This window comes from Littorina saxatilis, linkage group LG3, assembly GCF_037325665.1.
Source record: "Littorina saxatilis isolate snail1 linkage group LG3, US_GU_Lsax_2.0, whole genome shotgun sequence".
NCBI classification, from domain to species: domain Eukaryota; kingdom Metazoa; phylum Mollusca; class Gastropoda; order Littorinimorpha; family Littorinidae; genus Littorina; species Littorina saxatilis.
In genome coordinates, this window is record NC_090247.1 from 14,190,196 (window position 1) to 14,262,284 (window position 72,089).

Below are 72,089 nucleotides of genomic sequence, written 5' to 3' on the forward strand. Positions count from 1 at the left end.
TTCAGAGACAGAGTAGTGATCCCTGTCAGTCAACGACAAGAAGTGAAAAACAAACTTCATGAGAGTCATCAGGGTATAGAAAAATGCCTGGAGTTTGCCAAACTAACAGTATTTTGGCCAGGCCTAAGAGCTGAACTGACGCAATTAGTGGAAAACTGCTCCACTTGTCGTGAGAATCGACCAGCACAGCGACACGAGCCACTGCGTCCGACAGAGCTACCATCACGACCCTGGTCACAGATTGGTGCAGATTTTGCATCATTCAGAAACAAAGACTATTTGGTTGTTACAGACTATTATTCACGCTGGATCGAGATCAAACAAGTGACCTCTCTGTCAAGCTCAGCAGTGATCCCACGTTTCAAGCAGATATTTTCCACCCACGGCATACCAGACATACTTGTGAGTGACAATGGTAGCCCCTTTTCCTCAAGAGACTTTGCTGTATTCGCCAGAGAATACGGCTTCGATCACCATACATCAAGTCCCCATTTCCCCCAAGCTAATGGCCAGGCAGAGTCAGGCGTGAAAACTGCGAAGAAGATTCTCGCCCAGACAGAGCCGGATGTAGCTTTGATGATGTACAGATCTACACCACACTCAGCAACAGGACTCAGTCCATCCGTCATGTTGATTGGACGCCAGCTGAAGACGAAGGTTCCAGTCCTGCCCAGCCGACTGCAGCCAGTACAACACAACGACAAAGACATTCGTCTGGCTGATAGTCACACCAAGCAGGACTACAAAAAGTACTACGATGAACGGCACGGTGTACGTCCCCTTCCCCAGCTCCAGCCTAACGACACAGTACTCATGAAGACAGACAACGAGAAAGGCAAATGGAAAGACTTTGGCCAAGTTCTGTCTCCAGCCGATGCCAGCGGAAGGTCCTACTTCATCCAGTCTCCCCGTGGTGTCCTCAGACGCAACAGGAAGAATATGCAGAAAGTGCCTCAGACTATATATACCATTCCCCCAGACCCCGAGACAGACCTGCCAGAAGAGACTGAGACCCAAGAACAGGAGACTCTCACAGGAACTGAAAACCCTACCCCCCAACCCCCAGTGCAGAACGTTTCGCGCTATGGTCGCATCTTAAAGCAGCCAGCAAGATACATTGAAGAACACTGAACATAATTGTTAAATTTCTGATCTTCTAGACAGTGAAGAACAGTCATGTGCTATTTACAGCAGCGTTCTGGTTGATTTTAGTTTGGTTGAGAGAAAATTTTGACTCAAAAACATTATAGTTCAGTTTTTGGAATTTTAAATTTCAATGTCATGTGCCTATGTTCGGTTGAAAGCAAATATGACTCTAAACACAGGATAGTATTCCTAGGTTTACAATGTTTCTTTTTAGTTCTTCATTCGAAAGCAAACTGAGAATAATGTGAAGAATAGTTTACGTAATACGTACGATTTTATTATTCCATTGTTTTAGTAGTGAGTAAAAGTGTTCTAGAAAACCTTTCTAAGTTGCTTATGATTTTCATAAAGCAGTATACTCTCTTAAATGGATTTTTTTCATAGAATTTTCGACTTGAGGTAGACGTTGTCTGTGTAAACGCAAGGAGAAACTCTGTAGTTTATTCCTTTTGAAAATGAGAAGCAATTAATGTTTTGTTTGGTTATTAGAATTGTTTTAATGTTTCAGAAATTTTCATTTCTTAGAAAAAAGGGGGAGATGTCAGTATGGTATAAGGGAAATAACCAATGTCTTGCTAATGGGATTGCTTCCCTTGCTCTCTCTCTCTGTCATGGCCGCTTGCTAATAAACCCATACCATCGAACACGTGCGTTGTGAGTTCGATATGTACATGACTTTAAATAAGCATGGATGTGTGGACTCGATTGTGTGTTTATTACATATGTTATACTATGCGTTTGAATCATTATGTATTTTAGACGTCATACTTTTTTTTCGTATCTTCACGATGGCTTTTACCCGTTTAAATTTTAATGCTTCCAACTTTCAAAGCGCTGCACGGCTGGGAAGAGATGCGCACTTTTATCACTGTTGTTCATGTAGACGTAATCATGGATTCATGCAAACGTCATTCCTGCTGTATTTTATTTTGTTTGTTTGTATAGTCGCGTGCGGTCGCGCAGTCTTTAGTCAGACCTAAAGCGTGGCAACATTCGGACCGCTTGCTTCTCAGTGCCCAGCTTTGAATCGAGGCAGCTGTCAATCTGCTGTCGCATCAACTGGCTCTACAGGTAAATCCCATTTATCAGTCTGTAAAACTTTCTTAAAGTGTTCCTAACCTTGCTGTATTCTGCCACAGGGGTTATACTATAGAGATAGAGAATTTGCAGTCTCCCCCCGCCATTTTGACGCGCATGAGGCATGTTTTAATCATGGATGTGCAAACGCTGTGTGGAGTAGTGACTACGCTCATTTTTTTGATAATACACCAAGTTTGTTTGAGAAACAGAGAATAGTCAAAGTGCAAAACAGGGGTTCCCAGGTCTGAATATGCGTTTGAATCATTATATATTTTGGACGTTTTAGATTTCCATTTCGTAAAAATCTATGACCCATGGCGCATTACATGTGGGGGGGGGGGGGGGGTGAACGAATCTTGCTTTTTCTACTTCTCTAACCCATGGCATAGGCCATACATGTGGGGGGTTCTATTACCTGAAAACAGCATCCACACACACGCGCACACGTTCCATTGGACGTACATTTATTGTGTGTGTGTTTGTCTGTGTGTGTGTTCATGGATGCTGCACTCGATTGTGTGTGTGTGTGTGTGTGTGTTTGAACCATGTATATTTTCTGTTATTTACTTATGTTATACTATGCGTTTGAATCATTATATATTTTAGACGTCTTACTTTTTGTTCATATCTTCACGATGGCTTTTACCTTTAATGCTTAATGCTTCCAACTTTCAAAGCGCTGCAAGGCTGGGAAGAGATGCGCACTTTCATCACTGTGTGTGTGTGTGATCATTTGGGGGGGGGGGGAGGGGGCTGTATTTTTTACACCAATGAGCAAACGTATAAAGAGAAAATTTTGTTCATGTAGATGTAATCATGCAAACGTCATTCCTGCCAAAACAAATCTTTTTTCAGTGTTGCATACTCCTGTGTACAACTACAAGGTATAATTTTTTTTCATTTTCTTCAGATATGGCGTCCCAACGACCAACTCACTGCGACCTCACTTCAAGACGCTGACCACAACTTGGCCTGTGAAGCAGTACCCCGACTTCGACGAAAACAAAAGCAATCTTTCCAGACCATTATCAACCAATTGTCAGATGCAAAAACCAAAGCGAGCAAAGACTCCACACAACTAACCAATCTTCTTAGGCGTGAAAATCAACGCCTCCAGTCGGCGGTCGCGTGTGGTCGCGCAGTCTTTAGTCAGAACCAAAGGCAAAGCGGATGTTGCCGCTCCTCCCCCAGCTTTGAATCGGGGCAACTGTCAAATCTGCTGTTGGATCCTACAACTGGCTCTACAGGTAAATCCCATTTATCAGTCTGTAAAACTTTCTTAAAGTGTTCCTAACCTTGCTGTATTCTACCACAGGGGTTATACTATAGAGAATTTGCAACATTATTCGCCACGTTTCTCAGTCTTCCCCCGCCATTTTGACACGCCACGGCTGAACTGCAGGATTTTCGCTCTTTCAACGCTGCATTCTTTGGTTGTTTTCTAACCCAGGCATAGGCCATATGGGGGGTGGGGGGGGGGGGGATTCAAGGAATCTTGCCATACATTATGGACGGGGGGGGGGGGGGGTGCGGTACTAAGCCAAAGTTTGGGATTCTGCCGGTGTCACGATTTCATCTTTTGCCTGTGTACATATTTCCCCCTCGATACTCAAGACTGAAATGTTTCCTGGTAAAATTAAGAAGTGAAATTATTTATGGACGAAAAGCATGTCATTTTCTTGCATGTGAAGAAAATTGGTTAAATTTAATAGATTTCACACCCAAAATCGATTTTTTCGAAAACGTGTACCGAGTGGTTACGTCCTTTGAGTAAGAAGGGAAACATTTGAGGATGAATCAAATTTCAAGTTAAATAAAAAAAAATTGGTTGGACAAATTTGGCCCCATGAATGTAGGGTACACAAGGTCGCTTATCAGTACAATCGAAGGGTGTTTTTTTGTTCAGTGTAGAGTTTATACTAGATCAACGAGGCCGAGAATCAAAATATCAACACCGTTACAAAGCGAAAGATGAAAACGTCACACCCGCGTTACCCATGCAGATGCAGAAAGAAACGCTGCATTCTTTCGTTGTTTACTAACCCAGGCATAGGCAATACATGAGTGGGGGGGGGGGGGGGGGGGTGTGGGGTTCAAGGAAAGATTTCCATTTCGTAAAAATCATACATGAGGGGGAGGGAGGGCGGTGCTATTACCTGAAAACAGCACACACACGTGCCATTGGACGTACCTTTATTGGGTGTGTGTGTGTGTACTGACGAAATGTCACCTAATGCCGTGTACGATAGCTTCTCTCCGGATTGACGTAGAAACAGCGTACAAAAAGCCTAACGTCGCTGTTATTCGTTCCGTGTTCGTCATTTTAACGTGAGTACATTGCTTTTTGGTCTCTTTATTGTTCCCTCTCACGTGCAGTCGCCATTGTTTAATACTAGCGTCAGGGCCGCTTCAAACTTACATACGGATTACGATTCCTATCCCGAGTTTCTCATGTTGGTAACCACTGGCTATTTGTCAGATGTGTCGTTCTCCCACATTTGAGCGATGCTGTAATGCGAGCCGGTCAAAATGCCCTTTAGTTGTCAAACCACGTTCTCTTTTTCCGCGGACCGGAACACACTTCGGAGATGATCATTGACTATTTCTGATTGGACAATGATGCCAACGCCCACATGACCCTAGCTACAATGTCAAGGTCGGAAAGTCGTGAATAGGCTAACTCACATCTTTGTAGTAAAAAAGTGCAGCCTCATTATTACGTCATCATAATTCAGACGTCATAACTCTTACGTCTGTTTATCATTCTGTGTATTCTCTTCATCGACGAGACAGACTGGATTTTCAGTCACGCGATAAAAATTAGGCAAATTCAAGAATAAGAGTGAATCCAGCAGATGGGTTCTGCCAGGTAATGACTGAAGATCTAAATGCTTTGGTTCAGGAGTTGTCTCATAGGTAAGGTTTTACACATGAAACACTAATTAAAAATGAAAACGGAGTATCGGAATAGAAGGTCCAAAATCCATTCAACTGTAGACCTAAATAAGACAGAAATGAACGATAAACTTCACTGCAACAGTGCAACTACACCGGTTTCAAAGCAAAACGACAGTCAGAAAACGACGGAAACTGTGATCTTACCAGCATTGAGAGAAACTGCACCTGAAGGTAGGCACCAGTCAACAACCAGAGCGCTCGTTCGCCACTGGAGTGTAGATCAAAGGAGCATCTTCCGCAACAAAAATTCTAACGCCATTCTTCCCGACATTGCGATTTCAAGTTCAAATATAAAGCAGTCGCAGAATGAAGCTGGAAGCAGCACAACTACCTCTGCCAGCTTCGGATATGAACCTCGCAGCAGTACAGGAGACAGCAGCAGCACAACTTGTTCTTCAGACTTTGACCCGTTTCTGGACTTCAAAGATTTCTTAGGACCAATACCACTACACGTATTGCCCGAGCCAGCCCCGACTAAGCCACCGACTCCGATGACAGACCGCCGCGGGTGCTCCCAATCACTGCTTATCATGTCGAACCACGAGCAGAAGCTTCCGGAAGGCTCAGCCGATTCGAAAGTAGAAGTAACATATCTTCTTGAGTTCTTCTTCTTCTTCTTCTTCTTCTTTCCTCTTTTTCTTCTTCATGTGTGTGTGTGTGTGTGTGTGTGTGTGTGTGTGTGTGTGTGTGATTGTTTCAATTATTTTATTGTCATTTTTAATTTAGGTCAAACATTAACACTATTTCTGTCTGTGAAATTTTGTAAATCGAATCTAAGATAAAACCGCAGAAATTGCGCGTACACTATACCTTACAATGCCACATGGCTGGGTAAAGTAGAGTGTCATGGAGCGTTGCAGAAAAAGACGGTTGGGTGTTCACAGACGGCCAATAGTTTCGCGGAGAAATCTTTGAGGGACTCCCGCACGTCCAGGAGCGATGGCGCGGGGAAGGCTGCAGATAGCATCAGCATGGACAGTCTCACCGGCAATGACTACCCTTTCACTTCCAGACCCAAGTATCCAACCAAGTCAACATCGTTTATGTGAGTGGCACGCACATTGACGGAACGGCAGATAGACACGAACGCACGCGCGCACATTCGCGTACGCACGCGCGCACGCACACACACGCCCCCCCCCCCCCCCCCCCCCCCCCCTACACACAGGCACGCACGCATACGCGAGCAAGCACACTTGCAGAAACACTCACCCTTGAAGCTGAACGTTTGTTGATGTTTCTGGAGGGAAAGGAAGCCTCTCCTTGAACGATAAAGGTCAATTCGACAGCAATTAAGCTGTATAGGCAATGAAGAAGAATTGAGATTGTAAGGACTCATACTTTTTTTTAGGAGGAGGTGAGAGGTGCGATTTCTCCTCGGATTTCATGATGATCCAGATGCACCCCCCCCCCTCCCTCCCCCACCAAAAAAAAAAAATGCGTTTGGGAGGTTCATGCTAGGGGGGGGGGGGGTAACCCCCCCCCCCCCCCTGGTCTGGCCCTGCACACACAGATGATGAATCTTTTCTCTCCAAAGCAAATCCGCACTTTTCAGACCCATTTTCAGCAGATGCTAGGTCCGGACCCTCAGCAAGCTCTTCACTATGTTTTGCACCCTTTCAACCAAGCAGAATTTTTTGTACTGCACCTGAAGGCGGCCCTTAAGTGAGCCCAAAGTAGACTTCGCGAAAAGTTCGCGAAGTCCATTGACGGAAAACTCGGTGCTCAAGGCCCGTGCGGCCAGCTTCGCGAAGTTTGTTTACCGAAACTGAGTGGCAGTGCTAAAGCTTCGTGCGGCCAGCTTCGCGAAGTATACTTTGCGTAGTCGACTTCGCCCAGTTAAGGACAGGCTTAAAGGTGGTCCTTAATTCAGCCCGAAGTCGACTTCGCGAAAAAGTCTTTGTATCTTTTTACCGAAAACTCAGTGCTAAAGCTTCGTGCGGCGAGCTTTGCGAAGTATACTTCGCGTAGTCGACTTCGCCCAGTTAAGGACAGGCTTAAAGGTGGTCCTTAATTCAGCCCGAAGTCGACTTCGCGAAAAAGTCTTCGCATCTTTTTACCGAAAACTCAGTGCTAAAGCTTCGTGCGGCGAGCTTCGCGAAGTATACTTCGCGTAGTCGACTTCGCCCAGTTAAGGACAGGCTTTACGAATCATTTCACGGCAGATGTTGCGTTATGGAAAATGATCCACCTTTACTCTGAGAAGCATATGATTGTACCGTATTTTAGCATAACAATAACATTGTCAGCGGGTGTTTGGTTTTAATCACTGATTTTTTACCCTCGTGGCTCACCTTTTTCAACAACAAAACATTAGCTTGTTTCGCATTTTACTTACACATTCTCGACAGACGTTTGTTTTCAACGAATGATAAGCCTTTTTTTCTGTAAAACATAAGACAGTTCTGCATTTTACACAAACATTTTAACAGATGTTCTCTTTTTGTCTGAAAAGCAAAAGATTGTACCGTCTTTTAGGAAAACAAAATAAAAACATTCTCGGCAGACTTTACCGCATTTGTGACCCTCCACCACGGAATGAGTCGCATGTCACCTTTGCATGATTTTCATATTTTTACATTTTCATAAAGAGTTTTTTAAACAGTTAAAAGCCTGTGACTAAGGTGACCCACACACTGTTACCAGACACTCCCCGGACTTAAATTAAGCCTAGCGCAGAACCGCGTAAGGTGACATGCGACTCATTTCGTGGTGGAGGGTCACAATTTTGATATAAATGCAATCTCTGCAGGTATTTTTTTCCACAAATGATTTGGATATGTTTGTTCGGGATCTTCTTCGTTCTGTTTTGATCTTTTTTTTTCTAAAACGTATAAGACTGTACCGCATTTTTTAGACTGGCAATCTCGGCAGGTGTTTGGATTCAAAAATGATGTTGATGTGTTGGGTGCGGGCTATGTTTTTCCCCAGTGGCCCCGAGAGTTCGATTGAGAGCGATGGTGGGAACAGGCCGAGGACGGCTAGCCAAATGAACATCGAGATCAACAGGAGGCTTCTCAACATAGAGAAGGAAGAGTGGAACAAGCTGCACTCCAAGATCAAGGTCTGTCTCTTAGGCAAAACAAAAAAAAGTTGGATGTTTCTGGTAACGTGCATGGCTTTTTTTTTTGGTCAGGGTAGAAAATAACTATACAGTGACGCAAAGAGGCTGGACTTACTATACAAAGAGAAAGATAACACATTACAAAACAAATGAGACAAAAGGGATGCGGGGTTATCCCCCTTGTGTCGTCTGCCGTCTGTTACTTTCGTTTTGACGCTTTTTTTTCTTCTTTTTTTTTACAAATGCAATAAAAAAAAAGTCTAGGGTCGGCGGGAAAAAAACTAGGTAGGGTCGGGTGACCAGAAACATACAACTTTTTTTTGTTGGCCTTAAAAAAAAATACGACAGCGATTGACCTAGAAAATTGACTTCGCTATTATTTAGATAATATTTTGTTTGTAATAATTTCAACATACGTTGAAACAAGTGTAAACAAATTGGAGAAACATTAAGGTTGAGTAATTGACTGGGGTATCTTACCGGTCAATTTCAATCACAGGACCTATTTTGGAAATGGTATTAGGGCCTACGTTTGTTGTGATGATGTGTTTCTATTTGAACTATTGTAACGTGTCTTTCCGATATGGCTGGAAATAAAGTAATTTCATGACGTTTTCGAAGGCTTATTAAAACTAGATCAGTTTCTCGATTCGCATGGTGATATTTTCTGGAGCATCCAAACGATTATAACCAAAAAAGGACACAATGCCGCGTATGAAACAATAGACGTTTTCTGGAAATTACTCTTGTCAAGATTTACAAGCGTTGTGGAAGAGTTGCGCCCCACTAACCTCGTACAAACAGGAAACACGTGGTCGACCAGTTAAAACAACGAGCGCAGCGAATAACTGACCGCGATGTGCATATATGCAGTGTCAGCTCTATGTGACCCCATATCTTTCGAAAATATTCACATCCGAGTTTATGATTTGTTGCGGAAATGCCAGATAGCCGAAAATGTGTTTTTCCCTGAGGTCGAGTGAGATTTGCTTGAGGTAAAGGTCACGGCAGCGTGGCAATCTGACACGCGTGCTTAACGATCGCTGCAGGCTAACACGTTTATTTGTAGCTCCGATGATCATGTGCAGATTTTCGAAAGAAAAATGCGTCATATCGATTGAACACTGCTTAACATACATACCGGAGTCAGTTTGTCGCTGCGATCGTGGTTTCATCTGGTCGACCACGTTTTTCCAATTTGTACGATGTAAGCGGGGCGCATTTCTTCAACAACCCTTGCACACTCACGCTTTCCTCCTTTGCCCCTACTAAAGCAAACGTGTGCAAGATTGTATGTTACACGCTTCCGGGTATGACAAGAACGGAATCATATTCGCAATCGCCCCTCCAAAAGCCAAAAAATGCACACATGGCTTTCATTTCTCCCGCTGTTCTTCAACACTGAGTATACTGCAAACGGCAACCAAGACGACAGTTCTGTTTCCATACGCGAATTTAGCTACCCTTGGAAAGTGGCTCGATCATGAGGACTGTGAGTCTGAAATAGAAGGACAGAGGTGTGTACAGAGAAGACAAAGAAACCGGAAAGAACAAACTATTCGCGCATGCTTCAAAAGATATAGACGTAATTCACACATACCGAGACGTCATTCATAGTTGTTCGTCACTTCCGTCAAAGAAGTAGATCTCTCCACAATCATGGCCGATGTGGTTTTAAGCCTTGTCAAAGAGTGAGTACGCAAAATGTGTTTGTTCTCTCCTCTTTTGAAGATGTAAGACATAAATGCTATTCAAACTTGGTCGTGTGACAGAGCTTTCTTCCACACTCGATTAGTTAATGTCTAACTCAGCCTGACGGCTTCGTTAGACAATCACCGTAATCTCGTGTGGAAGAAAATGTCTGTCACACGACCAAGTCTGAAGAGTATGTAATGTCAGTTATAATATCGTCTCTTAAACGACTTGTGTATGGCTGGAATCACGTGTAGTGTTCTCAATGTCTGGCTCTTGAAATGCGTGAATAGTTTCTGTATTTAAACAAACGACTCGTGTAAACCTGGGCTGTGTTGCACGAAGCCAAAGTGGGTGCCACCCAAATTGGTGGTACGCAGACGCGAGGTCTGATTAGTTGAAATGAGCTATTTTTGCGATTTCAACCAACCAGACACTGTGGTTTGTTCTCACCCAATTTGGGAGGCACCCACTTTAGCTGTGTGCGCCTCAGCCCTGGTGTGAAGAAGAAATTAAGGGGCTTATTGTCCGTCAGATCTAAATTGCCTATACTGGACATGAATTGGTTTATACGATAGAAGAAGAAAAAAGAAAAAAAAAGGTGGGTACGGGGGCTGGTCAAAAGCGGGAGGATGACGGGAGTGGGGGTGATAGGATATTTAAGAGGATCTGTTAGGATTGAACGCGATAATGGTGTACACGATAATGGTGGTTAAATACTGAAACAATGCACGCATTTTCACTGCCACCCATTGATAACACTACATGTGATACCAGCTATACACGAGTCGTTTACATGTAGTGTTCTCAAGGTCAGGCTGTTGGAATGCGTGCAGTGTTTGAGTATTAAACAAACGACTCGGGTACACCTGGTATCATATGAAGTGTTCTCAATGTCTGGCTGTTGACACTATGTGCAGGCTGGAGTAGAGGGTAGGAATTCTCTGTCAGATATTAGCGAAACGGGACAAGCAAAAAGCGTCGTTCCTAATCAAGCCAGACTCCCGGCCGACAAGAGACTCCCCAAGATATCAACGACCCATCGCGATAAGGACGCGAAAGGTAAACTCAACAATCACGTTGTGCGTGTGATGATGCGCATCATGCACATGAGGCAGAAGCAGGCTTCGCGCCTCAAGTGGAAGTGGGCAGGGCGTATGATCATCCACATCGTCCGCACTCTCAGTATGCTGTCCTGCAGGTATGTCACCTTTTATGTTACTTTCATTTTCTCTTCCTTTTTACTTCCCGTCTTCGTCTTTTGGGGTTTGATTGATTGAATTTTTTTTCTGACTGATTGATTGATTGACGGATGGATGGATGGATGGATGGATGGATGGATGGATGGATGTTGTTTTGTGGCAATGCCAGCTTTTGTTTGTGAGTGCACACGCGCATATCTGGATCTTCTTTGCCCCTCTCCTCCTCCGTCTTCTCCTATCAGCAGTGATTGAACAAGCATCCGCACAACTGTTTTTGTTCTTTTTCACTGTGTTTTTATCTTAAATGTGTTGTTATGTGGGTGCTAACTATTTGCCACTCACGTGACATGATGCAGAACTTACGACCAGGAGATGAAGCTGAAGACGTTCGTGGACATTGGTGACCACGCCAGGATGCCATTGGACACAAAGGGCGGCGACCCTGACGTGAGTACAGCTGGCCTGCTCCCTGTATGATCCTTGTCAATGAGGAGCGACTATTTCAATTTCCTAGTGTACAGTACGGAGGTCCCGTAGCTAATACAGAAATGCGCAAAACGTCAACTTTCCTAGGTCCTGCTATTGTTCGACCATAAGCTAACTGCTGCACATGAGTACTTGCCCATTACTTGCAGATCCCAGTCGTGCGAGAAATAAATACGTACAAAAACGTCGTGTACGTTTCTGTCCGGGTGTAGTCTTTGTGAATGTATTAAATGAAAAGATATGGACAAGCCTTTCCTGGTCACATGCATTATGGTGTAAATAATACGAACATCAGTGCTGTTGTTACAGTCATGTCTGTGCAGGAAGAAGTCTTGTGAGTCATCACCATTGTTGAAAGTAAATGTCCGGGTAAAGTATTGTGAAAGCTTCTTTCGGGAATATCGGGGTTTCATTTTGTGGCATCTCCAACACAAAAGTATCCATAAAACAACCTCAATACTTTACAATTGTATGCACAACGTAGTGCGCCTGCGTCTAGCAAAAAAGCTAATAAAATAAAACAAAACTTGAAAGTAAAGATGTTTACCGTCGTGTATGTTGCGTTAATCCTCGTGAAATGGTGACATCTAATGCCAGAACTTTTGACATGGTTTTCGTTACCGGGAGCATAGTGGGGGGGGGGGGGGGGGGGCTAACAAGGACCACTTCCTAATATTGACCACCTCCTGTTCTGACAAACTAACGGTGCTATAGCGCTCAAAACAATTTCATTCGTTGTATTTACCCTCTCTGAATAACTTGCACCTGTCAAATCAGTTGCAGAAATACAAATCTCAAAACCGTTAGTCTTTTTCTCTTTTGTATTGTAAAGGGGGCAGTGTTGAACCACTTACGCAAATAGTCTAATATACGTCTTGCAATACTGATAAGGCCATAATGTCTGTTACTGTTCTTGGAACTAGTGGTAGATAAACTCGCACACAGGGCAAGAACTAAGAACAAACATGTCCAAAAGCAGGAAAATAAAATACAAATTCAATTGTTAAAGCAGGCATGCTACTTTTTCGGGAATTGCCTGAAATCCGGGAAAGCCGTTTTCAAAATCCGGGAAAGTCAAATTTTGCCCGGTGAAGTTGAAAATTTTCCGCAAAAACGATCCGTGTGAATATCGCGCAACGCGACCGGGCGCCGGTCTCAATGAAGCCAGCGCACGCGCGTTGCCCGTCATTGGTCTTGCCGTTCTGAATCTAGAACGTTCCCAATCTAGTTCTGCGGATGTAGGCCGTCGTTTTTGGTGAAATATTTCGCCCAGATATTGTGGAGAGAAATTCGCCGGGACCATTTGATTGGGTAGGCCTACATCACGAAGCGTCCCGGTACCGAAGCGTCCCGGTACCGAAGCGTCCCGGTGCCGAAGCGTCCCGGTACCGAAGCGTCCCACTATAACGCGTCACAGGGGTACCGGGACGCTTTGGTACCGGGACGCTTCGGGACGCTCCCGCGCAGTAGGGCACGAAGCGTCCCAGTACCGAAGCGTCCCGGTGCCGAAGCGTCCCGGTACCAGTCACCACGCACATCCTCGGCTCGCATGCCAATATATTATATAGCAAAGGGAATGCCTGTAATTCACACAGAGCAATCACTTGGCCTTAAAGCCATATGTACTCGATGACTATACACGCTAATTGCTTTACCAACAGCTGGAGACAGACTAAATTAAGTTCCCTGCAAAATATTGTGGTCTAGGACCCCTTAAATGTTGAGATATTTGAATTTTCATTTTGATCTGGATCGTCCTATTTATAGATTTGGCAACACATGTAACGTTGATGCAAGGGAGAGAACACCGCGGCTTTGTTGACATCCTCACTTTTTCAGAGGCTAGAACAAGCTGTAATGCATGTATTATGGTCCGCGCATGGTGACGTATCGTCATTATATGGTCTTATGGTGCGTTTGACATCGATTGTGGGCAAACTACACTTTGTAAACACGGGAGTGCGTTAGTATGCCTTTAAACGTGCACAAGACAAAAACTTTCATACTGGGGGAGCGAGCCAGTCTGAAGAGTACTCGGGTCCAGCGCGAGCGTTCTTTATTACCCAAATGAACCCAAACAAACCCAAATTAACCCAAATGATACAATTTAAAAGTCGGAGGCAGAACTGAAAAGACTTTTTCCGACGCTCACGCTTAGTGAAGCCAGAAAGCGTGTGTGATAACAGACATATCCCTCTTGTGAACGGAAGCCTACGGACTTTTCCCCCGAACTTGTCCACACGGGTACAGTATTTCCAAATTGGTGTGTTGTGAGTACAGATCTGAAGTAAAGTTGGGGAAAAGTTGGACAAAAAGTGATTTTTTTTTTACCGAAAGCAAATCAAGGTCTGTGCAAAATTAAAAAAAATCAGTGAAGTCAAGGTCAAATCAAGGTCAAGATTAAATTTAAAAAAAATAAATATGGTTAGTCAAGTCAAGGTCAAATCAAGGTCACTCAAGGTTTAAAAAAAAAAAGTCTAAGTCCTGTGACGCGTTATAGTGGGACGCTTCGGTACCGGGACGCTTTGGTACCGGGACGCTTCGGTACCGGGACGCTTTGGTACCGGGACGCTTCGGTACCGGGACGCTTTGGTACCGGGACGCTTCGGGGTGTCCCCATTTGATTCCAGCGTGAAGAACAAATGGAGTTGGGCTTGGCTTGAAAACACCTTCCCGCCGGAAAAAAAAGAAGGCTGACACGAAGAAGAACGAATCCGGCAAAAGCGGCAAAAAGAAGAAGGACTGGACACAATTTGGGAGGCTAAAATAAGATTTTTAACAAGATCACAACACTATCACAGCCCTGAAAATGATGCCCAGAATGCACCAGATTACACAGATTTTAACCGTTTTTTGAAACATTTTCCGGGGGGGGGGGGGGGGCATGCCCCCGGACACCCCTAGTTGGCCAGCCTGCTAAGCAGGCTCGGGCATGTGGCTTTGCCACTGCGCGCTTCTTTCAGGTAAAACCATTTTTGGCCTGCAGCATGCCTGTAAAGTCCGCCACATCGGGGAATTTGGACCACATGTGGGTGTAAGTTGGACCAATAATGTACACCAAGTAACAAACAAATCACAACACAATCATCACAGATACAATGAAAGCATTGCTCCGACTAACGTAGAAATAGAAAAACAATCAGTTTTATAGCATTGGCACCTTTTTCAGAGAGGAAGCATTAATCGTCCAAATGTTGTTTGTTTATTTTTGGCTTACGTTTTATAAACAAAAAGAAAATGATGTTGTGTAGCTGATTGCCTTGCATCTCACTCACCAGAAGTAGATATCCCAACTTAACTGTTTCAGCACTATCAATGTCATGATCACATGCTGTATTTGTAATACACTGGTCCAACTGACACTCACGATGTTAAAATGCATTGGATTTATTGGACCGGAGGTTCAATTTTCGCTGCAAGCAGAGGTTCAATTTAGGCGTTTCACACTTGCATACAAACAAACATGTTTTGAGCACACGGCTCTGTGTAAGTGGTGTCAATGTGACGTGTAGTGATGCTGTACCACTGCAGCTAGCGATTATTTTTGCAATTTTGGGTTCGTGACTTCTAGAAAAATGAAATTGTAATGGAAAAATGGAAAACCTTAGAGTTAGACGCTGCTATTTTTTTGAAGCCATGTTTTTTCCAGCAAATGTCAGCCAGTCGAAGTGCCCATGTGTTCAATAACCAGTCGGAGCGTTCAATGAACGTGTTTTTGAGAACTGGCGGTAGTTCAATTATTCGCCCGGTCCAAGTTACCCCCCTTTCCCTAAACCTTTTGCAGCGTTCAATCTAAATGTGACGCTTAAAACAGTTATCACACAAAAAATTGCTATATATTACAGCTAAGACTGTATTTGTTACATTTTAGCAGTGTTGACCCCGAGGTTCTACTGCAAAGAAAAGAGAATAGCAAAATCTCAACGTATGTGTGTGTCCCGTAATATGGACCCCCTTCAACAAATAGAAGAAAATAAAAGCTGAAGACTGGTTTCATTAATTAATTCATAAAGAAGGTCGCTGAAAATAACCTCGAGCTTTCAAAAGAATATCACAAATAGTCTTGTTGTCGTGGAAGTTCTAAAAACTTCATTTATTTTCACTCTGTTTTTACATTTAGTCAAGTTTTGACTAAATGTTTTAACATAGAGGGGGAATCGAGACGAGGGTCGTGGTGTGTGTGTGTGTGTATGTGTGTGTGTGTCTGTCTGTATGTGTGTGTGTGTGTGTGTGTGTGTGTGTGTGTGTGTAGAGCGATTCAGAGTAAACTACTGGACCGATCTTTATGAAATTTTACATGAGAGTTCCTGGGTATGATATCCCCAGATTTTGTTTTCATTTTTTCCATAAATGTCTTTGATGACGTCATATCCGGCTTTTTGTAAAAGTTGAGGCGACACTGTCACACCCTCATTTTTCTATCAAATTGATTGAATTTTTTGTAAAGCAATCTTCGACGAAGGCCGGACTTTGGTATTGCATTTCAGCTTGGTGGATTAAAAATCAATTAATGACTTTGGTCATTAAAAATCTGAAAATTGTAATTAAATTTATTTTTGTATAAAACGATCCAAATTTACGATAATCTTATTCTTCATCATTTTCTGATTCTAAAAACATATAGATATGCTATATTCGGATTAAAAACAAGATTTGAAAATTAAAAATATAATAAATTATGATCAAAATTAAATTTCCGAAATCGATTTGAAAACAATTTCATCTTATTCCTTGTCGGTTCCTGATTCCAAAAACATATAGATATGATATGTTTGGATTAAAAACACGCTCAAGAAGTTAAAACGAAGAGAGGAACAGAAAAGCGTGCTATGCAGCACAGCGAAACCACTACCGCGCTAAACAAGCTCGTCAGTTTCACTGCGTTTTGCACGGGCGGCGGACTACGGTCATTGTGAAAAAATGCAGTGCGTTCAGTTTCATTCTGTGAGTTCCACAGCTTGACTAAATGTAGTAATTTCGCCTTACGCGACTTGTTGATCAGTTTCTTTAGTTTCCTGTTGTGCTTCACATGATATTCTCATCAAACCGAAACAGATGAATCTAAAGCATATTTGAATTAGTCTGACTTGCACAATAAGTTGTATCATGTTATTTTGAAGTATAGGGGGCTTTTTACAGTGATTCGTGAAGGCCTCTTCACTGGTCTATATTAGGCACCCAGGCTCCTAATATGGACCAGTTGTACATTTGTCTGTATTTAATTTTTGCTGCATGTCTATCAAAGGTTATTCACTCTAATTAGGCCTTACGGTTATAGTTAAAGAGAGAAGGACTACCAAACACAAATGAAACTTATTCGCAAGAAAAGAAGCTAGTTATCAGCAAGAAAGAATACCAGACTACCTTCCTCTACTACAAACAAAATAGAAGCATGATGATCGGGTGAGTTTTGGCTTGGTTGTGAAGTGAATTGCAAGCGCCCGTCATGAATGTTACCGTCATGTACGTTGAGGTCATTTATGTAATCGTCATGTACGATGGTCATGTCACTTTATTTGTCTATACTTGAACACGAGTATATGGGTTTTTTTCTAAATCACGATGGGCATCCATTATCCAGCGTTGGTGAACGATAGAACTACACAAAAACACAATTATTGAAAAAAAAGGCAACTTTTCAAAACCTTCTGGTCGCTTCTTATTGACATCGGGTGTGTAATTTCTTAGGCAAAACAAAAATGCTGGTTAAGGGTAACCCGACCGACCCTATTTGTCCCGCCGACCCTAACACTTTTTTTTCTGAAAAAAATACCCCCCCCCCCCCCCCCCCCCAAAAAAAAAAAAAAAAACCAACATTTGTTGGCACATTTTGCGAACCATACCGAGACTAAGGGAAGCAACCTCTTTTGAACTAGGCATCACACGACAAAATGGTGTTTGTCACTTTGTGATGTTTAAAAAAAATATTATTAGGAGGTGAATTAAATTATTAAATACAAATAAAAATAAACCTACCTACCGATCCTACTTTTTTTGGTCACGTTACCCTAAACAAACATATTTTTGTGTGTGTCCTTTCTGCCCTTATCACAAGTTGAAGCTCATGTGCGTGTCTACCTGATGTTATGCCTTTGTTGCTTTTCTTTCCTCGTCGTGATGAGTTGGACTGTATAAGGGTGGGCAAGAACTTGTGAATAGTCTGCGGGGCGTTCTGTTTTGAGGGGAGGGGAGGGGGTGTACGTGTTGAAGTTACACCTGTTAAACGCGCCACCTATAGACTCGTACACAAGCAAGGACGACTTCAGCAACTGTAGTAGTGTTTATTACCATCGTCATCGTTTTCATCGTCATTTTTGTGGCTGAATGCAGATATCGTCATCACAATCATCATCATTGCCACGGGTAGATATCATCATCATCATCATCATCATCATCATCATCATCATCAGCAGCAGCAGCAGCAGCAGCAGCAGCAGCAGCAGCAGCATCATCATCATCACCACTATCACTACCTCATTCTACCGTCACTGCTTCTAAATGTACACGCAACACCCAACGTCTAACCTCTCACAACACACTATTACTACGGTCTCTCCTCCAGGAACAGACGAAAAACACACAGGTCATCCTCACACCGGAGGGGCGACGTGTCCTGACGACTTGTGCCACGCTTCGGAACAACGATGATGTGCGGCGTGCCATGGTTGACCTGCAGTGCCTGCCAGCCTTCTGCGTCTTCCCCCTGCACACGCAGTACATGATGGCCAAGACAGGCACATTTCAGGAGTACTCGCATCGTAGGGTCATCCTCAAGCCGGGATTAATTCCCAGCATGTACTACTTCATCCTCGCCGGGCAAGGTATGGACCCCTCTGTGGTAACTGTGGATTGCACCTTATCGCTTTAAGGGCAACTACTCTTGCATGACTGCTGCATGGAAGGGAACGCACTCTGCTGGAATACAACTGGCTGAACGCATCACTGTGTTCCACGTGTCTTCTTTCTAGATCTAAACCGTCCTTTACTTCACCCTCTGTCTCTCACTTTCACCTCCCAGTATTCCGTCAGGAATGACATCATACGATATGATGTGAGAGACAATCAGAAAGCGATTGGTGTTTGTGGGGGTTGCAGTGCATTTTTAAACATGGCTCGCCTTTTGGGAAAATCTAGAGGATTTAAGTGTGTTTATATTGTCTGAACATATAGGTTGTAATACATAACACTTCTACTTAATCCTCGCAGCGCAAGGTATGGAACCCTATGTATGTCCGTCAAAGGATCCGCGTTGCCTAGGTACTGGCAATCGCTCGCTTCAAGTTAACAATATGGACGGCTCCGACTTTATTTGAGTCGAAATATAATTTTACGTGATTTTCCCTCTGTTTCATGTTGATTCTAAGTATGTCGTTCTCCGGGCCAAAAAAACACTGAGCATGGTTCATCGTGTGAGAATGAGCTTGTGAGAACATTCAAACTGTTATCTTAATTGTTTATTATTGTTAATTTATTGTTAATAGTCATTAAGTATACAAGCTAGAATACACCCCTAACAAATCCCATGATTATTTTCATTCGATTCAGAGAAAGGTTAAATGATTACCCTTCAGACAAATATCTTAATAAATAATAGAGTATTTACAACAGGAACGCCAAACGATACTCACGGGTAAATTTTAACCTTCGCCCGTCCGGGTTTTCGACTACACACGGAAGTCATCGTGGGGCCGTGCGGACCCATGCTTCTCATTTCCTTCTTTGAAAAACATGGGTCCGCACGGCCCCACGATTTTTGTAGTTTAAATATGACCTTTGTTTTTAATTACTTCTCGCTGAAATTTTAGGACATAAGAGCTTTTTATGTGCCTGAGACATTCTTAAAAGCTCATTAAAAAATTCCAACTAGTTAAAGAGATATTTGCAATTAAACACCCTTCTGGGTCCACACGGACCCACGACCACCGGCAAAGGTTAATAAGAGCTCATTGACTGTCACATTCTGTACCAATCTTGGTCATTTCTGCCCAGGCCGAACGTTTTCCTATGTAATGTATTGCAAGTGAAAACGAGCACGCGCATGTTTTGACAGCTGAAAGCAAATACTGAAATACGTGTTGCTATTTGCAGCGAACCAACATTTTTGTGTCAATTGGGCGATTTAACATAAAAGAAGTTGTGCTTTGAGTTTGTCTGTTAGCATACTGTTCTTCTCGCGTACACGTTTATGTTCTTGCCGCCACAGAGCTGTCCGAGCTTTTAACATGGGAATATAGCACTGTTTTTCTTGGAAGCATATAACAAATCTATAACCTGGCTGCTTCCTGTTGGAAATGTTTTGCGGAAATAATTTAGCAGATTAATTTGCACTGCAGGTGTTTACTTGCAAAATAGATTAAACAACAAAATATCCACTCTGCGCGGGAAAGGCCAGCCTTCATTTTGTTTTTGGCATATGTTTAAGTTGAAAGAAGCTCTGATCTCGTGTAAATACCTGAAACAGGTCTGAGGTAGTCAAGATGATCGCTTACGCAAGACAAAATGTATCTTTAACTAAATGTTTCACTATTGCAGCTGTGGTTTCGGGGATTTGTCCGGAGACGAATGTACGAAACTTGCAGTGCATTCTGAACCAGGGCGAGAGCTTCGGAGGAGAGGCAATCCTGAAGAATAAGCCCATGGAGTTCTCCGTCATTTCCAGGAAAGACATGCAACTCTTGTGTGTGCCTGCTGAAACCTACAGCAGTCTCATCCCGGACGAGGGAATTGAAGAGGTGGGTGCAGAGAGAGAGAGAGAGAGAGAGAGAGAGAGAGAGAGAGAGAGAGAGAGAGAGAGAGAGAGAGAGAGAGAGAGAGAGAGAGAGAGAGAGAGAGAGAAAGAGAGAGAGAGAGAGAGTACAAATGCGAAATGTTATTTGCGATTCAGGCTGACCTCTACACAAACGGAGATAGAGGGGGCTGAAGGAGCATACGGTGAAAAAGTATATTGTAGCAAAACAACAAGTATAAAATGAAGGATTTGATTAACGCCAGAGCATGACAGTCGCCCAGTACCCCATGCAGACACTGTACGCTAACGGTAATCATGCCTTCACCGCAGGCTACAGCGAACCAGTGAGTACGCGAAGGCAGCTCACTTCGATGATAACATTTAGGAACAGTTTAGTGTTCTATTCTATAACCTGGACAAGGAAATACATGCCATGATCTGAAAAGCCAGCCAAGCCCTTGGCCGCCTGCGATGACGTGTGCTGAACCAACACAACATCCGGCAGTCTACAAAACTGCAGTGTACAATGTCACTGTCCTCACCAGCCGTCTGTATTGATGTGAGACCTAGATTTTGTACAGAAGACATTCGAAGTTGCTTAACGTTTTCGCACGAGCAGCCCGCGGTCCATTTGCATCCGGTGGCAGGACAGGATCGCAAACCTTAAAGTCTTGAACAGAGCTGATCTGCAAAGCCCAGCTTCGGTGGACAGGCCGCATCATCAGAATGGAGGATTGAAGACTCGAAAAGCAGCTATGGGGAACTATTTCAGGGCAGAAGAAGGCAGGCATCGACAGAGGTATTAGGACTGTGTGAAGGCCAGCATCACATACCCCGGAATCGTCCCTGAGGAGATTGGACAGCGTGCACGGGATGGGACTGGCTGGCGTGCCCTCACACGGAAAGCCCACACAAGCTTTGATGAGAAGCGACAGGCAGCCCTCTCTACCGCCCCTTGGAGACGGAAAGTGACAGCAGCTACTGCACCAGACGAACCACGACAGTATCAATGCTCACACTGCCAGCGGTCTTGCCGCTAAAGACTGACTCCATAGTCACCTGCGAGTTCACACCACCTGAGATGTGCAAGCACGGAGGTCATCGTAGGGTCCGGCGGACTCTCTCTCTCTCTCTCTCTCTCTCTCTCTCTCTCTCTCTCTCTCTCTCTCTCTCTCTCTCTCTCTCTCTCGCTCTCTCGCTCTCTCTCTCTCTCTCGCTCTCTCTCTCTCGCTCTCTCTCTCTCTCGCTCTCTCTCTCTCGCTCTCTCTCTCGCTCTCTCTCTCTCTCTCTCTCGCTCTCTCTCTCTCGCTCTCTCTCTCTCTCTCTCTCTCGCTCTCTCTCTCTCTCTCGCTCTCTCTCTCTCTCTCTCTCTCGCTCTCTCTCTCTCTCTCTCTCTCTCTCTCTCTCTCTCTCTCTCTCTCTCTCTCTCTCTCTCTCTCTCTCTCTCTCAAGGACAGATTGTAAGACTAGGCAATGCCTACAATCTCCATCCTTCTGTAATAAAGTTTAATCAATCAATCTCTCTCTCTCTCTATCTCTCTCTCTCTGCACCCACCTCTTCACACAATTGTAGGCGTTGATAATTAGCAGACATGACCACAACTTAGCTTGTTTTTGTCAAATGTCAGTCGCAGCATGAAATAGTTTACTGGAGAAAATGTTCACGCCTGAAAATATCCACTGGGCTATCTTGAGCTCATCAACCTATGCTGTCATTGTTGCTTTGGTCACAGTATCAGAAATGAGATCTGAGAAAATCACGTCTTAAAAAAGGAATCTTAAACTGGGGTAAACTTTCAGAGTTTGTGAATAGAAAATGTGAAAACACTGGGTGTTGAAAGGGCGGAAGGTCTAATCAGGGAATGAGGGTCTTACCAGGAACTGGAGTCTTCCATTGTGTAGGATTGGTTGGGGAAGGGGGGTGGGGGGGGACAAGAAGGGAAGGAATCTTCTATCGGATGGGAAGGGGGGGGGGGGGGGGCTTAAAGCGGAGGGAGTACGTCTTCTTTTGGAGGTGAGGGGGCGGGGTCTTAAAAGCCTAAAAAGGGTGGTTCCACTGTAATGTGAAATGACAAAGGCTAGTCGTGTGAGCATTTGCTTTTCTTCTTCTTCTTCTTATTATTATTATGACGATGATGATGTTGATGATGATGATGATGATGACCCCTGGCCCAGGATTCGGACCCACTTCAGCTGTCGTCGAAGACTCCGAAGCACGTGTTGTACCTGGGCCAACAGGAGTGGATGCAAGACTGGCCAATACAGACGCTGCTGATGCACCCCTCGCAGACCTTCGTGCAATATTGCCGACACCGCCAGGTGCCCATTCTTCTCGTCTTTTCTAACATAGTGGACCCCCCTCCTACAGTTTCAACTAAATGTTTTAACATAGACCAGTAATCGAGACGAGGGTTCTGATGTGTGCACGTGCATACAAGTGTTCGCACGCGCGCGTGTGGGTAAGATTTTGCATGTTTGTGCGTGGCTTGCGCGTAGGCGTGTGTAGACATGTGTAAATGTGTGTGTATATTCTTGTGCGCGCGTGAATGTGTGTGATGTGTGAGAGAGAGAGAGAGAGAGAGAGAGAGAGTGTGTGTGTGTGTGTGTGTGTTTAATAGAGTGTTTGACCCATCTGCTTTGTGAACAGCACTTAATAGAGTGTTTGACCCATCTGTCATGTCAACAGCACTTAATAGAGTATTTGACCCATCTGTCATGTGAACAGCACTTACTAGAGTGTTTGGCCCATTTGTCATGTGAACAGCACGTAATGGAGTGTTTGACCCATCTGTCACATGTGTCAAAAGCACTTAATAGAGTCACCCATCAGTCACGTGAACAGCACTTCATACAGTGTTTGACCCATCTGTCATGTCAACAGCACTTAACAGAGGGTTTGACCTATCTGCCTTGTGAACAGCACTTAACAGAGTGTTCGACCCATCTGTCATGTGAACAGCACTTAATAGAGTGTTAAAACCAACGGGCAGGTGATCGTGCTAGACAGCCTAAAGTGCAAGCACCTGTACGTGGTCAGATCCGGCGAGTGCAACGTGGTGATGAAGATTAACCGCGTCCACTGTAGCTGGCAGGACTTCCCCAAGCTGCGGCCCCCTGGCGGCATGTGTGTCGACAGCTACTTGGGTAAGGGGAGTGTTTTGTGTTGTGCTTGTAGAGGCAATGGGTTGTGCGCTGATCTATGTCCTCTCGTCCCCGAGTACGCAGTACTAGGGTCCAGCAGACTTTAATCTCCGAGTACGCAGCACTAGGGTCCTGCAGACTTTAATTGTGTGTGTGTGTGTGTGTGTGTGTGTCTGTCTCGACTTAACAGCTTATTGCTGGGAAACTACTGGGCGCAGTTCGTTCAAAAGTTGATACACTAACTTGATAATAGGTCCGATTGATCGTATTAAAACTTCATAATGTTACCTGGGACCTAAATGACAAATAAATCACAAACACCACTCTTAACGGTGGGAGTTTTTGCGGTGGGAGGCTGGTCGCTTTGCGAACAGCCTGAACTAAAGGGGAGACTTGAGCGGCGAACACGTCACGCAGTGACGAGAAAAGCATGATTTCAGTGCAAGCCAGACAACGGGTGGGGAAATGGTCTCGGCAAAGAAATTACAATGCAGGGTTTGGTCTCGGTGAAAGAGAGACAGAGCTGAGCACGAGAGAGTCTATGGCCAAAGTGATCCGGGTTCGATTCCCGGCATGGGCGGTGTATATATATTTTTTTTTAATTCTTGTTTACTATTGTTTATTATGAACGTTTTAATGTTTAATTTTACTCTAATAGTTTTTTTAATTGTGTAAAATAAATAAATAATTTTTTTTATTTTATTTTATTTTATTTTTTAAATCCAAGTGACCCGGGTTCGATTCCCGGCATGGGCGGTCTATTTTTTTATTTATTTTTTTTATTCTTTTTATTTCTTGTTTACTATTGTTTATTATGAACGTTTTAATGTTTTATTTTACTCTAATAATTTTTTTAATTGTGTAAAATAATTTTTTATTTTTTTTTAAATCCACGTGCACAAGACAAAAACTTTCACACTGGGGGAGCGAGCCAGTCTGAAGAGTACTCGGGTCCAGCGCCAGCGTTTTTTTTGTGTGTCTGTCTGTCTCGACTTAACAGCTTATTGCTGGGAAACTACTGGGCGCAGTTCGTTCAAAAGTTGATACACTAACTTGATAATAGGTCCGATTGATCGTATTAAAACTTCATAATGTTACCTGGGACCTAAATGCCAAATAAATCACAAAATCCACTCTTAACGGCGGGCGCAATTCGCGGTGGGATAGAACAGCCGTTCGGCTAATCCGCCAGCCAGCCAGCGACAGCGACACCAGGCTTATTGCGTGCGTGCGTGCTTTGCGTGCGTGTACCACTGTGCGCGAGGAGTATCTTAGGCATTTGAGTTCACTGGCGAATGATAGAATTGGTGGCTTGGTGGAAAGCGTTTACGACTATGGCTAAAGTGATCCGGGTTCGATTCCCGGCATGGGCTGTCTGTTTTTTTTATTTTTTTATTTTTTGGGTTTTTTTTATAATAAATTCTTGTTTACTATTGTTTATTATGAACGTTTTAATGTTTTATTTTACTGTAATAATTTTTTTAATTGTGTAAAATAAATTAAAATTTTTTTTTTTTTTTTTTTTAAATCCAAGGGATCCGGGTTCGATTCCCGGCATGGGCGGTCTATATATTTTTTTTTTAATTCTTGTTTACTATTGTTTATTATGAACGTTTTAATGTTTTATTTTACTCTAATAATTTTTTTGATTGTGTAAAATAAATATTTTTTTTTTTTAAATCCACGTGCACAAGACAAAAACTTTCATACCAGTCTGAAGAGTACTCGGGTCCAGCGCCAGCGTTTTTTATGCCTTTAATGTCCGTCGTGAGAGAGAAAATGTAAGTTTTACGCCCTCACTGCAAAGCCATTAGGGGCATGTTACACAAGAAAACCCGGCTTTGTATTAAAAAAAAAGCAGTGGGGGGAGGGGGGTGTAGACAGCTGGCTAGAGGAGACCTGAAATGGGCTAGGGACCGGGTTGGGTCGTCTTGGGTCAGTGCTGAAATGGTTACTTTATGGGTTGTTGGCCGAACGGACACCGGGGCTTCATATTTTTGCATGCATGTATTCGTGTTTCCAAGGCCTGTGCCTTTCGCTGTGACCCTGGGATCTTTATCGTGCGCATGCGTGCACACGGGGGTGTTCGGACACCGAGGAGAGTCTGCATAAAGTTGACTCTGGGACACACATCCCGCGCCGAACTTGGGGGTTGAACCCACGCTGATAGTAACAACCGGTTTTAAAGCCAGCGCCTCTACCGACTGGGCAAACTCCCCACCCAGACAATGTCCAAGTTGTAACATGCAAGTTATGCGTGTCGTACGTAGCCTTGTGTTTTCGAACTACATAACTTTGAATTGATTTATTTCCGTCATGTTTACATGCAGAGCTACCGAAACCACAAGGCGCAGTGAGCATAAGCTAGTCCACATCACTTTGACACGAAGTGTGTGCTTGGGTGCAAATGATATCCATAAAACATTTTTGAATGCAAGGTTTTGGTTTCTGACAGTACATTTTTTCAAGCAGTCTGAATACGGGCAATGCGAGCTATATTGTCAATGATCATTTTAATGCAGCGGAAAGAGGAATACATGAGGTGCATGTTAGACACCAACTTGAGTTACATCATGCATTTTGGGAAGCTGTTTAATGGGGCATTGCGGGGGTCACATGCCATCTTTTACAATTGTTTTATTTAATCACACACACTGTCTTGAGGTAAAGTAACCAGAATAGAAATAATTCTCCCTCTCCCTCAGACTAATAGACTTCCATGTAGGCTTTTGACGTAATTAGTTCACGTGCGGGACCTGATGTGAGCCTGGTCGAGGGCGACGTCTTCCTGCCAGATGACAGACCAACATTAAGTCTTAAAACAATGAAACTTAGTATTTTTGTCAAACGGATAGCTGCCTTGGGCATGCCTGAAAGCCCTAGGGGCTTTGTGCACCTTGACCCGACAAGGTCAATACCTTAAAGGCCAGAGATGGCAAAGAATGTTGGCCAAAAAACGTTTGGGTTCTCAGCATTTTAGCTAATTTGAAAACCATAGAATCACTGTGCAATGTCATGTTGTCATTGTCAACCTCTTTCTTGCAATTGAATGATTATTTTCAAACTGTTTTATTCACATTTGACACCATTTCGAAAGAATTTGACGCCGTTTTCTCAGAAACATGTTGTGAGCATCAGTCCCGTCTTTGAGTATACACTACATTAGGGTGTGCACGTTAAAGATCCCACGATTGACAAAAGGGTCTTTCCTGGCAAAATTGTATAGGCATAGATAAAAAAAAAATGTCCACCAAATACCCGTGTGACTTGGAATAATAGGCCGTGAAAAGTAAATATTCGCCGTAATGGCTTGAGATTTACTGGCCGATGTGAATGCGTGATATATTATATTGTGTAAACAATTCCATCTCACACGGCAGAAATTAATATGTAAAGCGCTTAGAGAACGTCAGGCGCTATATAAATCTCCCATATATATATATATTCAAATTTCCCTTGTTTTAACCTAATTTCTTGGTTAAAACTTGTCTAAATTTCTAAATTCTTTCTTAATAAATATCAATTCTACACTTTGGCCTTAAATCAAAGTGTTTCCCTTCACAGGTATCCCCTTGGGGTTGTCAGATGAGGGTAGTCTCCCATGCCAACAGAAGCTACCATTCAGAGAGTGGTTTGCTTCTTAGTTGGATACCATGGGTTGACAACTCTCGCCATCAGTACCACCTGACCACTGATGAGACACAATAGTGTCGAAACACGGGTCTGGTCTAGGTACAAATACAATGGTCCTCCTCAGGACTAGATTACCTTGCGATACGTCCCCCACAAAGGGACTTTGCTCTGTAAATCTCGGTCCCCCTTGAGGAGGGTCTGATGCTCCCATTAGGCTGTCTGTGAAGGGATATTTAATTCTCTCTCTTTCTCTGCTAAGAGATTTTAACAAATCTCGGAAGAAAGTCTCTGCTGACTTTCAATTGTTTCTTTCACAATTTCTGATGTTTTATATATATTTGGGACATATTCATCTTCTATACTAACTGTCCAATCTTCTTGCTCCTTTTTACATTTAGTCAAGTTTTGACTTAATGTTTTAACATAGAGGGGGAATCGAGACGAGGGTCGTGGTGTATGTGTGTGTGTGTGTGTGTGTGTGTGTGTGTCTGTGTGTGTGTGTGTGTGTCTGTCTGTGCGCGTGTGTGTGTGTAGAGAGATTCAGACTAAACTACTGGACCGATCTTTATAACATTTGACATGAACATTCCTGGGAATGATATCCCCTGAAGGTTTTTTCATTTTTTCGATAAACACCTTTGATGACGTCATATCCGGCTTTTTGCAAAGGTTGAATCACACCCTCATTTTTCAATCAAATTGATTGAAATTTTGGAAAAGCAATCTTCGACGAAGGCCGGACTTTGGTATTGCATTTCAGCTTGGTGGCTTAAAAACTAATTTTAATTACAAGTTTCCGATTTTTAATGACCAAACTCATTCAAAATCGGAAACTTGTAATTAAAATAATTTTTTTATTAAACGATCCAAAACCAATTTCATCTTATTCTTCGTCATTTTCTGATTCCAAAAACATATACATATGTTATATTTGGATTACAAACAAGCTCTGAAAATTAAAAATATGAAAATTATGATTAAAATTAATTTTCCGAAATCGATTTAAAAGCAATTTCATCTTATTCCTTGTCGGTCCCTGATTCCAAAACCATTTAGATATGATATGTTTGGATTAAAAACAAACTCAGTAAGCTAAAAAGAATAGACATACAGAAAAGCGTGTTATCCTGCTAAACGCGACCACTACCGCACTATTCCGCATGGCGTGTCTATTTCACTGCCTTTGCCACAAGCGGTGGACTGACGAAACTACGAGTATGTGGTCTTGGTGAAAAAAGCAGTGCGTTCAGTTTCAATCTGTTAGTTCGACAGCTTGACTAAATGTTGTTATTTCGCCTTACGCGACTTGTATTTTCTCCAGGAATGGTGTCTTTGTGCAATAACAAAGAGACTTTTTAAGAACTACGCAGGCATGATTTTAGAAATTCTGAGCTCATTATATCTACGAGAATAAATCAAATAAGAGACAAAATATCGAAATCACAGGTTGGATTTGGTTTGTAACACTCCTGTACACCTGTATTTGTCCTGACACATCTGCAAACACACACACACACACACACACACACACACACACACACACACACACACTCTATCTCCCCCCTCCCCCTTTTCCCGATCTTCAGTTGAGAAATAAGGCCTTATTTCTTGAAAAGAATCCCTTATTACTTTCAAATGATTTTCTATTAAGGCCTTACTTTCCGGATTTTTGAAATATTGTGCCAAGAATACAGAGGCTCTCAGCTCTCTGTCACGTCTGTTCTACACAGCACAAATGGACGCCAAAGAAATTGCGAAGACGGTCCCGTACCGCCTGGTGCGGCCTGACGAGGGGTCTGATACCCAGCTGGAGAAGCTCTATGACTTTTCGGTGACCAGCATCAAATTCCCCAACAGGCACGCCGCCCTCCGCAGCAAGAAGATTTCGACAGGGGCCAGACTACGACGTATCTCCAGTGGGAAGAAATCAGTAGGAAAGCGAAGCCAAGATGTTTCAGCCAGCGGATTGAAGGTTAGCCACGAGGAGGTCTGTAAGAGTTTGCTAGAGGTGTAACACTACAGTCCCTGCTAGCTTCAGTGGATACTACTCTGTACGTTACCAGAGACAGCAGAGTACACAGAGACATCACAATCCTTCTCTGCGCTGTGGAGGCACGTGAAGCAGCGCGCGGGAAAGGGGCACTCCTTGCTGCTGGGTTAAAGGACCATAACAGGCTCTTTTTAAGGTCAGATAAAGCAGTTGGGGTTGATTTAATGATATAGGTAAGCATCTACAGATGCAACAAGAAATTCCTCCGAGGTAGGAAAAACACCCCCGTTGGTCAAAGGGAAATAACCATTCTCACTGCCACCAACTGAGAAGGTTATTTCCCTTTGACCATTAATATGTGCCTCTAAAAGTCCTTGTAGAATCTTAATCCACCAATAACTCCCTAACCGTGTGTTTGACTGGTCCCAATTTTTGTAAGGACCGTCTCAGGAATGTATAGAACCTGTTCACCAAGTTTGGTGACGATCGGTCCGTTCATTCTTGAGATCTATATGCGAAAACAAACAAACACATCGATGTCCCTCTATAAGTCCTTGTAGAATCTTAATCCACCAATAACTCCCTAACCGTGTTTTTGACTGGTCCCAATTTTTGTAAGGACCGTCTCAGGAATGTATAGAACCTGTTCACCAAGTTTGGTGACGATCGGTCCGTTCATTCTTTAGATCTATATGCGAACACAAACAAACACATCGACCGAAACCTATACACACCCCTATACGGGGGGTGTAAAAACCGATCAGTAAATCTCAGGTTTTGTGTTGCATCAGTCTAATTTTACACAAAATGCATGCTCAAAAAGCGACCAAATTCGTCTGCTACGCGAGACTTCAAATTCCCCGCGGCGGCAAGCCCTTGGCTGTGACGTCACAAGGGGGGAGCCAGAAGCGAAAGTAGCAACGCTCGGTGTGCGTCTTTGCTGCAGCTGTGGATGCGCGCGTGCTCCCGATATCATGCCGAGAGAGTGTGCTGCTGCCGAATGTTCGGAGTTGCAAACAAAAAACTCAGGCTTGAGTTTTTGTTTGTTTCTATCCGACTGGGTAACAACTACAACGACGACAATAACACTGACAACAACTCGAAAACCAAGAACAACTACAATGTCAACAACAACAGCTTTACACTGATAAACTGTAGGTGGAACACGATTGATTTGACACGTTACAACCTTGATTTCATCTACGACGACGACAACAACAACATCAACTTAAATTCGAGAACATAATTATACGTCTTCAACAACATAGCCAACAACAAATCCGATAGAACTTCAACTACACTCACAACAGTGATCATGGGCTGCCTAATCTATTTGCTGAGTCTGGCAGACATTTTACTTCCACCCTTGAGAGAGAATGTTTTTTCCTCGTACACTTTGTGCCTCAAACCTGACTAAGAGGATACAATTCTACATTAATCCCCGATTATCAACCCAAATAGGTGGGACACTTCCGTCTCAACTCGGACGCCGCTGTAAGAACGATCTCCAGTAACAGACGCTGATAACGATACACCTATCTGCTCGCTCCTAAGCCACTCCCTCGGCCTGTATGTCTACACACTGGCACCAATTAAACCTCCAACTGAGCTGTTAACCCGTGGTTTGTAAAAATGTAAAAATATTGTACAAATTACGTCGAACCTAAATCCGCGATTTGTAAAAAAAATTTAAAAAAAAATATCTCTATTCAGCCTATTGTCCCATCGCTGGGAAATTCGGATCGCTTCCTCCCAGTGGAAAGCTAGCAGCAACAGAGTCGCGCTACCCCAAAGTCAAGCGATCCATTAGATTTGTTTTTCTTTCTTTTTCCATTTCGTTATTTTCCTTCATCGCTGGCGAATTCGGATCGCTTCCTCCCAGTGAAAAGTTAGCAGCAACAGAGTCGCGTTTGTGGTCCAAGTTGTGGAAATTTCCAAGTTGTTGAATGTGTCCAAGTTGTGGTATGTGTCCAAGTTGTGGTATGTGTCCAATATGTGCAATATTGTGGTATTTGTCCAAGATGTGGAATGTGTCCAAGTTGTGGTATGTGTCCAAGTTGTGGTATGTGTCCAAGTTGTGGTGTGTCAAAGATGTGGTATGTGTTCAAGATGTGGTATGTGTCCAAGATGTGGTATGTGTCCAAGTTGTGGTATGTGTCCAAGATGTAGTATGTGTCCAAGTTGGGGTATGTGTCCAAGATGTGGTAATGTGTCCAAGTTATGGTATGTGTCCAATATGTGGTATGTGTCCAAGTTGTGGTATGTGTCCAAGTTGTGGTATGTGTTCACGATGTGGTATGTGTCCAAGATGTGGTATGTATCCAAGATGTGAAATGTGTCCAAGTTGTGGTATGTGTTTAAGTAGTGGTATGTGTCCAAGTTGTGGTATGTGTCCAAGATGTGGTATGTGTCCAAGTTGTGGTATGTGTCCAAGTTGTGGTATGTGTCCAAGTTGTGGTATGTATCCAAGCTATTGTAATGTGTCCAAGTTATGGTATGTGTCCAAGTTGTGGTATGCGTATAAGATGTGGTCTGTGTCCAAGTTGTGGTATGTGTCTAAGATGTGGTATGTGTCCAAGTTGAGGTATGTGACCAAGTTGTGGTATGTGTCAAAGACGTGGTAATATCGTCATGTGTCCAAGTTTTGGTATGTGTCCAAGTTGTGGAATGTGATGGGACAATAAAGAAATGGAGAAAAAAAATCTAATAGATTCACTGACTTTCGGGTAGCGCGACTCTGTTGTTTCTAGCTTTTCACTCGAAGGAAGCGACCCAAATTTCCCAGCGATGGGACAATAAAGAAAAGGAAGAAAAATCCCAAAGATCTCCCTTGACTTTGGGGTATCGTGACTCTGTTGCTGCTACCTTTCCACTGGGAGGAAGTGATCCCAATTTCCCAGCGACGGGACAATCTAGTTATGATATGGAGAAAGAAAACAAAATCAACGGAGTCCCGCTACCCCAAAACTCAAGGGATTTTGTTTTTGTGCCTTGACTATTGGGATGACAAGAAGATATCGGGAACATTAACGTGATTTGTAAAAAAAAAAAAAGATCACAAATCACGGCGCGCGCAGACCCTTAACTCCCAGGCTCAAAACTGTAAGGTTCAGCAGCTAAAGTTGCTTCTATGAATACCCCTTCTGACGTCATCGAAAATTTTACCCAGAATTCACCACTTCCGTACTCTCGCGGACGTTCGAGATACAATGGCCGCCAGATCGGAACGCGAAAACGCTTCGCTTCAGCCACGAAATTCGCCGGATTATGGCCTAAACGATTCCGAAATAAACTAAACCCTGTGAGGGAAGGTGAGAAAACAATTTCCTACAGCATGCATATGTCTGGTTAACTCAAGTCACGCCAAAACGCAAATAAACGCGTTTTTGACACCAAAAATAGCCTGTTGGGATCCTTTAAGCACGACCAATTGACTCCCCACGACAGGTTTACTCCGAGTAAACATTTTGGACGAAAATGTTACTCCCCTGACGCAAAATGCCCTTACCCTTGGTCAGTCTTAGGACAAGGAGTAGGGTGGATGAAAGGTTGAAGGGGTGAACGGAGAGGTACGATGACTAATTCACTGGGGTGACATTCACTAGCGCGACATTCCTCTAGCACAACATTCCACTAGCGCGACATTCCCCTCGCGTAACATTACCATTACACAAACACGATAATCCCATGGAGTGATTTACACTTACGCGACATTCCGTTAGTGTGACATCCCATTAGAGTAACATTCCACAAGAGCGACATTCCACTAGCGCTAAATTCCCCTAGCCAATCATTCCACAGGCACAATATTCCAATAGCGCGACATTCCACTAGCGCGACATTCCGTTATTGTGACATCCCATTTGAGTAACATATTACAAGAGAGACATTCCACTAGCGCGAAATTCCACAAGCGCATCATTCCACAAGCTCGATATTCCAATTGCGCGACATTCCACTGGAGCGACATTCCACTAGCGCGACATTTCGTTAGTGTGACATCCCATTAGAGTAACATTCCACAAGAGCGACATTCCAATAGCGCGAAATTCCACTAGCGCATCAATCCACAAGAACGATATTCCAATAGCGCGATATTCAACTGGAGCAACATTTCAATAACCAAGCGTCATTCCACTAGCGCCTCATTCCACCAGCGCTACATTCCGTTAGCGCGACATCCCATAACATGTAGAGCGATATTTCACAACTTTCCATTAGCCAAGCATCATTTCGGCGACATTCTACAAGAGCGACATGTCATGACAGCGACATTTCACAAGAGCGACATGTCATGACAGCCACATTTCACAAGAGCGACATGTCATGACAGCCACATTTCACAAGAGCGATATGTCATGACAGCGACATTTCACAAGAGCGACATGTCATGACAGCCACATTTCACAAGAGCGACATTCCACAAGACAAGCGTTATTTTACTATCGCCTCATTCCACCAGCAATAGTGCGACACAGATTTTTTGGAAGCAAGAGCTTGGAACCTATACAAACTTTTAAGGTCAGATAATCGCCCGACTCAACTCTGGTAGAATCTCGTCAGCTTTCAAGGTCACAACGGGTTTAAGTTCGGGTAATACAAATTTAACGTTGAGGTTTTCTCAAATGTTTTTGTTGTACCTAGAGCTTTGAAACTTTACACACTTCTAGGGTTTGATGATTACCCCATGTGACCCAGGTCTGTTTTCAAGGTCGCAGCAGTATTAAAAAGTATTAATTTCTTGAGCGTTTTCAAAGCTAGATCTTCGAAATGTCATACATTTTGTTTGGATTTGATGATCCAAGTCTGGTTAAACCTTGAATAATGTCAAGGTTACAGTGGGGTCAATTCTGGAAGAGAAACGGGAAAATCATTGTTTTCTTTCAAGTGTTTGAAGCAAGAGCTTTGAAACTTCACAAATGCCCAAGTTTGATGGCCTCTAAACTTAACCTGGGTATGGTTGACATGCATTACGTTTCAAGGTCACAATGGGGTCAGATTGGGTTCAATAAAAGTTATCATTAATGATTATGTTCGAATAGTTTAAAGCAAGATCTTTGAAACGTCCAATGCAATAAGGTTTTAATGACTTCTGAACATGACTCAAGATCCTGGTTGGTCATTTTTCCAGGCCACAGTAGGGTTGTGTTTGGGTCGTAACAGTAAAAAAATGTCATTTCCTTCAATGTCAATAGAGCTAGTGCAGCAGATAATTTGTTTCTGGTTCCTTGGAAACAGAGTCGGGCAGGACGTACATCAAACACATCAACAGTGAAGGGATCTTCAGGTGAACACAACGCGCTTTGGGCTCCCCCTTGGAAACAGACTGACGAGCAGAAACCATCACACTCATTGACAGTAGAGGGATCTTCAGATGAACACAACGCGCTTTGGGATAAACAGACTGACAGGCTGAAACGATCACACTCGTTGACAGAAGAGGAAACGTTAAACATGCTAAAGCCAAAAAGGTAAGTCTCGATTGTCTTGGTGACTGGCTACATCAGAGCTGTGACTTACACAAAATCAATGGACTTCTGTGTCTTTGGGCTTTCGGTTTCTTACAGTACGTTTTGATAGAGAGAGAGAGAGAGAGAGAGAGAGAGAGAGAGAGAGAGAGAGAGAGAGAGAGAGAGAGAGAGAGAGAGAGATGGAGAGTTTTCACCATGCGGACAGATATCATTGAACTCTTATCTCATCTCGCGAAATAAATTCATACACACATTGCTGCTCTGCTCAGATGTCGGGTGTGTGTTTCCAGTTGGAAGAATACTCTTACGCCGTTTGAAAGTCTGGATAGATCTGGAATGGTTTACACGTTATATGTATCTTTCAATGAATAACTGCAGAATTTCCCTTATGTATCGCAATTGCAGGTCTTTTGTGAAGAAGGTTAGCGTATTGTCGAAGAAAACGGGCCGGTCTGTGTCTTTGCAAGATGCCAGCCAGAACAATAACATCAAAAAGAACAATGACGTCAACAAGAACAATGATATCAACGAGAACAATGACGTCAACAAGAAAAATGACGTCAACAAGAACAATGATGTCAGCAAGAACAATGACGTCAACAAGAACAATGATGTCAACGAGAACAATAACGTCAACAAGAACAATGACGTCAAAAAGAACAATGACGTCAACGAGAACACTGGTGTGAACAATAACAAGGATGTTAAGAAAAGCAAACAATTCTCCCAAGACGCAGCGCGCAGCATGAGCCAGAGCGATCCCAAACCTGGGTTCTCTTTTTCCCAAACCATCAAGCGCACTGGATCCGATGCCCCCGAAAAGCTTGAACATCAAGAGGATAGAAGTAAGTAAATATTTAACTAGGCAAGGCAATATTTAAAACAAAAAAAATATGGCTAGCATGAATTTGAAAAAATAATTACAATAACAATTCTTTTTTTTTTAATCAATAATGGGACACAACACTTCGTAATTGATTACCAGAAATAGGTTAAACTGGATTAATAACTATTTCATTATGATCACAAATGTATTAACAGGACAGGATTATTATTTTTTGGTATTAAGATTCATATGTGTCTGTCTGTATGGATGGACCGACGGCCAAAATACTTAACCGTGATGGCACTGATGTTATCTTAAAAGTTTTTCAAGCTACACCTCTGAAACTTTAAACACTTTTAGGGTTTGATGATCGCACGAAGTGAACCCAGTTTAATTGACCCTCGTCAAACGTTTCATAAAAACTTAACGTTGAGGTTATCTCGGAAAGTTTCGAAGCTATAGCTTTGAAACCTTGCGCACTTCTAGGGTTTGATAATCTCCCGACTTGACCAAAGTTTGATTGACCCTCGTCAAGTTGTAGGGTCACAGGGGGTCATGTTTGATTCATAATAACTTAACATTGACGTTATTTCAGGCGTTTGTAAAGCTAGAGCTTTGACACTTTGAACACTTCAAGGGTTTGATAATCTGCCAACATGACCCTAGTTTGGTTTACCCCGGTCACATTTTGGGGTCACAGCGGGGTCATGTTTGTCAAAACTTTACGTTGATATTTTCTTGGTTATTTTGGGAGCAAAAACCTCCAAATTTCACACAAGTGTACGTGTTGATAATCTGCAGACATGACCAAAATTTGGAATATCCACTGAGCTATCAAGGAAATACGTCTTGAGGTCATCAAGCTGTGATGTCATTGTGTGATTTGGTCACAGCTTAGTGTCTGGCTTTTCTTAAGTCTTGGCTAGACAATGATGTCATTGTTTCAGAAATGAGGTCACGCACGTGTCTTAGTACACATATTTTTGCTAGGCTGAACAAAACTCAATTTGGTCAAGAAAGTTTGCAATTTTTGTGAGACTCTGCACTTAACTGGGTCAAACACGTGATAGTCGCCAATGAATAAAGCGATACGTTTGTTTCCTATTCGAGTACGAGTACAGACTGTGACAAATTGAAACCTGGCACTGAGGAGGGTATCACCGCAACAGTTGGTCTACGTCCTTATGTACCCGTGTACGTATGTTTGGTTGTGATAAGAGGAAGTCGATGCAAACTATGGCCGCCCTTTGCATTGGATATTTTCCAAAATATCTACTTCCTATAGCAGATACTCATAACCAAACATACCAACACGGGTACATAAGGATGTATACCAACTGATACCCTCCTCACGGCCAGGTTCCAGTTAGTCACAGTATGTACCTTTATCGGTAAAACGTATTACCTCATTCATTAGCGACTATAATAACAAGAAATTCCTCCGAGGTAGGAAAAACACCCCCCGTTGGTCAAAGGGAAATAACCATTCTCACTGCCACCAACTGAGAAGGTTATTTCCCTTTGACCATTAATATGTCCCTCTATAAGTCCTTGTAGAATCTTAATCCACCAATAACTCCCTAACCGTGTGTTTGACTGGTCCCAATTTTTGTACGGACCGTCTCAGGAATGTATAGAACCTGTTCACCAAGTTTGGTGACGATCGGTCCGTTCATTCTTGAGATCTATATGCGAACACAAACACACACACAAACAAACAAACAAACACATCGACCGAATCCTATACACACCCCTATACCGGGGGTGTAATATTGCGTACTATTCATATATAGCGCATGTATCCAGGGTTTAACCCTGCTCAAACTTTCACACGTTGTTAGATCCAGTTATACACAGTCCGCCTTTTTTAAAAGGAAAGTGCAGAGTCTTAGGAAGACAACAATCAGGAGTAATGGTCAATAAATAAAGACGCACGAAGCAATTCTTCTTCTGCGTTCGTGGGTTGAAACTCCCACGATTTTTACGTGTATGACCGTTTTTACCCCGCCATTCAGGCAGCCATACGCCGCTTTCGGAGGAAGCATGATGGGTATTTTCGTGTTTCTATAACCCACCGAACTCTGACATGGATTACAGGATCTTTTCCGTGCGCACTTGGTCTAGTGCTTGCGTGTACACACGAAGGGGCCGGGATTCGAACCCACGACCTTCCGCTTTGGAGGCCGGCGTCTTACCAACAAACCATTGCGCCCGTCAGCACGAAGCAATTGAAAACTGTGACTTTCGTAGGAAACTGTTTAGGATACCTTCACCTTAATCTTTGCACGCTTCAAGGGTTTGATGATATTCAGATATATATCTTAAGCTCGGTTGACTCTTGTCAAATTGCAAGGTTATAGCGGGTTCTAGTTTAGGTCGTAATTGTTAAATTATATTTTTTTCTTACATTAAAAAAACGAAGTGACTGTGGTGAAATGAACAAAGTTAAAAAAACAAAAGAATTCTGTACTCGCGCGATACAAGGAAAGCTCAATACAATACACATGTTCCCTTATGGAAGCTTTAATAAGCGAAAATTCGTCTTGTATTCTGCTGTCCTTTTATCGGTGAATACAGAATTCTTTTGGGTTTCAAAAATAGTTCTTACATTTCTTAAGCTGGAGCTTTTTAAATTCAAACAATTTGAGGGCACGTAATTATATTGTCACGTGACAGTCTCCGTTGCTTCTTCGGAGAGGCACCCCCCCCCCCCCCCACCCCACCCCCGCTCAGCCTGTGGTGATTGTAACCTCTCTGTTGTGGCAGAGAGGAGCAGCCTCAGACATATACCGGCCACTGGATACCAGCCACCGTCAAGACGTCGCCTATGCAGTCGTCGATTACACGACGCTTACGAGGTAAATGTTTAATACGTTTAGACTCGGTATGCAGGGGACACGTTTCTGTCAGGCCGGGTGATGTCACTTTTCGGGTTCGTTCTGCAAAACAATTGCTCCCATTTCTGGTACTTAATTAGCGGTATGACGGACGCGTGTGAAGCATGTTTTAATCATTGATGTTCAAATGCTCTGTGGAGTACGTTCATTTTTCTGAAAATACACCAAGTTTGTTTGAGAATACTCTAAGTGCAGAGACTAGTTTGGCAATAACTGAGCTGAAAAATCTCAGAGGGTGGAATTGCTCCCACAGTTGCTGCCGGATGTTACGGAGATGATTATGCTAAGCGAGGGGGAGAATAAACGAACTCCAGGAATAATAATAATATGGGAGATTTATTGAGCGCTTTACGTTCTCTAAGCGCTTTACAATGAAAAAAGCATACATACATACAAAGCAAAGCGAAAACGCATGTGCAGCAGCATTCAGCACACAAGTGAACAACGAAAAACTACATCTATACAAGCTGCAAGCATACTAACACATGAAAAACTGAACAATTGCCTGAATAAAAACATCTTTGAAGGAAGAAAAAAAATGCTATTGTGGGGTTGTCATGAACTCGCCTGAGTAATCAGCGAGTCTCAGTAAACAACATTGATTTGGGTTTGTGTCCATTTGATTTCTATCGTTTCACCAGGGCCACGAACCACGAGTGTTTAGCCTTGCGCGACGCAAAGAGTACAGGATACCCGCCAAGTGTGTGCCCCCTGCCCCAACCAAGGTGCGTGTCACTCCCTACACAGCCCAAAAGGACCAGTTCTTCGTCAAGGTCGACACCCTGACTGAAGGAGATGTCTTTGTGAGTGTGCTACATGTAGCATCAGTTAGAACGACAGACAAACGGGTCAGACAGATAGGAAAATCTTTGCACACACTCCACACACACACACACACACCCACCCACACACACAAACACACACACACACTCACACCCACCCACACACACAAACACACACATACTCACACTCGTATGCACGCACGCATGTACGCACATACACACACACACACGAACACACACACACGCACAAACATACACACACACATACACACAGACGCACACACACACAGACACACACACACACACGCACACACACACACACACATAAACACGCACATACACACATACACACTCGACCCGCGCTCAATTATCAAGTCAAGCGGAGCAACGGACCACAAGTTCCGTCATGCGTACATATCCAACAAGGCAAGCAGAGCTTTTCTTTTAGGATGAGGGCATCGATACCTTTGCTGTGACCGTCTGCTGATTAAGCTTCTATTCGTTGTGCGCAGGGTTTTGACCAGTTGGAGCTTCCACTGTTTCAAACAAGTACCAAAGGCCCGCAATACTCTGTCTCTCTGGTGAGTTGAGTAGTGGTGTGTGTGTGTGTGTGTGTGTGTGATATTCTCTCTGTCACTCACTGCTTACTCACTGATCTCGTAACCCGCGACCCTATCTCGTAACCGGGTCGTAGGGGCACTGCACTGACGAGCGCTGCACTAGCTGTCTCCACCACTACCGGTTGTGAGCACTCGTGTGGGTTGTCGCAACGCTTTTCCCGGTCCACGTTGTGTTGTCTGTCCATCTTTTCTTATGTCGTCCTTCTTCCCGCGCAGCGTTCCCAGGAGGATGGTCGATGTTGGAAAGCCCGCCTATTCATGTCAATTGGCCATCTCAACGTCCTCTTCTTGACAGTGGTCAACAAGTCCTTTATCGTGATCCATATCCTGAGTGGTGGTTCTGCGGACTCCCTCGTCAGTGATGTGCTCCGTGAAGCTGATTTCAAGGATTTTCCTGAAGCATCTCGATCATTTCCAAAGCCTGGATCTTCTTGACTCGCATGCGTGCAGGAAGATATAAAGAACCAGCGCACAGAGTAGCTTCTGTTTCGATGTGAGACTTCCTAGGTTTTATGAAGCTGGGCCACGATTTGCATTTATTATTTGTTTTGCAATTCACAGCCGGGAAACCATTGTTACCCGTGCATTAAAATCAGTCGTATGTCGCAGATTGATCAGATGAGGAACATGCTCTGTTGATGGGAACCAGAACTGCACTTTCTGTCTATGTGCGTGTGTGAGTGTGTGTGCGCGCGCGCGTGTGTGTGTGTGTGTGTGTGTGTGTGCGCGCGCACGCTGTTGCTATTGTACATCGGCGTGATCTCTTGTGACAAGGGGCGATTAATAAGTGTTAATTATTATCAGTATTATGCCCCGTGCTAGGTGAGCTGTGGAGCGGAGGTGATAGGGCTGGACAAGCAGTTCTTCCTGCTGCACGCGGACAGCAGGACGCAGCAGAGAGTGCTGTGTCGCGCCATGCGCCACTACCCCTCGTCCTACCAGCTGCAGCAGAAACAGAAACTTAACATGGCCTGGGATCTCTACATGGATAAGGTAACATACCACCCCCACCCCCGCGTCCATCCCCAATGCAGCAGAAACAGAAACTCAACATGGCCTGGGATCTCTACATGGATAAGGTAACATCCCACCCCCGCGTCCATCCCCAATGCAGCAGAAACAGAAACTTAACATGGCCTGGGATCTCTACATGGATAAGGTAACATCCCACCCCACCCCCGCGTCCATCCCCAATGCAGCAGAAACAGAAACTCAACATGGCCTGGAATCTCTACATGGATAGGGTAACATCCCACCCCCACCCCCGCGTCCATCCCCAATGCAGCAGAAACAGAAACTCAACATGGCCTGGAATCTCTACATGGATAAGGTAACATCCCACCCCCACCCCCATCCCCAATGCAGCAGAAACAGAAGCAGAACACATAGCCTGGGTTCTCTACGTGGATAAGATAACATCCGACCCCCACCACCGCGTCCACCCCCATTGCAGCAGAAACAGAAGCTCAACATGACATGGGCTCTCTACATGGATAAGGTAACATTGAACCCCCACCCCCGCGCCCATCCCCAATACACACATCTCCCCCCCTCCAAAAAAAATCAAACAACCAAAAATCTCTGAGATGAGAAATTAAGGCTGGAAATTTGATAAAACAAAGAATACAAATACAAACTTGAATACTAAAATTTAAAAACAGGAATTTAGGATTTTCGGATGGAAACTTACACCCCTGGATATGAGTGTACTTGAACAAAAGATGAAAAAACAACAAGGATGCTGAATCGTCATTAATCTTTCCGTTAATCACAGGCCCCGGACTACTTGGTAAACGGTCAACGAAATAGATTAAACATCTGGTCGCAACAGTGAACAGAGAGAAAGATTAAGCTGTGTAATGAATAAATACACACTCTTCCCACCCACGTTTAACAGAGAAGTAGCAGAATGGAATGTTTTAATCTTACCGAGGGAGGCGACTGGAACAGCCGTAAACATAACTGAACTTTGGGGCAAGAAGCGAGTTCTATTGCAGTGTATCGGCCCACATCACTCAGGTAAAGGCTGGAAATGAGCAGGCGATTTAAACGTTTTGCTCCAGCATGAATCACGCCTCGATCTAATACGATTTCAGCTTTCTCGACATTGGGACTGACAAATCTGGATATCACAGTCAAATCTAACGATAACTAATACTTACACCTACCAGAGAAAATATTAATTGTCAGTAAGTACTGGTGTCACATGACTGATGTGAACCAGTTGATTGGCTAATGGCGATGCGCTAAAACTGTTAGCGCACTCCAAGAGTGCGCTAACTTTTCCACAGAGCGTATTCTTCCGCCTTTTGCCTAAGCGAGACTGTACTCTCATCCTCAGAATTAATTAATGACATGTAGCTTATATTCTCCACAATACCAAATGACCATACATTTCCTGCTTCTCAAGTAAAGCAGAAGTGGTTTTTTTTTTTACAAATTGCATGTGCCTGTGCCACAGTGCCACTGATCTAAAAATAGAAGCCGCTGCGTCTCATCTCATTTTCGACTTGCATAGATTCTTCTCATGCCGTGTTAGTGGCATGTAGCTTATTATCCACATTACCAAATGATGAGTTAGTATACAATTCCCAGCGGCTAACATAAAACACAAGTGTTATTCCGATAACGTACCAGCTAGACCAGCATTCGGAAGTCGACTGACTCGATCGACTCTTGTCATACGTAGCAGACTACACTGAAATACGACTGCATCAGTTCAGTAAATGGATGGTTTCCGAATTATTATTTCAAGGCAAGAACAATCGGAATCGAAAACGTGTTGGGTTCAGAACGTTCTTACCATATATAAGACTTATTACCAGCCTGCCTCATGCGTGCAGACTCAATGCAACGTGACGAGCAATTTTTGTTTTTGAAATGAGACTGCAGTGGTTCGATTGCCCTAGCCTAGAAGACGACATACACCCCGCTCAGCAAATTAACATATTGGGCAAATGTGAACGAAAAAACGATGGGGATATAATACGTGTAGAATTCAGAGCATTCTTACTGTTCATATTTAGTACCAGACTCCCCGATGAGTGAAGATACAACACGAGAAACATACCACATTTATTTTGAAAATGTGCTAACCGTCGAGCAGTCTGGAGTCAATTCAAGGGGCACCACTCTGCACAGTCAATCCGTCGAAGCTCGACTGGAGGTTTTGAATCGCAAATGACTAAGGGCACAGCCCTTTCTCCAAGTTCAAATGAGGTCTCTATGAAAGATCATCACTTTTTAGTTTAACGCTACACTGGAATTTACCAACAGAATTTAAAACAAGAGTTTGCGTGTGACGAAAGCACGACACACTTGAGACAGCCCACACAAAAATAGATCTTACACGACCTGACCACACAGTTCTGCCTATCCAAATGCGTGTAGCAAAATGTGCCTTTTGAATCATCTTTTTTCTCTGGCGGTACTGACAATATCGTTATTGAAACAATCCCAGTGCACTAAGGGATTTATAGAGCAAAATCTCGAAAATAATTATTGAACTCAGCGCTATGCCCTTAGTGCACTGGGATGTCTCAATAACTTAAATAATAATAACCTATGTCTCTAGGCCCTTTACAAAAGAACATATACAGAATAGAACATATAAATGTACACCCTATATAAAACAAGTAACCATAAAAATCACCTCAGGTAGGGGAAGGGCCCCTAATATGGACCACTTTTTGTTTATTGCTGATAGCTAGCTGGTTTTCTTGCGAAGAAGTTTCATTTTGTGGTTGGTAGTCCTTCTCTCTTAGCTTAACCGTTAGGCCTAATTAGAGTGAAATAGCTTTGATAGACCTTCAGCAAAAATTAAATACAGAAATAATCACAAAGGGTCCATATTAGGAGCCTGTGCGCCCAATATGGACCAGAGAAGCGGCCTTCACGAATCACTGTAAAAAGCCCCATAATATACTTCAAAATAACATGATACAACTTAGTGTGCAAGTCAGACTAATTCAAATATGCTTAGATTTAGCTGTTTCGGGTTGATGAGAGCATTATTTGAAGCACACCAGGAAACTGAAGAAGCTTATCAAAAACAGAGTGAAAATAAGTGAAATTATCAACTTCCACAAAAAAAAGATTATTTGTTATATTTTTTTTAAATCTCGAGGGCTAGTTATAAGTTATTTTCAGCAAGCTTCTTAATGAATTAATAAAAATTGCCTTTCGTTTTTGACTCACATGCGAAGCAAAAGTGAGTCTATGTACTCACCCGAGTCGTCCGTCCGTCCGTCCGTCCGGCCGTCCGGAAAACTTTAACGTTGGATATTTCTTGGACACTATTCAGTCTATCAGTACCAAATTTGGCAAGATAGTGTATGATGACAAGGCCCCAAAAAACATACATAGCATCTTGACCTTGCTTCAAGGTCAAGGTCGCAGGGGCCATAAATGTTGTCTAAAAAACAGCTATTTTTCACATTTTTCCCATTTTCTCTGAAGTTTTTGAGATTCAATACCTCACCTATATATGATATATAGGGCAAAGTAATCCCCATCTTTTGATACCAGTTTGGTTTACCTTGCTTCAAGGTCAAGGTCACAGGAGCTCTTCAAAGTTGGATTGTATACATATTTTGAAGTGACCTTGACCCTGAACTATGGAAGATAACTGTTTCAAACTTAAAAATTATGTGGGGCACATGTTATGCTTTCATCATGAGACACATTTGGTCACATATGATCAAGGTCAAGGTCACTTTGACCCTTATGAAATGTGACCAAAATAAGGTAGTGAACCACTAAAAGTGACCATATCTCATGGTAGAAAGAGCCAATAAGCACCATTGTACTTCCTATGTCTTGAATTAACAGCTTTGTGTTGCATGACCTTGGATGACCTTGACCTTGGGTCAAGGTCACGTGTATTTTGGTAGGAAAAATGTGTAAAGCAGTTCTTAGTGTATGAATGATGTCATTGCTAGGTTTAGTTATTTGACCTTGACCCTGAAGGTCAAGGTCATGTCAAGGTCAAGCATGTGAGTCGTATGGGCTTTGCCCTTCTTGTTATTTTCTTCGATTTGTTGAAGGTGGTCCATATTAAGGGACTCACACATACTTTGAGGTTTTGCTATTATTTTGTGTTTGCAGTAGAAACGCGGGGTGCACACTGTTAAAATGTAACAAATACTGTCTTAGCTGTCATATATAGCCATTTTTGTGTTATGAAAGCTTTGGCTGTGGACAGAAACGAGTCCGTTTTAGGCGGCAAATTTAGAGTGAACGCTACCAAAAGTGAACAAAAGCGAAAAAGCCTAACAGTTTTGAGGTTTGTGTTTCTGCAACTGTTTTGACATGTGCAACTTATCCAGAGAGGGTGAATAAAGCGAATGAAATTGTTTTGAGCGCTCTAGCGCCGTTAGTTTGTCAGAACAGGAGGTGGTCCGTATTAGGAGCCGGTCCATATTAGGAGCCTTTCCCCTAATGTTCACACAATATTCATATATGCTATACACACTATATATACACCCAGCGAACACTTTCAACAATCATGCCAACTTTGTGGGAGAGGAGTACGTGCAGAAATGGAATGGAAAAGACATTAGGCCGGGTTGGTGTAATATTGTGTGAAAAAGAAAGTTTTCAACTGTTATTTGAAAGAGCTGAGAGAGGTGCAGTGTCTGACAGAGAAAGGAAGCAGTTTAAAAGTACAGGCAGATCAAGTATGACGTAACATTTTCACATTTTTTTAGGATGTTGGTTTTAACTCGGTGGCTCGGTTGTGCAGATCAGCGGTGAGACATTGCAAGATATCGGCCGTAAGAGGAAACACTACGGGCTGTACTTTCAGTCCATGGAGCCTTTGGATCCCAAACTCTTGTTGCTGACTAAGAATGAAAGCGTGTGACGCACACACTGATCTTGTCCCGCCTGTCTTTCTACACACACCTTCCTTCTCCGGGAAGCGAACATGATTGGCACCACAGTTCTGTCCCGAGTTTTATTTGGGACAAGAGCATCTGCTAACCCAAGACACACACCAAACAACTGTAGTCTCTATAGAGTGGGGATTTTGCTGAACGAATTTCGTTGTTAACGTGCAAAATGTCTTCACACACAAAGCAACACCCTGATTTAGAAGTAGCCAGGTTGTTGATTTTTGGCACGCGTTTAAGTTCACGGATGTTTTATCAGAGGTAAAGGCCGGGCCAGATATGGTGCGGTGATGATGGTTTATTGGAGAAGGAAGGACCATGTACCTTAAATGCTAAAAGTACACAAAGGAGTGGTGAAAATGGGTGTGCGCCCGATGCTCTCCTTGCGGCCTCTGCACACTTTGTTTCGCTGCTCTTTAAACATGTCTTCAGTTTTTCGTTCACATGTAGTCTATGTGAGTTTACTGTCATATTTGCTAAGGTACACACACACACACGCTCGCTAACACACACACACACACACGCTCACACACACACTATACAAACAGCCGGACACCAGTGATCAGACTCAAACACACACATGCCTACGCGTATACTTGAGAACATCCAGTACACAGCTCATACAGACAGATGCTGTTTTACAATTGACAACGCATTTAGAACAGATACGGACGAATTGAGAAGAATCCATAAAAAGAATGGTCTGACATTGTAATACATATTTTATTTGATCATTTTACAAGTTTTACAACAGTTTGGTCTTTTTACTTTTATGTTTCTTACAACCTTTAACATTTTCTCATATTATCATTGTTGTAAATACATTGATTTATACATGGTTAAACATTTATTGAATATTGTAAGGAATTTGATGCCTCGTGTGTAGAAACAAAAATCTTTACAATGTCAAATTAATGTTTCTACACACATGAGGCATTTACTGTTTATACACTGTATACATTGTGTACATGTGTAAAATATGTGTGTATTACACTGTAAAATGTTCAGTAACGAAGTGAATCAAGAGAAGCTGTGTTTTGCAATTTACAATGTATAAAGCTTATTTATTTAAATATTTAGTTAGATATTTATTCAAATGTTTATTTATTTATGTATTTATTCATGTATTTGTTTATTCGTGTATTTACGTATTATCTTAAATACTATTCATTAAGAAGAATTAAGGACGTATATCTCTTAAAGTTATCAGTTGAATAAAACATGAAATGTCATTACAAATTGTTATCACTGTTGAATGTTAACTGAGAGAGTGTTTGCTTACATCTGACGAAAATGGCCTTTTGTTTCCAAAACAAATCCTCAGGCAAAGAAAAGAGAGCACACTTTTTACCCTTAGGCTGGTTGTCGCGACATATGTCGCGCTACTTTACGTATACTGTCACCTGGTTGTCACGACATATGTCGCGCTACTGGCTCAGTCTGTTTGGTCGGTTCCGATTACCTCCCATGGATGCGAAAACCTATAAAATTATGACCGTTTTTCTTTATTTTTCTCTCTGTTAATTCACCAGTGGCTATGTAACATGTGTTACTGAATTGCACCAGTGTAAGGGTAAAGATATCAGTATTCAGATGATAAATCAACCAACAAACCAACCGACCAAATAGCAAATCATTTTTTACACACACAAAATCTAAATATCAAACGGGTAAACAGTCAGCCAGCAACATGCACTCACATGCAATGAATGAATAAATACGTTTGTGTTTGGATATGTCAGTGTTTGTGTGTGTGTGTGCGTGAGTTTGTGTGTTTGCGTGCGTGTGCGTTTGCGTGCGTGTGTGTATGCGAGCGTGCGTGTGTGTGTGTTGGAGAAAAACGGAGGAGTATAGCAAATAAAAATTATTGGGTACAAAAATGGCCATATATATATATTACTAGAATGAATACCCGCTTCGCCGGGAAGAAGTACTTAGAGCCGTACGCCGAACTATGGACCCGCCAAGCTTAGGTCCCTCCCAGATTCGTGGAATGGGAACAGCACGAAAATGATTCAGTGGCCATAATGCCATTCCTGACCATATCGAGTCCCATCCTTGTCGACGAATGTAACCGTGTTAATCACCTTTGGAGGCGAACGCCACTCAAACAGGACTGAGCAAGTTATGGCTTCTCAAAGGAAGGCCAGTACATAAAATTACACAAAAGCCGCCAGACCACATCACAAACAGAACTGAAGAATGCACAGGTGTTGCTTACATAGAGACACACACACTCACACACACACACACACAAACACAGAGAAGCCGTATCTATAGAGAGATAGATGACAGTGTATTTTTCGCGTGGCTATAAATTGATTCGACCTTTGCACTTTTACAGTGAGGATAATTTACGGGTCCAATTTACGTTCTGTACACTGCGTTGACCTTCTAAAAATAGGTAACAGTAACAGAACGCCGGGAATATCCGAAGACGCTCAGCGCAGTGGACAGCGCAGTGTAGTAACTTACAACTGAACGGGAAAGCCACACGAAGGAAGGGAGATAAACGCCAAACACTGGAGAAGATAAGGAAGAGTTACTTATAATGGTGAAATGAACACAAAAACGAAAATGAGTTCAGCGCTGCGCGCTGAGAGCACGTGTTGAAATATCTCATCGATGATATTGTGTCCGGGGTGTAGCTGAATACGGTGTCCAAATTTGAAAAAGATCCACCGAGAACTTTGGCGTTGTGATGTGGTGTAGCGGCTATGGTGTGTCGGTATGGGGGCCCGGGTAAGCTGAGGTGGAACCAAAATAGCTGAGGTGGAACCAAAATCGGTTCCGCGCTGCGCGCTGAGAGCACGTGTTGAAATATCGACCAGGTTGTGTCGTGTCCCGGGTCTACTTGAATATGCCCACCAAATTTGAAGCAGATCCATCGAGAACTTTGGCCGTGCATCGCGCACAGACACACAGACACACAGATACACAGACAGACACACAGACACTAGTCGTATATATATATAGATATATCCCATGAGCTGCTTCTTTGTCTCTGTAATGCTACTATGGGTATATATGTTGTATTTTTCGGCTTCAATAAATACATAATGGGCTCAAAAAAATATATCATAGTACCGATTCCGGTTTGGCCGAGGAACTATACTTCTGCCTACACTTGACACTGCACCGAACATGTTTCAGTGGATTGATGAAGAGCATTCACAGAGGACAAAACCATGATACGTATCTGTGGTATGCGATACAGTAAACAAAGCGTTTATCTTTACACTTTGGGTGCAGGTCGAGTAAAAAAAGAACAAAAGCGAAGAATCAACTGATAGTGACAGCAAACGAACCTCGCTGTTCATTTGAGGTGAAGCTAGAGTAACCTCCCTTCCTCCGTGTGTTCCAACAAGCAAAGATGCACTGCGTTACGAGTGTACCTTTTTGACTGGCCGGTTCGCTTCGACGGTCATCCAGCACAGGCTGTTTCATCCATTTTTCGAGCATGTCCAACTTTTTTGCTTTACACTGACGTAAGTTCATGGTTATATGAAAGTATCCAAGAGCTCAGCAAACGTGTATTTCATCCTGATGGAGTAAAATCAGTCCAAACGGTATTCAACACGCAGTTTCAAGGAGCAGCCATTACACCGTTTTAGACAGAATTGACACTACCGGTATGGGTTGATTAACGCAAGCACGATCGAACAAATTAACTAAGAGATATATTTCACGAACATGAAATGACTGCTTAAATCTAAAGGAAGTTATTCAGTAAAATGTTAGTTTATTTTCGTAATTCTACACTCCAACACAAAAATTAAACTAGAAATGGGATCCGAGTTAACGAAACCGGTGTTAGCAACCGTAGCCTGAAACTGTGACCTTGGACGGACTCAGAACCTAAATCGAAACTGTCTTTGATTCAATGAAAACTTTCATTGTGTGTGCTTTCTTTACTATCTTGAAACTAAAATGCATTCAAAAGCAAATCGAACAGTGGTTTGAATGTAGATTTAACACACATTTACGGATGCACTTGTTTGCACTTCATTTCTTCGGCGACGTGGCTTTAGCATGGGGTAGTGAAGAGGAACACACCTCGCTGGCTCACCTATTTTACACACCACAGACAACTACAGTGCTTTATTGTGGTCCACGTTGTCTTTGGTGTACGCATGGGATATACAGCTTACAACACTCGTGTTTTTGACTCACATGCGAAGCAAAAGTGAGTCTATGTACTCACCCGAGTCGTCCGTCCGTCCGTCCGGCCGGCCGTCCGGAAAACTTTAACGTTGGATATTTCTTGGACACTATTCAGTCTATCAGTACCAAATTTGGCAAGATGGTGTATGATGACAAGGCCCCAAAAAACATACATAGCATCTTGACCTTGCTTCAAGGTCAAGGTCGCAGGGGCCATAAATGTTGTCTAAAAAACAGCTATTTTTCACATTTTCTCTGAAGTTTTTGAGATTGAATACCTCACCTATATATGATATATAGGGCAAAGTAAGCCCCATCTTTTGATACCAGTTTGGTTTACCTTGCTTCAAGGTCAAGGTCACAGGAGCTCTTCAAAGTTGGATTGTATACATATTTTGAAGTGACCTTGACCCTGAACTATGGAAGATAACTGTTTCAAACTTAAAAATTATGTGGGGCACATGTTATGCTTTCATCATGAGACACATTTGGTCACATATGATCAAGGTCAAGGTCACTTTGACCCTTATGAAATGTGACCAAAATAAGGTAGTGAACCACTAAAAGTGACCATATCTCATGGTAGAAAGAGCACCATTGTACTTCCTATGTCTTGAATTAACAGCTTTGTGTTGCATGACCTTGGATGACCTTGACCTTGGGGAAAAATGTGTAAAGCAGTTCTTAGTGTATGATGTCATTGCTAGGTTTAGTTATTTGACCTTGACCCTGAAGGTCAAGGTCAAGCATGTGAGTCGTATGGGCTTTGCCCTTCTTGTTTTATATGGCCAGAGGCTCGTGAATCCCTATGATATTCATCCGCTGGGTCTTGACTGAAATACAAGCCATATAAAAAACCACTCGTGTTGTAACCTATACATATATATACAAAACAAAACAGGTGATCATTTCCCAAACATTCATTTTCACAGTCTTGAAGATCATTGGTTCAAGCATGCTTGTTTAATGGATAATCAAAACAGATTCTACTACTTTGAATCATGTTTCTTATAGCGCGCAGTCGTTGCCGGTGACACGTGACGGCTTATCCCCTCAAGATTGAGCAATCTTGGGAGCACACGCAAACACCCACTCATTCTCTCACCATACAACCCAAGAAAGATTACAAGTGGAGATAGACGTCACTATGTATAAACAACTAAAGGAACCACATGTAACTTAAAGGCACAGTAAGCCTCCCGTAAACCATCACAGAGCTCCCCGAGCGTCTAAATACAGTACAAGCATACTTCCATTTGAACGCTCACCGAACGGGAACATCCTGGCTGCTTTCTGTCGAGCGTGAGACATTTTCCAAGAATTTATTTTCGTGGACTTGGCCCTGAAGAACAATGGCCAGGGTTCGACACTAGCGGGGGCGGGGGGCGGAACGCCCCAGAGTCATGTGTTCCGCCCCAAACATTGCCGAAGCTTGGGGCCCACTCCGCCCCAGGATAAATTCCAACAATGAAAAACCGAAAATTCTAATGTCAGAGCCAATCACTAAAAATCGCCAGTCAAAGTCGTCACTGAAATTTGCGTTACGATCAATGCCGCAGTCAAGAAAATAAAACATTGAAATCGTCGAGGGACAATGCTGCAAGGGAAATAACTCCCAGATTGCGCTCTTTCAGTAGCGTGAGAGATAAGTATCGCCTTCAATGCCAAACGCAAAATGTGGCGACACATCCCTCGAGTAAAAAGACATGGAAATGAAGATTCAAGATGAAGAACAGGGTGGAGAGAAACAAAACAAGTCGCGTAAGGCGAAATTACTACATTTAGTCAAGCTGTGGAACTCACAGAATGAAACTGAACGTAGTCCGCCGCTAGTGCAAAAGGAAAGTGACGAGCCTGTTTGGCGCGGTAGCGATTGCGCTGTGCTTCATAGCACGCTTTACTGTACCTCTCTTCGTTTTAACTTTCTGAGCGTGTTTTTAATCCAAACATATCATATCTATATGTTTTTGGAATCAGGAACCGACAAGGAATAAGATGAAATAGTTTTTAAAACGATTTCGGAAATTTAATTTTGATCATAATTTTTATATTTTTAATTTTCAGAGCTTGTTTTTAATCCAAATATAACATATGTATATGTTTTTGGAATCAGAAAATGACGAAGAATAAGATGAAATTGTTTTTGGATCGTTTAATAAAAAATAATTTTAATTACAAGTTTCCGATTTTTGAGTCACTTGAGAAAAAGTGACTCTATGTAATCGGTCAGTGTTAGTCTGTCCGGCCGGCCGTCCGTAGACACCACCTTAACGTTGGACTTTTCTCGGAAACTATCAAAGCGATCGGGCTCATATTTTGTTTAGTCGTGACCTCCAATGACCTCTACACTTTAACGATGGTTTCGTTGACCTTTGACCTTTTTCAAGGTCACAGGTCAGCGTCAAAGGAAAAATTAGACATTTTATATCTTTTCTCGGAAACTATCAAAGCGATCGGGCTCATATTTTGTTTAGTCGTGACCTCCAATGACCTCTACACTTTAACGATGGTTTCGTTGACCTTTGACCTTTTTCAAGGTCACAGGTCAGCGTCAAAGGAAAAATTAGACATTTTATATCTTTGACAAAGTTCATCGGATGTGATTGAAACTTTGTAGGATTATTCTTTACATCAAAGTATTTACATCTGTAGCCTTTTACGAACGTTATCAGAAAAACAAGGGAGATAACTAGCCTTTTCTGTTCGGCAACACACAACTTAACGTTGGGCTTTTCTCGGAAACTATAAAAGTGACCGGGCTCAAATTTTATGTGAACGTGACTCATTGTGTTGTGAATAGCAATTTCTTCCTGTCCATCTGATGCCTCATATAATATTCAGAACTGCGAAAGTGACTCGATCGAGCGTTTGCTCTTCTTGTTAATGACCAAACTCACTCATTAGTTTTTTAAGCTACCAAGCTGAAATGCAATACCAAACCCCGGGCTTCGTCGAAGATTGCTTTGCCAAAATTTCAATCAATTTGATTGAAAAATGAGGGTGTGACAGTGCCGCCTCAACTTTTACAAAAAGCCGGATATGACGTCATCAAAAGTATTTATCGAAAAATTGAAAAAAACGTCCGGGGATATCATACCCAGGAACTCTCATGTAAAATTTCATAAAGATCGGCCCAGTAGTTTAGTCTGAATCGCTCTACACACACACACAGACAGACAGACAGACAGACAGACACACATACACCACGACCCTCGTCTCGATTCCCCCCTCTATGTTAAAACATTTAGTCAAAACTTGACTAAATGTAAAAAGGAGACCGATGCAGCCAAAAGCGCGAAGCGCTGTCGTAATTTCAATGTCAAATGGTTGAAAGAATTTCCCTGGCTTCATTCAGTACGATGAAGAAAAACAGACAATGCATTGCCGCACGTGAATACTGAGAGTGGGCCCCAGATTTTTGTTTTCCGCCCCAGCAATTTCCATCTCTGGGGCCAGTGTGGCCCCAGGCCAAATAAGTTAGTGTCGACCCCTGGATGGTGATGGAACTTTATTTTGTAAGTAACGAGGTTTAAGGCTACGCCTTTTATTAAAACCGGTCTTTACACATTTCTAATACATGATAAACAAGTAAAACAACCGGACAAATAAGCAAACAAAACGAACAAACAAGGTGTGTGTTTGTGTTTGTGTTTGTGTTTGTGTGTGAATGCGTGCGTGCGTGTGTGTGTAAGTGAATGTGTGTACACAGTTCGGTGTGTTGTTGTGTTTGAATGTATTATGTATTGAATGAACTCAAGCCAAGCAACATACCTGTGTACTGCACGTGGTAGTGATAACATATGATGTCTTATGTTCTTTTGCTAGACAAAACAACTTTAAAAAGGGGAAGTCTTGATTTGGGTTGTCACACATTGGGGGTTCACTGTCGCAAAATATTTGACATGAGTTTGTTTTGCAGGTGCAGCTACACTACTAGAAGTTGCATCGGCTGTTGGGCTAGCTAGGGGTAGATGTCCTCTGTTAACCCCTTCACTGCCACAGTGGTAGTAACTTATCCGAATGGTCTATGGGAAAGAACTGTGTTTAGAACCCCTACAAGTACTTGGACAGTGGTTACCTCCCATTTAGTTTTCAGAAATGTCCTGAAACGTTGTTGACACAAATCCCACGTATGAGATACGGTTATGGGCGTACGATAAACAGAAAACAAGTCGCGTAAGGCGAAAATACAATATTTAGTCAAGTAGCTGCCATTTTTCAGCAAGACCGTATACTCGTAGCATCGTCAGTCCACCGCTCATGGCAAAGGCAGTGAAATTGACAAGAAGAGCGGGGTAGTAGTTGCGCTAAGAAGGATAGCACGCTTTTCTGTACCTCTCTTTGTTTTAACTTTCTGAGCGTGTTTTTAATCCAAACATATCATATCTATATGTTTTTGGAATCAGGAACCGACAAGGAATAAGATGAAAGTGTTTTTAAATTGATTTCGACAATTTAATTTTGATAATAATTTTTATATATTTAATTTTCAGAGCTTGTTTTGAATCCGAATATAACATATTTATATGTTTTTGGAATCAGCAAATGATGGAGAATAAGATAAACGTAAATTTGGATCGTTTTATAAATTTTTATTTTTTTTTACAATTTTCCGATTTTTAATGACCAAAGTCATTAATTAATTTTTAAGCCACCAAGCTGAAATGCAATACCGAACCCCGGGCTTCGTCGAAGATTACTTGACCAAAATTTGAACCAATTTGGTTGAAAAATGAGGGCGTGACAGTGCCGCCTCAACTTTCACGAAAAGCCGGATATGACGTCATCAAAGACATTTATCAAAAAAATGAAAAAAACGTTCGGGCATTTCATACCCAGGAACTCTCATGTCAAATTTCATAAAGATCGGTCCAGTAGTTTAGTCTGAATCGCTCTACACACACACACACACAGACAGACAGACACACGCACATACACCACGACCCTCGTTTCGATTCCCCCTCGATGTTAAAATATTTAGTCAAAACTTGACTAAATATAATGACCACGTATTACACACGGGGTGGGCAGTGAAGGGGTTAATGTTATTAACATTTGAATGAATCATGTGTATGCACAGACGTCGCAGACTGAAGAAATAAAGAATACATAAATGAATAATGCATGATTAAAATAATGGATTTGATTTGATTTGATTTGATTTGATGTGATTTGATTGATTAGTTAATTGATTGATTGATTGGTTTGATTGAAAGATTGATTGAAATATTGATTAATTGATTGATTAATTGATCGATTTATTCATTCATTCATTAATTGATTCATTGATTGATTCATTGATTGAAGAACGGATTGATGGGTAGACCCAAAGAAAACGTCCTCCTTTAGTAACAAACGGGTAATGAGGTCAACGAAGAAGAAAAGAAAGATGTAAAGAAAAAGAAAATCTGCTGATCATCAGTAAACCATCTTTATATAAATTTATTCATGTAAAATTCCTGGTTATCATAATATCATAAGATTAGATCTGAAAAGTATTTCAGCCGCGTCTTCCTTCGTTCGCTTATTCACATTGTATAATATTCAATCGAACACAAAAGTACACGTTCTGTACAGACGAGCAATGACATAAACATATGTACAACATTATCAATAAACAACCTGAACAGACAAATCATAATTGCACCGGCGGAAAATGCGATGCAGGATTTTTAAAACGAGACAGGAGGGATACGGACTCAAACTCTTTCGATAAACAATCATTTGAGACATTCGAATCAAAGATGACATGAGTAAATCACTAGCTTAGCTTACTATTTACAAAATAACCAACAGAAAACAAAATCCAGCAAATAAAAAAAAGTTCTACCAAACAGTAAGGCAAACAAAAACAAACCCAAAAAAAACCCACAAGGCACAGAAAGGCACAACTGAACAAATCAAAACAAAAGCAAGCAGAAAAATAAGTATTCCCACGTATGATTCACTTTGATGGCAGTGGTACAAATTGCAAATATAGTAAATCTTCAGAAATATCCACAGAAATATCCACGTGTATGCGTCCTCGTACTACTACTATCTTAACAAAAATGTTTCCCCCAAAAGACAAACATTCACACAGCTCAAATAAACATCAGGAAGAAGTAAACACTAAGTATGAAACCACAAAAGAACGATCACATTGACTTAAAAGTAGCAACCAGCCAAACAAACCGTATCATAACAGTCAGCTTAAGTATTCAGTAAGTTTCAGACATCAAAAAATGTTTAAGTCATCCCAAAAACGTCACAGGGAATACGTCATGTCTGTTGTTGTTCAAATAACCAAACTTGGAATGGTCGCTCAGGTTAAAGAAATAGTCCTTCCCATGTAAACAAAGCTTTTGATCACAAAACACCCTGCCAGGCTGTTACATGGGGGGGGGGGTGGGGGGGGGGGGGTGGGAGTCCCTTTCACTTGCACTCATATTAAAGAATTAAGGTGTACCTGCTTTGTGTGAGTGCATGCAGCTAACAAACTGCATTACATCTGGTTACTGTCCACCAGAGCTGTACAGAACACGCAATACGCTCGTTCCATTCTTATCAGTCACTCCCACAAATTAATTGTCCACACCAGCTTTTTGCAGTTAAGTCCACGTAAAGTGAAATGTTAATTGAATTAAGGCTTTTTATGGTTTTAACTTTTGTGAAAAATCATAGCAAATTCAACATCAATTTTCCAAGAACATATTTACAAAAAAACATGAAAAAGTTTAGCATCAAATAGCACAGCAGGGCACTGCTGAGCGATTGTCTCCCCTGCCCCTCTGTTGGGTCAAACAAAGGGGCAAATGAGTGGTTATTGATCTGCTGCAACAAGGGAACGAGAATCCTTTGGTCGACAAATGTAGATTTTCACATTTGGGTGGCTCTTTTGTCGCTCAGCGTTCCAGAATTTTCTGATTACGTGTGAGCTCGTTTGCCCATTTGGGTTCCCCACACTATACTCTGAGAGCATAGTCAGCTTCACTCCGCTTTCGTTGGGTATTTTCGTGTTTCCATAACCCACCGAACTCCGACATGGATTACAGGATCTTTTCCGTGCGCACTTGGTCTTGTGCTTGCGTGTACACACGAAGGGGGTTAAGTCTGCACATAAGTTGACCTGGGAGATCGGAAAAATCTCCACTCTTAACCCGCCAGGCAGCAGCGACCGGGATTCGAACTCACGACCTCGCGATTAGGAGGCCGACGTCTTACCACCACGCCACTGCACCGTCACGAATATGCAACAGGGTTGTGTTCAAAGTGTTTGCCTTTCGCATAATCCCATATATACATCGTATATTGTTTATCCCATTCACAGTGGCATGCTGCAAGCAAGATTCAAGCAGAATATTGGCTACAATGACTGCCAGTAAGTCGTAAAATTCGCCTGCCCCGACACACATGGCTAGGTTTCAATTTGACCACGACCTTTCTATTAACATTTAAGAAAACTGATAATATCTTACTTTTGACCTCAGGTCGACACCACTGTGACCTTCGCAGTTGACAAGAGTCAAACAGACGTGAAATAGTGTACACATATCACCAAACTAAGGAAGTGTGTGATTGGTTGGTTGATTATTATTTGGTATCGTGTCTTCAGCTTATACTGTTATTCGAGACAGATGCACGTTTGTTTCCGTCCTCAGTTCATGGAAGAATGTAAAGTTGCGTCGATGATTTGAATGACTTCACCAGTAGTCCACAGGGGGGTCGTTGTGCCACCTCGAGGGTTTCGCCGCAACCTGAGGAGGCGGTTTCTTGTTGCCATGACGCTTATCAGCTTGTCTCGGGGCGGCGAATGGCTGGAAGTGGGGTGAGCCTAAACTCTCGGCGCTGGTAGCCATTCGGCGAGGAGAAGGGGGGCGGGGCTGTTGAAAGGGGGCGGGGTGAGGCGGATGACGGACGGGCGCGTGCTGTTGGCCTCGCCTTTGTTGTTGTTGCTGTGGTTTAGTGGACTGGGCCACTCGCACCCATCTGTCGGTGGGGGACAACGCAGGCTGAAAACAAACAACGATCCAAATTTATGAATAATACAGATTAAAAAAAAAATAAAACTTGGCCAAATTATAACACACAAATAAATCAAATTTATAAAAAGATGGAATGAAAGGAGAAGTCTTTTCTGACTTGTTAAAGAAGCTTCATGAACTCTCTCGCTCTCTCTCATTCTCTCTCTCTATGAGTTAAGTTAACCGTTTGTTCACACTCCTTCATAAGGGGCTATGGCCTATTGAATAAATTATCTGCGTCTGCGTCTGCGTCTCTCTCTCTCTATATATATATATATCTCTTTCCCTCTCCCACTCCCACTCCCTTTTTGTCTCTACCGTAATCAGCTAGACATAACCCGCTTTGAAAAAGACACTCAAATGTGATGTTACCACTGCGTCATGGTAGATGGGGTTCCTAGGTGCTGACGTCATTCTGATGTTCTCTGTGGACGTGGAGGGACGTCCGCCTTTGGTCTTGGCACTCACCCCACCCTGAATAAAGACAACACACGAACAAACCGTTAAAACTTATGTTTTGACCAGGACAGTTCCCCAACGCGTGGAGTATCAGCAAACCCCAAACATTGACTTGACATCTGTATTACACGTTGTCATTCTTCATGTTGATAAAGTCCAGCATGTGTGTGTGTGTGTGTGTGTCTGTGTGTGTGTGTGTGTGTGTGTGTGTGTGTGTGTGTGTGTGTGATTGTATGGGTGTGTGTGTGGGTGTGTGTGTGTGTGTTTGAGTGTGTGTGTGTGGGTGTTTGTGTGTGTGTGTTTGTGTGTGTGTGTGTGTGTGTGTGTGCGTGTGTGTGTGTGTGTGCGTGAGAGAGGTGTGTGTGTCTATTTGTCTGTCCGTCCTTAGAAGTACGTTCGGCCGCGGTACGTATGTGAAAGAATGTATGTATAATGTATGTGCATGTCTCATACCATAATGCTGTTGTCATCGGATATCCTGGCTCCGGCACCATACACGTGGTCCAGTCGCCTGTGCTGGTCATCCTGCAGAGAATACACAATGAACATTAATATGTATTTAACTTAATTAGTCGCTGCTGTGTCCAATCAGGCATGCCTTGATAATTCACATAAATGTATTTAATCCTCTCCATTTTGAGAAGGAGTTTTTGGACGAATTAATTTTGTGAAGGCCAAAAGTGTCAATCGGCGATATTAATTCATCAAAAATATCTCACTCTGCACATACAGCAACCAGGATATTAATGTTTGGTTTGTGTCAATTACTTAAGGATGGTCTTATCACACATCAAATCTTGAGCTTATCTGAGGTATTAGCGGAATCCTTTACACGGGAATGGCTGATTAAGCGGTGCTCTTTCCACACAAACCTCAAGCACTGGAATGTTTGCAGCAGGTTTCTTGGACAGCTCTCGTTCTCTCGCTCTTTCTCGCGAGTTGTTGTCCCTTTCTTGAGTTGTTCGCCCTTGGTTCTGACTGCTCTGCTTACTTCCCTTGCTGCTTGACGATTCCGCGCTTCGTGAAGTTTGCGACACCTTGCGAGCTGGTTGTGGTCCTATTCTTTGGGCTGGTTCGACCCAGCTGGGAGCTGTCTCGCGATTCGCAGGACGCATGTTCATGTTAGACTGTAACGTTAAAAGAACATAAATCATCGGAGAACAGGTCGTTATTCTGTGATCGCATTACACCGGACATTTCCTACATTTTACCAATGAAAAACTCAATAATATAGAAACATGACATTCTGAACCAGTCACATGATTGTTATTTCGCTTAACCAGTTTCTTCTCAACAAAAATTATACTATGCGATCAAAACGTTTCCGAAAAAAACAGTGTGCTCACTATGTTTGAGACTTGAATTGCCTGGTTGCAGTTCCACTGGAGTTAGGATTCGTATTTGCACAATAGTGTGATTGTAATATGAACATGTACGATTATTCTATTTCCATTTCATCTTTCCAGTGCCACAATCACAAATGGGCACCATGGAACACAGTCATACAAACACAATCCCAGCCATACCTGCTGAGCATTATCCTCATTACTGCCGGTCGGTCTCACACCATCTCTCGTTATCTGAACTTGACCTTGACCCCGAGCTGATTCCACCGTGGCATACGTGGCTTCAGATGGTGACGATGAGGGTTTAGAAATAGACTTCACGTTTCCTGCTTCGATCCTGAACTCGGGTTCTGTATTAGTCGGGATGGGTTCCTCCTGTGTGTAAAATGCAATGTGTTCGTTTAGCAAGTCACAGAGTATTCAATTTTGTATTGATAAGTAAGAAGAAGATATGATGAGAAAAGAAGATAACTGACCAGACTAGCTAGTAAAACAGTGAAACAACACACAGAGATAGGGACAGAGAGAGACAGAGAGACAGAGTGTGACAGCAAAGACAGACAGAGAGTAACGGAGACAGACAAACAGCCCAACATAAGAAGAAGAAAAGGAAGAGGCACAAGAACAACAAGAGCAACAACAACAACGAGAAAGAAGAACAAGAAGGACACAGCAACACAAGCAACATCAACACGACAACAATCAAGAAGGACACAGCAACACAACAAACATCAACACAACAATCAAGAAGAACACAGCAACACAGCAAACATCAACACGACAATCAAGAAGAACACAGCAACACAGCAAACATCAACACGACAATCAAGAAGAACACAGCAACACAAACAACATCAACACAACAATCAAGAAGAACACAGCAACACAGCAAACATCAACACAACAATCAAGAAGAACACAGCAACACAGCAAACATCAACACGACAATCAAGAAGAACACAGCAACACAGCAAACATCAACACGACAACAATCAAGAAGAACACAGCAACACAACAAACATCAACACAACAATCAAGAAGAACACAGCAACACAACAAACATCAACACAACAATCAAGAAGAACACAGCAACACAGCAAACATCAACACGACAACAATCAAGAAGAACACAGCAACACAGCAAACATCAACACAACAATCAAGAAGAACACAGCAACACAGCAAACATCAAAACGACAACAATCAAGAAGAACACAGAAACACAGCAAACATCAACACAACAATCAAGAAGAACACAGCAACACAGCAAACATCAACACAACAATCAAGAAGAACACAGCAACACAAGCAACATCAACACGACAACAATCAAGAAGAACACAGCAACACAGCAAACATCAACACAACAATCAAGAAGAACACAGCAACACAGCGAACATCAACACAACAATCAAGAAGGACACAGCAACACAGCAAACATCAACACAACAATCAAGAAGAACACAGCAACACAGCAAACATCAACACGACAACAATCAAGAAGGACACAGCAACACAGCAAACATCAACACGACAACAATCAAGAAGAACACAGCAACACAGCAAACATCAACACAACAATCAAGAAGAACACAGCAACACAGCAAACATCAACACAACAATCAAGAAGGACACAGCAACACAGCAAACATCAACACGACAACAATCAAGAAGGACACAGCAACACAGCAAACATCAACACAACAATCAAGAAGAACACAGCAACACAGCAAACATCAACACGACAACAATCAAGAAGAACACAGCAACACAGCAAACATCAACACAACAATCAAGAAGGACACAGCAACACAGCAAACATCAACACAACAATCAAGAAGGACACAGCAACACAACAAACATCAACACGACAATCAAGAAGAACACAGCAACACAGCAAACATCAACACAACAACAATCAAGAAGAACACAGCAACACAGCAAACATCAACACAACAATCAAGAAGAACACAGCAACACAGCAAACATCAACACAACAATCAAGAAGAACACAGCAACACAACAAACATCAACACGACAATCAAGAAGAACACAGCAACACAGCAAACATCAACACAACAACAATCAAGAAGAACACAGCAACACAGCAAACATCAACACAACAACAATCAAGAAGAACACAGCAACACAGCAAACATCAACACAACAATCAAGAAGAACACAGCAACACAACAAACATCAACACGACAATCAAGAAGAACACAGCAACACAGCAAACATCAACACAACAACAATCAAGAAGAACACAGCAACACAGCAAACATCAACACAACAATCAAGAAGAACACAGCAACACAGCAAACATCAACACAACAATCAAGAAGAACACAGCAACACAACAAACATCAACACGACAATCAAGAAGAACACAGCAACACAGCAAACATCAACACAACAACAATCAAGAAGAACACAGCAACACAGCAAACATCAACACAACAATCAAGAAGAACACAGCAACACAACAAACATCAACACAACAATCAAGAAGAACACAGCAACACAGCAAACATCAACACGACAACAATCAAGAAGGACACAGCAACACAGCAAACATCAACACGACAACAATCAAGAAGGACACAGCAACACAGCAAACATCAACACGACAACAATCAAGAAGAACACAGCAACACAGCAAACATCAACACGACAACAATCAAGAAGGACACAGCAACACAGCAAACATCAACACGACAACAATCAAGAAGAACACAGCAACACAACAAACATCAACACGACAACAATCAAGAAGAACACAGCAACACAACAAACATCAACACGACAACAATCAAGAAGAACACAGCAACACAACAAACATCAACACAACAACAATCAAGAAGGACACAGCAACACAGCAAACATCAACACGACAACAATCAAGAAGGACACAGCAACACAGCAAACATCAACACAACAATCAAGAAGAACACAGCAACACAGCAAACATCAACACGACAACAATCAAGAAGAACACAGCAACACAACAAACATCAACACAACAACAATCAAGAAGGACACAGCAACACAGCAACATCAACACGACAACAATCAAGAAGGACACAGCAACACAACAAACATCAACACAACAATCAAGAAGAACACAGCAACACAGCAAACATCAACACAACAATCAAGAAGAACACAGCAACACAGCAAACATCAACACAACAATCAAGAAGAACACAGCAACACAGCAAACATCAACACGACAACAATCAAGAAGAACACAGCAACACAGCAAACATCAACACGACAATCAAGAAGGACACAGCAACACAGCAAACATCAACACGACAACAATCAAGAAGGACACAGCAACACAGCAAACATCAACACGACAACAATCAAGAAGGACACAGCAACACAGCAAACATCAACACGACAACAATCAAGAAGAACACAGCAACACAGCAAACATCAACACACAACAATCAAGAAGGACACAGCAACACAGCAAACATCAACACGACAACAATCAAGAAGAACACAGCAACACAGCAAACATCAACACGACAACAATCAAGAAGGACACAGCAACACAGCAAACATCAACACAACAATCAAGAAGGACACAGCAACACAGCAAACATCAACACACAACAATCAAGAAGGACACAGCAACACAGCAAACATCAACACGACAACAATCAAGAAGAACACAGCAACACAGCAAACATCAACACACAACAATCAAGAAGGACACAGCAACACAGCAAACATCAACACAACAATCAAGAAGAACACAGCAACACAGCAAACATCAACACGACAACAATCAAGAAGAACACAGCAACACAGCAAACATCAACACGACAATCAAGAAGAACACAGCAACACAACAAACATCAACACGACAATCAAGAAGAACACAGCAACACAGCAAACATCAACACAACAATCAAGAAGAACACAGCAACACAGCAAACATCAAAACGACAACAATCAAGAAGAACACAGCAACACAAACAACATCAAAACGACAACAATCAAGAAGAACACAGCAACACAACAAACATCAACACAACAACAATCAAGAAGAACACAGCAACACAACAAACATCAACACGACAACAATCAAGAAGGACACAGCAACACAACAAACATCAACACAACAATCAAGAAGGACACAGCAACACAAGCAACATCAACACGACAACAATCAAGAAGAACACAGCAACACAACAAACATCAACACAACAATCAAGAAGGACACAGCAACACAACAAACATCAACACGACAACAATCAAGAAGGACACAGCAACACAACAAACATCAACACGACAACAATCAAGAAGGACACAGCAACACAACAAACATCAACACAACAATCAAGAAGGACACAGCAACACAACAAACATCAACACAACAATCAAGAAGGACACAGCAACACAAGCAACATCAACACGACAACAATCAAGAAGAACACAGCAACACAAACAACATCAACACAACAATCAAGAAGAACACAGCAACACAACAAACATCAACACAACAATCAAGAAGAACACAGCAACACAGCAAACATCAACACGACAACAATCAAGAAGAACACAGCAACACAAACAACATCAACACAACAATCAAGAAGGACACAGCAACACAAGCAACATCAACACGACAACAATCAAGAAGAACACAGCAACACAACAAAGCAAGCTCCCAAAAGTGAAAACCCCACACGAATTCAGCAAAACAACCAAACCCACAACATCAACCGACCTTGGCGTTGTCAAGATCGTCCGTGGTAGACTCGTTCAGCTGAATGTTGAAGGGTGGCCCCTCGTCGGAGGTTTTGTCAGTTGCTACGGCAACCGGATTCTTCAAGGCCATGACCTTGGGAGTGTCGTTAGTGGTCATGAAATTGGAGTTGTCCAGCATGCTCAGTTTGGAAGCCATCTGCTGCACCTGTCGGTCCACTTGCAGGAAGGGAGAGATAGCTGCACAGCAAATCAAAATTTAAATTAAAATTAAAATTAAATTTAAAATTAAGATACAAATAAAAATAAAGATTAAAATTAAAATCGGTCCACTTGCAGAAAGGGAGAGATAGCTGCACAGCAAATCAAAATTAAAATCAAAATCAAAATCAAAATCAAACTTAAAATTAAAATCATAATCAAAATTAAAATCAAAATCTAAATCAACACAAGTCAACTTACATCAGAAATCAAGGCTTCCATCGAAGGTTTCACGGTTTTTTTAACGTTTTATTCGGCTTTAGGCCGTTATGGCTTTTACAGATAAGAGGGCTTTTGAAGATAAAGATAGCAAGCTTCTGGCGGACAATGATGAAGTTCTAAAGAGGTGGACGGAATACTTCAACGGCCTGTACAATTACTAACTTCGCTCAGCCACCTGGTACCTCCATACTACAAGAGGCCCAAAGGCCCAGAGATGGCGAGATCAGCCCGCCAGTGCTCAAGGAGGAGGCAAATGCAGCCACAAAGAGCCTCAATATTACTATATTAGACTATATGGAATGTTTAATCATATCTAAAACGAAACATTAACATTCAATATGTCGACCTCATTGTCATGTGCACGGACATGCAAATACTGAGACAATAAAAAGAACTTACCTAGGGAAAGGCGTTGACTTTTTTAATGTCAATGTGGAGAAAGTCGAGGACAAAACGAATTTCAACAAGGAATTTCGGATTTATATAGTTACACCAGATAGAACATAGGATTGGCTTAAAAGAACAACGATAAACAATTGTTATAGCTTGTCATTTTAGTACGTTAAACAAATCTAAGCCAGATTCGAAAAGATTCAAATTATGTGATAGTACGTATCCTACATCGTGAACAACTCTAATCCTTTAATAACAGGCCTCACATGGAAAATTACGAATTCATTGATATGCAAATATAAAGTAGTCGCATGGTGCGCAACAAAACATTTAATGCGTCGCCGGTTGTTGTTTGTGTCGTTGTTGTAATTCAAAACTTGCATTTTTTATCGAGGTCATTGGAGGACATAGTGAAGTCACTTGACTGCTTCTGCAAAAGAAATTAAGAAACATGTGGAAATAATATGGAAAAGTTACAGCACGTGAACTAATACTGCTCAGGGCTCCCCACGGACGCCCGTCCTGAGGGTACTAGGACCCCCCCCCCCCTTTAATGTCTAGAGGGTTTTAGAGGGTCCCTAGAGTCCATGGTCCCCAAATCCCCTGTGTTCATATAACACATTGTTATCAGCAATAGTAAGATATGAAGGATCTTTTTTCATCAGAAAATTCGAAGAGGGCACTTCAACTATGCCCTTTAAATGGAACACACACAATCTTGTCCATGTCTTTCCGGCGTAAAATTGGCATTTGTGCTTGGACTAGTATTTGACTGACGACTACAGTCTAAAAAGAGTACCCACAGTACGCACGATAGCGGAAATGTAGTGCGTCCTGGGACCCGCTCTTTATAGGTTTAGTGCAACCCGGGACCCCCTCAATGAATTGCTAGTACGTGATTTTGGCTTCTAGTGTGTATAGGACGCAGGTACGTGCGCTATGGGGAGACCTGTTGCTGTCAGGCGTTGCAAACTTAAGGAAAGCTCAGAAGGAACAATCAGACAAAACGACTCCCCCTCCGAAAAAGAAAGATTCTCATTAGATTTATGTATTCACATACTAATACATAATACATAAAAAAAATATTGTCTCACCTGACCCATATACTTGGAGGTCGAGTCATCTGTGCTTCTGTTCTGGGCCTGCTGGCGTCGCCGTTTGTGCTGCATAGCCTCCCGTATCTGCAAAAGTTCGGACACTTGTCTGTCAGAGAGAGAGAGAGAGAGACGGAGAGAAAGAGAGAGAGAGAGAGGGGGTAGATAGGAGAGGTAGAGGCAGATAGAGAGAGGGAGACGGAGGGGGGAGAGAGTGGGAATTGGGGAGAGGGAGAGGCAGGAAGAGAGAGAGAGAGAGAGCGAGAGAGAGATCCAAGGGGGAGGGGAAAATGGGCGTGCTTGAGTGAGTGAGCGAGTGTGTGCGTGTGTGTCTGTGTGTGTGTGCGTGCGTGCGTGCGTGTGTGTGTGTGTGTGTGTGTGTGGGTGTGTGTGTGTGTATGCCTGCGTGTGTGAGTGTTAAGTGTTTTATGACAGAAAGAAAGGAACAAAGGGACTAACAGACACAGACACAAAGAGAGAACAACAGAAAGAGACACAGACACAGAGAAATTATTACGAGAATCCCCCAGTCCCCATGAAGCGAAGTTGTGACCGAAACGTTTAGTTTCAAAGTGTTGCGCATAGCTTCATTTATTCCCCCCTCTGCTTCTTTACCTCTGTAAACTTGTAGGGGTAGTTATTTTTCGATAAAGACCCAGCAACCAAACAAATAACGACCCAGCAACAGCCTGAATCCTCGATAGTGCAATGGGTTGAGAAGTTGTTCTGTTTTGGTACTGCTTTTTGCGACTGAAAAGTTCCGGACGCTCTAATGTACGAAGTATACATCTCTGGAGCAAACAATACAAACATACCGCATTTAAATTAACAACTACAGGCCTGAACACATGAATCTCCATATAAAATCCATGAGTTCGGTTGTTTTCTGAATCTAGATCTGCAGTGCTCAAACTGTTCATCACAAGCAATTTCCCAAGGCAAGTAACTCATACTTTGTCTAGCGACAAGAGTAGTTCCCCTTCTTTTCACTCAGTTTCTTCGACAACAGACTGCAATCCGACGGTCAGTTTTCAACAATATTTCATTTAATAAACAGATCACACGCAACCAAATGCACACATCTCATCAATTTAAACAGCATAAAGGGGTTTCATACACTATTTTCCCCAGAAAACTGAACTTCATACAGTTTTTAACGTTGGAACACGGGTGCAAAAGTTCGTCTGCTAGTCCCATTTGACGAAAAAACATTATCCTAAGCGATACCAAAACATATACAGAACACACAATATCTGCCTTTGCCGCCACAGCAGAATAACAGCATATCTGTATACTTGATTTTAGTCCAAAATAGGAAAACTGACAAGAAGTGTTAACAGAATGGAATGATTTGCACGGAACTATACAACCGCGCATTAATCGATCGCCTGCGCAGGTTGACTGGTTGAGAGAATAGGATTCGATCAAACTTTCGCAAAAAAACTCCTCTTTTCTTTGAATAACTGAAGAAAGGAGGAATAAAGAGGTTACACACCTCGTCTCAGTGATTATAAAAAATAATGGTCTCAGTTCGCGGTCATGAAAAAGCTCGCTAAAGCTCGCATTTTTCATGATCCGCTAACTTCGACCATTATTTTTAATAATCACTGAGACTCGGCATGTAACCTCTACATATCCAACACAGTAACACAGTTCTCACCTGTTTTGACAGCAAGCAGTGTAGAATAAAGATCATCAGACCCTGAAACAAAACAGAAATTACTATGTAGTCCTGAACACATTAAAAAAAAAACCATCTCTCCAACCACGTAAAACACACTCCTCATAATCTTTAAACTAAAAGGGTTTCTGAATGCAAAGGGCTAAGCTGATATTATGTCAATCTGTCTAGTCAACTGACCACGTTATAAAGGTAGAGACTATTTTAGAACATATAGCCTAAACCCAGCGTTAAAAACATTACGACATTTTGTTGCAAAAACGGAGTACGAATGAAACATGGAACGAAATTGCAAGAAAGAGCAGCGAGGGAGAAAAGGAAAATTCAACAAAAAAACAAAACAACATTCACAGAGATAAAAACTGTCCCAACCTGTAAAGAGTTGAAGATGACAAAGAGGACCTGGAACACCACAGTGTCGTCGTTGACGGACATGACGCCAAAGATCCAACTCAGGCCCAGAATGGGAGTCATCACACATATTGCTTTTACCACAGACCTGAAAACGCACCGAAGAGCTCAGCCTTAATACACTTTGAACTCCCATGTCTATTGAACACCGAAATAGTCCAACGATGCACCAAACGCCATCTAAGAATGGAAATCGTGCCTTCACATATTACTTTTTCATTGTGGACTCGTTGTCGAGTTCTTCTTAACAAAACACTGGCAACGCTTCTGCGAGTAAACTACTTAAACTATAAAAAATAAAAAAAAATTATAAAAAAAAGTCTGACTCTGTCCTGAAACGACCGTAATCCAACAGATAGCTTAAGAGATACAGGCAAGAACAGTGCAGATTAATTTGTACTAATAAGCCTAATTGAAACAAGCACGTTTTATGAGCAAATTGATTCAGTTCAAGAATAAAGATCAACACATAAGTCAATTCTTGTTTTCACTCTTTAATATTTTCGCATTTGTTCGCAAACCTTTACCCGTATAAATTTATGTTTAATGTATGTTTATTGTATATACGTGCCAATGTATAATTATTTGTAAACTTGTCTTTATGTATAAAACAAAAATATATATATAAAAAAATCATCGCATTGAGTATTTCTTGATATCAAAAACACTGCTCTTTACATATCTCTAGAGTACACTCACTTGGCTTTCTGTCTCTCGTCCTTGGTGGTCATGACATGGGCGCTCAGCAGTGCCCGGATGACTAGGGCGACGAACACAAAATTGGCCTGCAAAGTAGATTGAATAAAATGATAACCATTGTTCCATAATTTAACAAAAACCAAGAAAGGTAGGTTGTTGGAACGTTTGTTATTGACAAAACAATACATTCACATATATTATAATAATATTTATTTATAATATAATAATATTTATTTATAATATAATAATATTTATTTATAATATAATAATATTTATTCATTGTTCCATAAGAAAAAAACAGACGTATCATTTTCTGAGAACGATCACCCTATGCTACTCCAAACTCGAAACTGAACCATGAAAAACGCATGGTATTTGAAGCCAAGAACAGATGAATAAATATTTTTAAATGTGTGGGTGACGTAAGAAGAACGTTTAAACTCAGGGCTTATCTAAAACGCACATTTCTAAACTGCATGCTTCACTGATAGCGATTAAAATCTTCAATTTGTCCCCAAACAAAACGAGCATTGGTTTTCACACAGAAAGTTATTCTTCTTCTTCTTCTGCGTTCGTGGGCTGAAACTCGTGTTTTTTGCACGAGTGGAATTTTACGTGTATGACCGTTTTTTACCCCGCCATTTAGGCAGCCATACGCCGTTTTCGGAGGAAGCATGCTGGGTATTTTTGTGTTTCTATAACCCACCGAACTCTGACATGGATTATAGGATCTTGTTCTTGCGCACTTGGTCTTGTGCTTGCGTGTACACACGGGGGTGTTCGGACACCGAGGAGAGTCTGCACACAAAGTTGACTCTAAGAAATAAATCTCTCGCCGAACGTGGGGACAAACTCACGCTGACAGCGGCCAACTGGATACAAATCCAGCGCGCTACCGACTGAGCTACATCCCCGCCCACACAGAAAGTTAGAAAACAATGATATATATTTACCACCAAAGCAGCCAGTGCAGGTCCAACGAAGGCCCACAGTAGACCGCCCTCAAGGGACAACCAACAACTGCAAATCCACATTGATTTTTGTGATGACATTTGTACTGCTCATTTAATTATTTGGATGACAACAACAACAACAACAACAACAACAACAACAACAACAACAACAACAACAACAACAACAACAACAACAACAACACCACCACAAGAAGAAGAAGAAGAAGAAGAAGAACAAAAAGAAGAAGAAGAAGAAGAAGAAGAAGAAGAAGAAGAAGAAGAAGAAGAAGAAGAAGAAGAAGAAGAACAAGTCGCGTAAGGCGAAAATACAATATTTAGTCAAGTAGCTGCCATTTTTCAGCAAGACCGTATACTCGTAGCATCGTCAGTCCACCGCTCATGGCAAAGGCAGTGAAATTGACAAGAAGAGCGGGGTAGTAGTTGCGCTAAGAAGGATAGCACGCTTTTCTGTACCTCTCTTTGTTTTAACTTTCTGAGCGTGTTTTTAATCCAAACATATCATATCTATATGTTTTTGGAATCAGGAACCGACAAGGAATAAGATGAAAGTGTTTTTAAATTGATTTGGACAATTTAATTTTGATAATAATTTTTATATATTTAATTTTCAGAGCTTGTTTTTAATCCGAATATAACATATTTATATGTTTTTGGAATCAGCAAATGATGGAGAATAAGATAAACGTAAATTTGGATCGTTTTATAAATTTTTATTTTTTTTTACAATTTTCCGATTTTTAATGACCAAAGTCATTAATTAATTTTTAAGCCACCAAGCTGAAATGCAATACCGAACCCCGGGCTTCGTCGAAGATTACTTGACCAAAATTTGAACCAATTTGGTTGAAAAATGAGGGCGTGACAGTGCCGCCTCAACTTTCACGAAAAGCCGGATATGACGTCATCAAAGACATTTATCAAAAAAATGAAAAAAACGTTCGGGGATTTCATACCCAGGAACTCTCATGTCAAATTTCATAAAGATCGGTCCAGTAGTTTAGTCTGAATCGCTCTACACACACACACACACACACACACGCACGCACACACATACGCACATACACCACGACCCTCGTTTCGATTCCCCCTCGATGTTAAAATATTTAGTCAAAACTTGACTAAATATAAAAAGAAGAAGAAGAAGAAGAAGAAGAAAGAAGAAAGAAGAAGAAGAAGAAGAAGAAGAGAAAAAGAAGAAGGAGAAGAAGAAGAAGTACAACAACAACAACAACAACAACAACAAAACAACAACAACAACTATTACCACCAAAACAGCAGGAATACAAGCAAATGCATTACCCAAGATGCACTCAGCGCAAACCTTGTATGAAAGTTAAACAATCTATAGTTTCACACACGGCGAGTTGCCAATGACCCGACTTTGACCATCTGTGACCTCCAACATTTACGAGCGTCAGGCAACCTTTAGTCATGATATGAGGTCATTACACGTATAAAGTTTGAATTGTCTAAAGATCAAAGTCCTAACTTTAACATATGTGCACTTAATTGAAAATTTCTACTTAATCAATTGGCAGGAGTTGACACCGAGGAAAAAAAGGGGAGGTAGAAATGTGCCTCACAAGTCCGTTCCGCCGTATCCCTCCATCTTGGTGACGCCCATTGAAACTCCAACGATAATCAGAGGCACACCTGTAACAATGAACACAAATATCCTTGAGACATCATGGGGGCACGAATTTCTTGGCAAAATAGAATAGCAATGTACGAAAATAACTCTATTGGGTTTGTATTAGTTGTGAAAGAGTGTTTCTATTGGAAACCTTGAAACCAGATGTCCCACGTGACAATATAGGCCAATCACCAGCGAGCGGCCTGTCTCCACATGTGGACAGGGCGTGTGTGTGTGTGCGTACGCGTGCGTGTGTGTGTATGTGCATGTGAGTGTTTGTATGTGTGTATGTGTGTGTGTGTGTGTGTGTGTGTGTGTGTGTGTGTGTGTGTGTGTGGGTGTGTGTGTGTGTGTAGGAGTGTGTAAATGTATAACGTATGTGTGTGTACATGTGCGCGCGTGCGTGAGTTCGTGTATGTG

The 72,089-nt window shown here is 42.2% G+C and overlaps 2 protein-coding genes across 3 annotated transcripts in view; one reads left to right on the plus strand and one right to left on the minus strand.

Moving 5' to 3' along the window:
• The first annotated feature begins 4,969 nt into the window (after positions 1–4,969).
• On the plus strand, positions 4,970–49,770 carry LOC138961689 (uncharacterized). Of its 2 annotated transcripts, none has more exons than XM_070333358.1 (17): positions 4,970–5,768; positions 6,069–6,229; positions 8,116–8,248; positions 10,861–11,141; positions 11,499–11,589; positions 18,191–18,449; positions 20,161–20,360; positions 22,532–22,675; positions 23,347–23,500; positions 28,861–29,102; positions 34,359–34,591; positions 34,997–35,436; positions 38,184–38,275; positions 38,956–39,117; positions 39,609–39,677; positions 40,539–40,709; positions 45,460–49,770. In XM_070333358.1, exons 1-17 carry the CDS (start codon positions 5,175–5,177, stop codon positions 45,577–45,579), a joined length of 3,546 nt encoding a protein of 1,181 aa, XP_070189459.1. In that variant the 5' UTR covers positions 4,970–5,174; the 3' UTR covers positions 45,580–49,770. The 2 variants fall into 2 exon arrangements, with proteins under 2 accessions (XP_070189459.1, XP_070189460.1); XM_070333359.1 differs by having other exon boundaries at positions 4,970–5,762.
• A 5,416-nt stretch (positions 49,771–55,186) lies between these two features.
• LOC138961686 (uncharacterized) overlaps positions 55,187–72,089 on the minus strand; it is a gene marked incomplete at its 5' end in the record, with an annotated part of 53,020 nt that continues 36,117 nt past the window's right edge. The window contains 13 exon segments of the mRNA XM_070333355.1: positions 55,187–57,762; positions 58,147–58,248; positions 58,687–58,758; positions 59,106–59,360; positions 59,760–59,954; positions 64,324–64,541; positions 65,559–65,607; positions 66,272–66,358; positions 67,932–67,973; positions 68,325–68,451; positions 69,063–69,148; positions 70,016–70,082; positions 71,620–71,689. Coding sequence (XP_070189456.1) covers positions 57,454–57,762; positions 58,147–58,248; positions 58,687–58,758; positions 59,106–59,360; positions 59,760–59,954; positions 64,324–64,541; positions 65,559–65,607; positions 66,272–66,358; positions 67,932–67,973; positions 68,325–68,451; positions 69,063–69,148; positions 70,016–70,082; positions 71,620–71,689 — 1,679 coding nt within the window.

Excerpts from the sequence above, each read along its gene's own strand:
- LOC138961689 (XM_070333358.1), top strand. The coding sequence starts at position 5,175 with ATGAAAACGGAGTATCGGAATAGAAGGTCCAAAATCCATTCAACTGTA. Across the intron at positions 11,142-11,498 it reads CTCAGTATGCTGTCCTGCAG|AACTTACGACCAGGAGATGA; the intron begins GTATGTCACCTT and ends GACATGATGCAG. Across the intron at positions 20,361-22,531 it reads CGGACGAGGGAATTGAAGAG|GATTCGGACCCACTTCAGCT; the intron begins GTGGGTGCAGAG and ends CCCCTGGCCCAG.